General features: G+C 43.6%; 1 protein-coding gene across 1 annotated transcript; it reads right to left on the bottom strand.

Moving 5' to 3' along the window:
• Positions 1-36,438: 36,438 nt before the first annotated feature.
• Positions 36,439-71,764, bottom strand: IYD (iodotyrosine deiodinase). The gene is made up of 5 exons (XM_055433693.2): positions 71,051-71,764; positions 54,484-54,675; positions 51,317-51,476; positions 44,133-44,289; positions 36,439-38,517 (listed from the first exon to the last, which is right to left on the bottom strand). Exons 1-5 carry the CDS (start codon positions 71,220-71,222, stop codon positions 38,335-38,337), a joined length of 864 nt encoding a protein of 287 aa, XP_055289668.2. The 5' UTR covers positions 71,223-71,764; the 3' UTR covers positions 36,439-38,334.
• Between the last annotated feature and the right edge of the window lie 325 nt (positions 71,765-72,089).

Raw genomic sequence — 72,089 nt, 5'->3', positions numbered from 1 at the left:
GAGTGGGTTGCCATTTCCTTCTCCAATGCATGAAAATGAAAAGTGAAAGTGAAGTCATTCAGTCTTATTTAGAGGTGACATAAATTGATCTTTCCACATATGGCCTTGCCCCTCTCATGCAGTTCTATGGGGAGGGGGAAACTGACAGCATGCAATCTCCACTCTTTCCCAAACATTCATCAGAGGTCACTTTCAAGCCATGTGAAAAGCAGCAGAACCAACTGGTCAATTATAAGGGTTTTGAATTGATACAGGGAAAACTGGTGTATTGCTAGGCTTAAGGCAATCTACCTGTAATATTAAACTTAAGTTGCTATTCAATATCATACTTTAACAGACCAGTTGTTGATGTGTGTGTTCAGGGAGAGGACTTTAGGCAGAGAAGTATCCAGAGCACCAGACCAGACAGAGAGGTTTTTAAATCTCTGAAAACTGACATTTTGGTAAATCTCCACCCAAATAAACAAGGCTCTGAAGCCCCTTGGTGGCTATTTAAGTTCCCTACTTCTCATTCACTCATTATATGCTAATCAGGCATCTATATTTCAGTTTCCTAAAATTAAGAGTAACTCTTTTCTCTGAAATAGACTATCTTTTGATATCGGGGAACTGCCTCGATATGGCCCAGGGTATCCTTGGGATGAACGGCGTCGGCGTCAGCGAGAGAGAGAGAGAGAGAGAGAGAGAGACAGGGGCTGATGATTCCTTGGTTTACGCAGGAAACCAATAAAACCCCAGCACAGGGTTTGCTCTGTTTACGTAGGCCGCAGGCGCCCTCTCGAATCACTGGAGGCACCCCACCAGGGCACCCCCTCGAGTGGGTCTTAGAAGCCCAGGCAGATAAGTAAACGCAGAGGGCTCAGGGCTCCAAGGATCTCAACCAGGAAAAGGAGAATAGAGAAAAGGACGGAAAAAGAGAAAGAATGACACGGGGAGAACAAGCTTCAGTGAGCAAGGCCCAAAACTTTATTTTCCAGTGCTGCTTTTATATCCTAAGTTGTGCACATAAAAAATAGAGAAAGGGAGGTATAGAGTCACGCCAAAATCACGTGGGGTCAGCAGTCTTGACCCTTATCAGGATCAGGGCTTATTTTTGTATGTCTCGTGATATACAAAAGTTTTAGGTGGTTTACATCATCTTCTGGTCAGGAGGGCTGCTAACAGTTTATGGCCCTCTCTCCTAATAAAGGTTAGTTAGCTAGAAAAAGGCTTATATTCTTTCAAGGTGATTTTCCTAAAGTCAGGCGCTATTCTCCAAAGACACATGACAAAGTTACATTCCTATAAGGCAAGGGTGTAGTGAGCTACAAGAAAGGAATTTATTAACTTAAGATCTGATGTGGTTAAATCAAAGGCTACTACTTATTTTCTCTATATGTGATTAATATATTTCCAAGGATACAATAGATAGAGGAAACTTTGCAGCAAGCATTGATTCAACAATGAAATTTTTTTAGTACTATTCTAATGATTTTAACTTCTTCAACAAATTCCTGTATTTTAGAATATTAGGCTTTCTTTCCTTGCACGGCTGGGAGGCTGTAAACAGTCACATTCGTAGTTGTAAGAGCCTGGACAAACTTGTCAGGCAAGTTAGAAAGCTATCAGAGGGGCTTGGATTGGAACACTCCTATTAAGCCGAGGAGAACTTTTTAACTACAGCTCTCAATTAATGTTTTCAGAGAAAGGTGGTTGAGGGGAAGCCCCCGTAAGTATTAGAGGACTTGGTAAGAGGCGTAAGATAGTAAGGCAGTCAGACTCCGGTTTTCTTTGGGGTAGATGCTCGGGTAAGTCCAGGGGGTTCCTCGAGTCCTGATTAGCCTTTGCCCGCCAGGCCTCTTCCCCAATTGACCTTTGCCACGGGTAGGATTTCCCTCGCTGGCTCCCAGCATTTTGACTCTTTTACTAGCAATGAAATGGAAATTTCAGGACATCTACACACAAAGCTCCATGAAGGGTTTCACATCCCTCTTAATCCCTTTTGAGAGTAATGTCTGTGCTGCAGGGGCATGGAGGAGGTTGGGGTAAGGATGGCTATGAGGAAGGGAATCAAGAGTTCTGGTTCTGCCTTGTTCAACTCAAGATGCCTGTTAGACATCCAAGAAGTGAAGTCAAGTTGGCAATTACCTAAGGTCAAGGAAGAGGGCAGAATTACAGATACAAGCTTGAGAACCACTAGTACATATGTGACCTGTAAACCCATGGCAATGGTTGAACAGCCTTGGGAAGGCTGAGGACTGAGTTCGAGAGCATTCCAACAAAGACTAGGAAGAAGAGATCAGGGAGGTCAAAGGAAAATAAGGTAAGGGTGGTGGCCTGGAAGTCAAGTGTTTAAGGAGAAGTACTCACCTGGTTTGATGGTGCTAAGAGATCAAGTGAATGTCAGCTAAGAACTGACCACTGAACCTGGTCAGATAAAAAAGGTACAGAAGACTGCCAAGGGTGATGTCCATGGAGAGCTGCAGGTGAAAACCTGACAGGGTTGAGAGGAGAATGAGAGCTGGAGAGCTGGAAACATCGAGTATGGATGATTCTTTTAAGAAATTCTGCTGTAAAGTGAGCAGAAACTACCTCTAAAAGATGTTGTCTTTTACAAGGGGATGATCCTTCAATTGCCCCCTCTAATTTGAGCAGCTGCTTTTCTGTTTGTTTTTTTAAACTTTTTATTTTGTATTTGGGTAATGCTGACTAACAATGTTGTGATAGCTTCAGGTGAAGAGCTAAGGAATTCAGTCATACATATACATGTATCCATTCTCCCCCAGACTCTCCTCCCATCCAGGCTGCCACATAACATTAAGCAGGGTTCCCTGGGCTGTACAGTAAGTCCTTGTTGGCCAACCATTCTAAATACAGCAGTATGTACATGTCCATCCCAACCTCCCTAACTACCCCTTCCTCCCATCCTCCACCCCAGCAACCATAAGTTCGTTCTCTGAGTCTCTTTCCGTTTTGTAAGTTCATTTATATAATTTCTTTTTAGATTCCACATATAAGGGATGCCATATGATATTTATCCTTCTCTGTTTGACTTACTTCATTCAGTATGACAATCTTTAGGTCCATCCATATTGAGCAGCTGCTTTCTTGAACCAGCTTCCTCTTGTTCAGTTTGTACTGAAGTCCAGGGTAAGACACTCTTAAATGCCTCTCCTGTTGGTGGGTATCTTCCAGGTTGGGTGCCAACTAAACAATGAATCCCACTGGAGACAGAAATCTGAACACTGTGGTTTCCCTGAATAAAGCTATTTGTTCACCACCCTTCCTGGATGCAGGTTTTGATTTTGAACCCTTCATGTTTCTTGTGACAAGGCCTCAGGTAAAACAGAGTTGAATTCATTTCAACATTGTTGTTGTAAACAAACCAGATTTTATGTGATTTGAATATTTTTTTTTCTAAGGAGATCAATCCTGGGTGTTCATTGGAAGGACTGATGCTAAAGCTGAAACTCCAATACTTTGGCCACCTCATGCGATGAGTTGACTCACTGGAAAAGACTCTGATGCTGGGAAGGATTGGGGGCGGGAGGAAAAGGGGACGACAGAATGAGATGGCTGGATGGCATCACTGACTCGATGGACATGAGTTTGAGTGAACTCCGGGAGTTGGTGACAGACAGGGAGGCCTGGCGTGCTGTGATTCATGGGGTCGCAAAGAGTTGGACACGACTGAGCGACTGAACTGAACTAAACTGAAATTTAATTTGAGGTAGAAATCTGAGTTAAATACAGTGCCAAAACATAAAGTTAGGCTATAGATTTTATCTTCTTCTAAAAGGGAAAATTCTAGCTGTGCGTGACACTTCAGGGTAGGAAAGAAGAGCCCTAAAGACCCTGCAATTGCATCGCAGGTGAGTTACGGCTTTAGGAAGTGCTGTCCTCCTGTGAATAAGGAAGCAAGCCCTAGTGACATGAGCAGGTTTGGAGGGACAAGGCTCTTGGAAACGTGACAGTAACCTCCACAAAGGGCCACCATGAGGTGTGTATGCCCCCCAAACCCACTAGCCCCACACATTTTATATGAACATGGTTGAATGAAAGACAAATAAATGAAATGCCCTTCTCACTTTTGGTTCTGTCAGAATAAACCTAAGTCTTCTTATGGCAGAAAGCAAAGAAGAACTAAAGAGCCTCTTGATAATGTGAATGAGGAGAGTGAAAAAGCTGGCTTAAAACTCAACATTCAGAAAACTAAGATCATGGCATCTGGTCCCATCACTTCATGGAAAATAGATGGGGAAACAGTGGAAACAGTGACAGACTTTATTTTGGGGGGCTCCAAAACTACTGCAGATGGTGACTGCAGCCATGAAATTAAAAGACGCTTACTCCTTGGAAGAAAAGTTATGACCAACCTAGACAGCATATTAAAAAGTAGAGACATTACTTCGCCAACAAAGGTCTGTCTAGTCAGAGTTCTGGTTTTTCCAGTAGTCATGTATGGATGTGAAAGTTGGACTATAAAGAAAGCTGTGCACCAAAGAATTGATGCTTTTGAACTTCAATGTTAGCGAAGACTCTTGAGTGTCCCTTAGACTGCAAGGAGATCCAACCAGTCCATCTGAAAGGAAATCAGTCCTGAATGTTCATTGGAAGGACTGATGCTAAAGCTGAAACTCCAATACTTTGGATACCTGATGCGAAGAACTGACTCATTTGAAAAGACCCTGATGCTGGGAAAGATTGAAGGCGGGAGGAGACGGGAACGACAGAGGATGAGATGGTTGGATGGCATCACCAACTCAATGGACATGAGTTTGAGTAAACTCCGGGAGTTGGTGATAGACAGGGAAGCCTGACATGCTGCAGTCCACAGGGTTGCAAAGAGTTGGACATGACTGAGCCACTGAACTAAACTGAACTGATTCAAGAATAGATTGAAAACTCAACCAAAAAGAAAAAAAAAAGTGTTCCAATATGGAAAGAGGGCCAGGAGTGTAGACTTACAGGAGTCTAGAGCTGGGGGTGGGGCACCCTCACAAATTATCCAGCAGAGCCCCTCCTTCCACAAGACTGAGACTGAAGCCTCCCCAGAAGGCAGCCTCCGGGAGAAAGATGAGCAACCTGCTCTTGGGGATCGCTGTAAAAATCCCATGACCCTCACCTCTCTTTAAACATTTTCAAAACTGTCAACTCTATCATATATTCCAAAGAACCTACATATCATACATGCACTGTTCCCTCCTCCTTCTTTTCTATATTTTTTTTGTAGAAAAAAAAAAAGTCCAGGATGAAAGAACTAGCCTTCTGCACTTCAGTACTCAGAAGGGAGTGGGGATGACCAAGGTGGGAGAGCCAGATGTCATGCGTACATTAGCATCGATCTACCGGGTAGGCCTGGGTAGCTTGATAACCCCTGACTCACTCTGCGTTATCTCCCTCTGCATCGTGGCTAGTGGGGCCAATGTGGGGCAGGAATCTAGGCAGGGCGAGACATCTCACCCAACCTTGCACCCCTTGCAGCTGGCTGAGCAACACAGCAACAGCGCAAGGCTGAAGCAGCAACCATTCTTCTTGTCATTATTGAAGCCCTGACCTCTTCCTGCAAGACAGACCACAAGTACAGGACTGCAGGAATCCCCTAACTCTGCATAGCTTAATGCAAATATTTAAAGGTACCAGGCACACACATAAATTGGTTATTTGCTCTTGGAAAAAAATAGTAGAGCAATAGATCCTGGTTCATAATTCATAAGGTAGAGACCCTTTTATCCAAACATTATGGGACAAGGGCATCAACTGGTCAGCTAGTTAAAAATAATCCAAATAAATGGATTGCATAATCCTAACAGCACTGCAGAAGTTGCCCTTTTATTGATTCTTAACAAACTCTATGATTCTCATGGGTAAATGGAGTCATTGTCCCAATGGATTGGTCACCACACACAGCTGCCTCTTCACCCCTGGGCTTGGCACAGAAGTCCCAAAAGCACCTTCCTGCCCCAGGGCTCTTCACTCTCGGGATATTCGCAAGCTCCACCTCTCCAACTCCCTTACATCTTCTCTGTGGCCAAACTTCCCCTTAAAATGCTCCCGGCACCTCAGCTTTATAAGCAAAAAAGGCCCTTCTTCACCCAGGCCTATTTCCACTCTGACTCCAGGAGCCAGGTCAAAGTCCAGACCCACCTTCACGGGTCTCAGGGTGGATGACCATGAACGCCTCACACTGCAGACTCCCGGAGGCTCCAGCCTGTCCCGACATCCTCGTTCAGTGTGCCCTCCGGGCTGGTCCTGCGGCTGCCTCTGGTGCTTCACCAGGATGCAGTGTGTCAGGAAGGAGACCCTTCTCTTGCCCTTCACTGTTCTGAGCAGTAGAACAGGTCTTTCGGGAGAGGTGTTCAGAGTCTCATTGCAGCTGCAGGAACTGGCTGGAGATGAGGACACACCAAAATGGCCCCTTCAGCTTCACCACGTGGCTTCTTCTCTTTCAAGCCCAGAAATTCGCGCCCCAACCGGAGGCCCTCCCGCCCTTTCTCCCACTGCCGGGCTTATATGGGCCACATTCATGTCCAAGTTTGTGAAAATAAGTTGGGGAAAGAAGGGGGATCTCTGATGGGAACGTTCCTTGAGGAGGGCAGGCATTGTCCTGGCTCCCTGATCATCAAGACGGGCTGTTCTCGATTCTTTTCCCCTTTTGCTACGTGACCATGCAGTGTACGCGCTGGGGCAAAGTGTCCTTCCCCGCGGCTTTGGGCGTGGCCACATGAACGACTTCAACCAATGAAATGTAAGCAGGCACCACCCACTCGGGGAACTTCCTTCGATGTTCTCGCGAGCTTTGGCTCATCCTCTCGTTGTAGGTCTCCCTCTCTCCATCCTGTGGGCTGCTTTTGCTTGGCGCCTATCAATGTGGTCATTGCCGGGCGCCGATCAGTGTTCTCATTACCTGGCCCAGGAATAGAGATAGATGTGGGAACCGGGAGAGAGACGAGGAGTGATCAGCCTCTTTGCCCACCTAGTACCTCCGCTTAACCCGTGTTCAGGTGCTCCAGGACTCTCCTGCTCCGGCCTTTACCAAGACCTCCTTGGTTTTTCTATCTCTTGTGGAAGATGCCTCTGCAGGCTCCTCCATTACATCTAGGGCTGCTGCTGCTACATCCTTGAATCTGATCCCACTTTCGTGTTGGCTCTCAAAACGAATGATTTGTGTCATCAACTGACCCTTTGTCTTATAGCTCAAATCACTAATTGCGCCCCCTACTAACTTGTCAAATGACATCAGTGAGACAGTTTTCCAATAAAGCACTTAAAGAGACCACCCTTTTGAGTATAACAGCAGAGGTCAGTGAACGCATTCCTATTAAAGGAGAAAGCAACAAAGGAAATGGGATTTCTAAATATTTGAGTGTATTTTCAAAATCCATTATACCAAAGATTTTTAATTTTTTTTTAATGTGAAAGTGACACAGTTCCAAAGTGTGTTAAATCCTGCCAGCATGGGGACATTTGCAGACACGTGTGTGATACTCAGGCAGGCCTGGACAACTCTTCCCCAGCATAAGCATCTCACAGACAAAAGTCCACTTGTGCCAATTTAATATATATGTCAGAGGAAAATTCATTGTTTTGCAGGATTATAGAAAAATTATTCCAGGACTGTTTAATTTTGCTCTATAAGACAAATTCTTAGTGAGTGAATTAACTCTCTCAGAGTAAATTAGACACATTTTGGAAACTGCCTTAAACCCTCACGGGTATACCACCTGTCCAGTTGCCCAGGGACTGCACTCTGAAAGAGCCTGCTCCTGCCCTAGGAGTCTTGGAATTCTTAATAATCATTGAACAGAGGCCTGCATTTTTCAGTTTGTACTGGGTCCCACAAATCATGTAACTGACCCTACTTTCAGGTCCCTATAAGAAAGAGAGAGGTTCTAAATAGTCCTTTGGTATTTTTTGTTCTGTAATTGTTTGTTAAACCACATGTATTCTTGGCATCTACTTAGGTGACTGAAACCCTCTTCCACAGTAGACTGAACTTTTAGAAACCAACTTTCACCTCTTTTAATCGTGGCTGGAAGGGTCATGGGAGTGGGTCTGATGTCACTGGTTTAATGGCCAGTGGAAATATCACATTCCCTCATCAATTCAAAACACACCCTTCGCTTTATGTTCACTGTCCCCAAGCCGGTTTTTCTGATACCTGCCTTCTTCCCAGAAATAAATGGTGAGAAGTTGCTCTTTAGGGAAAAGTGGCCAGTTCAGCCATCTTAAGTTTGTTTCCACTTGTGGCAATGGTTTACAAAGGAAATCGCCCCCAAAAAAGAACATGGTATGCAGTGCAGAGACTCAGAGGACTGTCAACTTGCAATGCGGGTATGCAGAGAGGACGGGAGGTGGCCACCGGCGGGCGGCTCTGAGAGAGATGAATGTCCCTTAAAGAAGAGGCAGGCAGCCCACCTCCTCCTGGAAGAGTGCCTGTTAAGGATGTGGGATTGTGCATATAAATATTTAATTTGTGCCTTTTAATGGGTTTGTTTTTAGCATCTTTCTTATTTAAAAATAATTCTGACTTCATTTCCCCCCATCCCCAAAAGGTAAATAAAGGCAAAATAACGCTGAGAAAGCATCTCCTATGGCTTCCGAGTCATTTTGCTTGTTTTAGTGCCCGAGACTCAACACTCCTCGGGTGTCCTTGAGGCTAAAAGGATTCTCTGAAGCACACCATCCTTTCTTGCCCTCCTCCCACAATTCCTGTCCATCACCTTTTACAGGAAGACCATCTAAATGACAAATTACCAAAGAGAGATTAGACTAGTCCTGGATCTTTAACCTCCCCCCACCCCAAATATTCTGTATAATTATCGAGACAGTTCATCTTGTGGATGACAGTTAGGCTGGTTCCTCTCCAACAGAGACAGATGGCAAGAAGTGATTAACCTGTTTGCCAAACTGATAACTCGTAGACGCGACTACCTCCTGGGAGTCACTCAAAGAGCAACACAAGATGAATGGAGAATAAGCACCTTTAGGCTAAATGGCCAGTGGTGAGAAATATCGAAGAAAAGACAATATTTAACCATCTGAACTGTCCCTCTGTGACCTGGCTCTAATCTAGGCTCAACCATCAATAGCAGCTGACATTGACGTAGGTTCCTAGTGATTATAAAGTGCCTTTGGGTACATTATCATATCTTCAAGTCCCTGATCTGAGAACATGCAAAAGTGTAACTTCCCACTGGAGAGACTCGTTACAGACTTGGAAAATAAATAATGAAGACAAGCCCTTTATTAATATCAACTAAGCATCTGAGGGACTTCCCTGGTAGCTCAGCTGGTAAAGAATCCTCCTACAATGTGGGAGACCCTGGTTTGATTCCTGGGTCAGGAAGATCCCCTGGAGAAGGGATAGGCTACCCACTCCAGTATTCTTGGGCTCCCCTGGTGGCTCAGATGGTAAAGAATCTGCCTGCAATGAGGGAGACCTGGGTTCGATCCCTGGATTGGGAAGATCCCCTGGAGAAGGGAATGGCTGCCCACTCCAGTATTCTGGCCTGGAGAACTCCATGGACTTACAGTGTATGGGGTCGCAAAGGGATCCTTTCACTTTCACTTTCAAGCATCTGAAGGGGCAGTGATGACTTGACAGTAATGCCTGGGTTATTGCGGTTGCTGTTCTGCGAAATTGCCTAATGGGTGGGTTTCCTTCGTCCTTCCTGGCTCCATTCCCTTGCTTTCTGTACTGTTCTTCCACCTTTAGGCTCCAATCTCAGTCTGTTCCATGGCTGACCTGCACCCATCTGCACCTGGACCTTGGTTCTCATTGCCACATCTTCCTGGTTCCAAAGCTTCCTCCCCATTCCATGCAGGGCACTGTCCAAGTGAAAGCCTTGACCACTCCATGATGTGGCCCTGGCCTCATTTCCTCTTCTCTTTGCCTCACCTCCATGCCCAGATCACACTACCCACAGCGGGCAGCTCTCCACATACACCATGGATTTTCTCACCTGGAGCCTCACCTGCAGTGTCCCTTCTATCTGGGAAGGAAGTCCTCACCTTCTGCGCAGATAGAAGGTCACTGACAAGGGCTTGAGAGTGAATATTTGAGGATTTGCCTGCCACAGGGTCTCTGTGGGGGCAACACAACATGGAAGCAGTCATAGACAATACATAGTTAAGCATTCTGGGCTCCACCAAAACTTGCTTTTGTGATATGAAGAACCGGAATTTCATATCATGTTCACATGTTGTAAGACAGTCTTCTTCTCTTGATCTTTTCCCCCAATCATTTAAAAATGTAAAAATTGTTCTCAGGTCATGGGCCATATGAAAACCAGGAGCTGTCTGAATTTGGCTCACGGTCTGTAGTTTGACAATTTCTTGATCTAGACTACCATTAGTTCTTCACAGCCATGTCAGGTGTCTTCAGGAAACTTCTGTGAATGTTGGGCACATTTGGCAAAAAAAAAAAAAAAATCCTTTGTCTGTGCTCCTGTGGGACCTGTTCACATTTTTTCATCTCTTCACATAGGATTTTCCAGTCAAGTGCCCTGCCATTGAGATGCAGCTCCATTCTCAAAGAATTTGGCAATGACCTGCTTTTGTGCCTGACTTCCTGCTAACAGCTCAGTCCCCCAGGGCAGAGCTGGAGCCTCCCTGCCCCTGGGCTCCAGGCCCGGCCCTGTACTCCCAGCTGGGTGAGGGCCAAGGCTCTGATTGGCCCCTGGGTGGAGCTGGGAGTTCTGGGGTAGTATTTGAGCCATCTCCCCTGGGTTGCCTGGGCCCTGCAGGGAAATGGGCTTCCCAGGTGGCAGTAGTGGGGTAGAGAACTCACTGGCCAATGCGGGAGACCTGAGAGACGGGTTTAATTCCCGGGTCAGGAAGATCCCTTAGAGGAGAGCATGGCAACCCACTCCAGTAACCATGCCTCGAGAATCCCATGGACAGAGGAGTCCGGTGGGCTATAGTCCATGGGGTTTCGAAGAGTTGGACATGACTGAAGTGACTTAGCACACACGCATGCAGGGAGACAGACCACTGTAAATAAGAAAGCAGTGTATAGCCTACTCTGTGAACCAGTTACCTGATCTGGAGAGAAGGAAGCAGTGATTATGGGAAAAAAAGAAGCACCATGTAGTTAGAACATATAAGAGCTCTGGAAAGGAGCTGCTAGGTCACTTTAGTCGTGTCCGACTCTGTGTGACCCCATAGACGGAAGCCCACCAGGCTCCCCCATCCCTGGGATTCTCCAGGCAAGAACACTGGAGTGGGTTGCCATTTCCTTCTCCAATGTGTGAAAGTGAAAAGTGAAAGTGAAGTCGCTCAGTCGTGTCCGACCCTTAGCGACCCCACGGACTGCAGCCTACCAGGCTCCTCCATCCATGGGATTTTCTAGGCAATAGTACTGGAGTGGCTTGCCATTGCCTTCTCCGAGGGACTCTCAAAACATGGGCCTGTGAAGGGAAGGGCATTTTCCCTGCCACAGAACTCTCTTGAGAGCCAGAGGTGTCCTTCTGCCTCAGAATCACCAGCCTCATCTCAAGCCTACAGTTCAGAATGGCCAAGGGAGCTTGGGGATCTGCATTTTAGTTAGCTAGTGATACAGAACAAATTGCTCCTAAATTTAGTGGTTCAAAATAAAAATAACCATTTATCATCTCACTCCATTGCTATAGATCAAGAATTGGAGAGTGGCTTAGCTCGTAGCTCAGCTAGTAAAGAATCTGCCTGCTTCAAGAGACCCCAATTCAATTCCTAGGTTGGGAAGATCCCCTGGAGAAGGGATAGGCTACCCACTCCAGTATTCTTGGGCTTCCCTGGTGGCTCATCCGGTAAAGAATCCGCCTTTAATGTGGGAGACCTGGGTTTGATCCCTGGGTTTTGAAGATCTCCTGGAGAAGGGAATGGCAACCCACTCCAGTGTTCTGGCCTGGAGAATTCCATGGACAGAGTAGCCTGGTAGGCTACAGTCCATGGGGTCACAAAGAGTCAGACACAACTGAGTGACTTTCGGTTTCGCTTCACTTAGCCGAATGGTCCTGTCTGTGGCTCTCTCAGAAGATGATGGTTAAGAGGTCAGCCAAGGCTATGGTCACCTGAAGTCCCAGCTGGAGTTGGAGGATTTGATTCAAAATGGTGCACCCAGTGGTTCACAAGTTGGTGCTGGGGTTTAGCAGCTGACCTCCTTTCCTCCTCAGGTGGATCTCTCCATGTTTTGTTTTTGTTTTGTTTTTACTGCTTCATTTCACCAGTATTTGTAATATGGTATGATAGATCTCATTTTGAAGATGTTAGAATTGGTGGCTTCTTTTCATGAGCTTCTGAATCCATCATGTTGCTTAGGATCTTTCTTCTTCACAAGGGATTTTTTTTCACCTATTCACCACAAGCACTCAGCTCCATGCCTGGTAGCTTCCTCCACCGGGTTTCCTGGATGTCCTTACAACACGGCAGCTGGATTGTGCCAAGAGATAACAAGGTGGAAGCTGCAGTGGACCTCAAAGTCACATGCTTTCATTTTCACAATGTCTGTGGTTACCCAAGTCAGCCCCATTCTGGCATGGCAGGAAACGGTACCAGGGTATAACTATCAGGAGGCAGGAATCACTGGGGCCATCTTGTAGACTGGACATGGTAACAAAGGACTTAGAGCCTGTTTTCTTAAGGGCTAGATTAAAACAACTTTAAAAAAAATGTGTGTGCTGTTTTATAGAAAAACTTCCTTGATTCAAACTTCATCAAGATTCCTTAATCTAGACAAACGCTAAGAACAGGAAGCTATTTTCCAAGGCTAGATTTTGCTTGTGCCTGACTGGGTCTGGTATGAGTGGACTGGGTTTGGGGGAGTGGAACATGACGTTTCTCACCCTGAGACAAATAGTTTTAGCAATAGTTTTATATCTTACCAGACTCTATATTGCTGGTGTGTATGTATAGTAAATGGGCTTTCCTGGTGGCTCAGGTGGTAAAGAATCCTCCTGCAATGTGGGATACCTGGGTTCAATCCCTGGCTTGGGAAGATTTCCTGGATAAGCGAATGGCTACCCACTTCAGTACTCTTGCCTGGAGAATCCCCTAGATAGAGGAGCCTGGTAAGCTACAGTCCATGGGGTCACAAAGAGTTGGACACGAATAAAGCAACTTGCCACACACACACGCTTGTGTCGTAAACACTGGACTATTTTACATCAATATCCAAGTTCTCTTCTTACTGGCAGGATTCCTGAAACTAGTTCTTACTGATGGAAGGTAAGCGGAAGTGGTGTACTTTACCTCCAGACCGAGGCAGTTAAATGAAATAGGATTTACCATCCTCCTCCTCTCCCAGCTGATTGAATGCCGTGCACTGATAGAGGGAACCAAGGCTAAAAGATGGCAGAGACACCAGCTGGAAAAACCCTGGATCCCTGAGTGCCTGGAGCAGGGCTCCTGCCTTTCTCCTGAGAGACCCAGGTTACGCTGTGAAGAAAGTGAGAAACAAACCTCTGCTTTGTTAAACCACTGAAACTTTCAGGTCTTCGTCAGTGTAGCCAGCACTGCTTGCTATGACTCATGCAAAGTGGAAATCTTACGTAAATCTTTGCCATCCTAGAACTGATTTGAATTTTTACAAAACTGCATCCCTGCCTTTCTTTCATATTTGTGCTTTCTCATAAGATATTTCATTTTTAAACTAATAACAGCACCAAAGCCCCAGACTGTGGTGGATCTTTACAATGGGTTTGTGACAGCTGTTGAAGGCCTTTAGGGGGAGAAAGTGTTGCCTTCTGGGTTGTAGCTTATGAGGTACAAATGTATTATATGATGTCAAAACATATGACATGACACCTGGATCAAAAAAAAAAAGGAAAGTAGGGATTAAAAATAAAAGTAAATAAGGGTTATTAAAAATGAGATCCTGTATACAAATTGATCCAGTGTATTCAAAAATTAGAATAATTCTACTTCTTCATAAATGTCAGAGGACCACAAGGTTCTTTTTATATCCCAAGAAGTGGGATATTAAAAAAAAATCTTTCACCATATATTTCTAGAATTAAAGGCCAGCTCTGAAAACCTCAATGACAGACTTATAAACACTAACAGTTCCTAAAATGCTGTCTGCATAATCAAGGACTTTCTCTCAATCCTGCTCCATAAAAAGCTAGATCACACCCTTGTTTTGTGATTTAGACTATGAGTTTTCGTCTTCTCCTTGTGGAAACTGAGCACCTCAAGGAAACGGAGGAAAGCATGGTCAATGTGTCCCCTTTATTCCATCCATCTTTCACCCTCTTGGATCTACTGTCCCTTCACACCAGCCACTCCAGGGGCCACCAACACCTCAGGGGCCTCTCCTTCCATTTCTTGGCTCAGCAGCAGGGCCCCAGCCAAGAGGTGGGTCTGCCACCCCAAGGCTGTCTTGCTTTCCACTTCCATACAGGTAGCCTCTCTGTGACCACTTTTGTGGCTTGGTGATGTCAGACTATGCCAAAGCCTTTGACTGTGTGGATCACAATAAACTGTGGAACATTCTGAAAGAGATGGGAATCCCAGACCACCTGACCTCCCTCTTGAGAAACCTGTATGCAGGTCAGGAAGCAACAGTTAGAACTGGACGTGGAACAACAGACTGGTTCCAAATAGGAAAAGGCGTACGTCAAGGTTGTATATTGTCACCTTGCTTATTTAACTTCTATGCAGAGTACATCATGAGGAACGCTGGGCTGGAAGAAGCACAAGTTGGAATCAAGATTGCCGGGAGAAATATCAATAATCTCAGATATGCAGATGACACCACCCTTATGGCAGAAAGTGAAGAGGAACTCAAAAGCCTCTTGATGAAAGTGAAAGAGGAGAGTGAAAAGGTTGGCTTGAAGCTCAACATTCAGAAAACAAAGATCATGGCATGTGGTCCCATCACTTCATGGGAAATAGATGGGGTAACAGTGGAAACAGTGTCAGACTTTATTTTTTTGGGCTCCAAAATCACTGCAGATGCTGATTGCAGCCATGAAATTAAAAGACGCTTACTCCTTGGAAGGGAAGTTATGACCAACCTAGATAGTATATTAAAAACCAGAGACATTACTTTGCCAACAAAGGTCCGTCTAGACAAGGCTATGGTTTTTCCCATGGTCATGTATGGATGTGAGAGTTGGACTGTGAAGAAAGCTGATTGCCGAAAAATTGATGCTTTTGAACTGTGGTGCTGGAGAAGACTCTTGAGAGTCCCTTGGACTGCAAGGAAATCCAACCAGTCCATTCTAAAGGAGATCAGTCCTGGGTGTTCATTGGAAGGACTGATGCTAAAGCTGAAACTCCAGTACTTTGGCCACCTCATGCGATGAGTTGACTCACTGGAAAAGACTCTGATACTGGGAAGGATTGGGGGCTGGAGGAGAAGGGGACGACAGAGAATGAGATGGCTGGATGGCATCACCGACTCGATGGAGATGAGTTTGAGTGAACTCCGGGAGTTGGTGATGGACAGGGAGGCCTAGCGTGCTGTGATTCATGGGGTCGCAAAAAGTCGGACACGACTGAGCGACTGAACTGAACTGATGTCAGACTAGTAAATCTCATTTCTCTCTTCCGGCCTCTAAGTCTGTTAGTTCCCTTTACTGGCTCTGGACTTGCTCCACATGATGTCCTACCAAACTTTTCCTCTGGGGGCCTGTGTCTCGCTCTAGAGGGAGTGCTGGCTGGGGCGGGGGTTAGACTGGGAGATGGCAAATCTCAGTGACCACAGGACAGGCCCGTAACAGGGCTGGTCTCGCTGGTCCAGCTTCAGACTGTGAATATTTCCTCTTCCCCCCACTTCCTCTTTTTCAAAAGGCAAAGACAAATAAAGCTGAATAAAGAGAGCTGTTTTTTGGTCTGTATCTTTTTTTTTTTTTGCTTTGTATCTTGGGACATTTCTCTAACATCTTTCCAAAAGCTGAGCCCCTTACATGCAAAATAAAATGAGTGGCATCTTTAAGAGGGTTGGGGAATTGATGTACTACATAAGAAAATTTCCAGAACGTTCAGGAGCATAGTTTTCCGCCCCATCAGTACGTGTACAAAAGAAAAGAGACGCAGACCATTGATGTAAGTGGATGAAAAATAAAGGAATGTGTGGCAAAGAAATAGTCAGAATACTTGAACTGAAAACAAACAGTGATCATTTTTACAGCCCAGCCTTAGACACTGAACAGTTGATTCGGGTGACTAACTCTAGCACATCTGTATTTACATGATCTGGCAACGTAAATTACGAACACACAGGAAAATTCGGGGGTTGCCCGGGGAGAGAGAAAAGAGTATCTGATTACATTGGCAAGTCTTTGTCCTGATCTATATGAAGTCCTGATCTAGCACGTGTGCGCCATCTGCTGTAGTCACAATACCTCCCTTCACGTGGAAATGGATTCAGTTCAGCAAGATGCTTTGAATTTCCCATCAGCTACAATGAAAGGGGATCGAAAAAGTATTTCTGTGGCAACCACATGTAGGGTATTTCCAAATTATGTAAGCCAATGATGAGTGAAAACTTATGAACTTCACACAAATGCCTGATTTCATCATCTAAGGGCATCCATTCAATGTCGAAGTGTGTATTGTGTCTGGGCACCAAAGACAACCACCAGCTCTGCAGATGGTTCCTGCCTTCCAAAGCAGTTACAGACTTCTCCCTTCTGTTTTCAAGGCACTAAGAGGTAGTGATAGTACTTGTGGCAGCTAATAAAGATAGAGAAGAAGAATCCCTAAACTCAGTAATCATCCTTCAAATAACCAAAGCCTGATGTTTGCCATAAAGCAGTAACATTGACCTGCTGAATCTCTTGCTCTGAAATTATGGGTTGTTTTTTTTTTTTGCAAATATTTGCTCTAAATGTGAAGCCTTCTCGCACCAACTCTGACTCTCTCTTTCTTTAAACCACTTTTTAAATTAAATTTTTATTGGCATATGGTTGCTTTACAATGCTATGTTACAAAGCTATGTTAGTTTCTACTGGACAGCAAAGTGAATCAGTTATATGTGTATATATAAATCTCTTTTCTGGATTGCCTTCCGATTTCGGTCACCACAGAGCACTGGATTGCATTCCCTGTGCTGTACAGTAGGTTCTCATTAGTTATCTATTTTATACTTCTATACATACTACCATATATATGTCAATCCCAATCTCCCAATTCATCCCACCCCCTGCATTCTCCCTTGGTGTCCATTATTTTTTTCCTCTAAGTCTGTGTCTCCACTTCTGCTTTGCAAATAGGATTTCTAGATTCTGCATGTATGTATTAATATATGGGATTTGTTTTTCTCTTTCTGACTTACTTCATTCTGTATCTGATTCGCTATTTACTTGGAGTCTCCTGTTCTCTCTGACTTGTGTTCTGAATGTCATCAATATCCACCTAAAGTTGTCCCCAGCTCTCAAATTTCCCTCAGTTCAGTTCAGTTCAGTTCAGTCGCTCAGTTGTGTCCGACTCTCTGCGACCCCATGAATCACAGCACGCCAGGCCTCCCTGTCCATCACCAACTCCCGGAGTTCACTCAAACTCATGTCCATCGAGTCGGTGATGCCATCCAGCCATCTCATTCTCTGTTATCCCCTTCTCCTCCCACCCTCAATCCCTCCCAGCATCAGAGTCTTTTCCAGTGAGTCAACTCATCGCATGAGGTGGCCAAAGTATTGGAGTTTCAGCTTTACCATCAGTCCTTCCAATGAACACCCAGGACTGATCTCTTTTAGAATGGACTGGTTAGATCTCCTTGCAGTCCAAGGGACTCTCAAGAGTCTTCTCCAGCACCACAGTTCAAAAGCATCAATTCTTTGGCGATCAGCTTTCTTCACAGTCCAACTCTCTCATCCATACATGACCATGGGAAAAACTGTAGCTTTGACTAGACGGACCTTTGTTGGCAAAGTAATGTCTCTGATTTTTAATATACTATCTACATTGGTCATAACTTTCCTTCCAAGGAGTAAGCGTCTTTTAATTTCATGGCTGCAATCAGCATCCGCAGTGATTTTGGAGCCCAAAAAAAGAAAGTCTGACACCGTTTCCACTGTTACCCCATCTATTTCCCATGAAGTGATGGGACCACATGCCATGATCTTTGTTTTCTGAATGTTGAGGTTCAAGCCAACCTTTTCCCTCTCCTCTTTCACTTTCAACAAGAGGCTTTTGAGTTCCTCTTCACTTTCTGCCATAAGGGTAGTTTCATCTGCATATCTGAGATTATTGATATTTCTCCCGGCAATCTTGATTCCAGCTTGTGCTTCTTCCAGCCCAGCGTTCCTCATGATATACTGTTCATAGAAGCTAAATAAGCAAGGTGACAATATACAACCTTGACGTACTCCTTTTCCTATTTGGAACCAGTCTGTTGTTCCATGTCCAGTTCTAACTGTTGCTTCCTGACCTGCATACAGGTTTCTCAAGAGGCAGGTCGGGTGGTCTGGTATAGTTATGCACAATTCTCTGATCAGCCACTTACACTCTCAATTGTACCACCCACAAGGAAAGAGTCAGAAGGAACTCAGGGAAGAAAGAATAGAAAATATCCAGAGTTTGTTGTTTTTTTTTTTGCAAGTTACCTTGAAATGACTGCACATTTTATATGGAATCTACAAAAACATAAAAATGCACAGAATGGTAAAATAGCTGACATGAAAAGGAAGCAAGACCAGGGAAAACATCTCAGCAACTTTTGGAAACATTGGAAAAGTGGAAATGTGTGGGATTTTTAAAACACGAAACTAGAATATTTCAAACAGTTGATGATGTTTGTTGGTTTATTTACTGTTTTGTTGTTTTTGTTCAGACATAATTGACATAACAGAAAATTCACCATTTTAAAGTATGTAGTTCAAAGTTTTATTTTTCATTCACAAAGTTGTGCAACCATCACATCAAACCAATCTTAGAACGTTTCCATTACTCCCCAGAAAAACCCCACACCCCATACCTCACTCCCTGTTCTCTCTTCCCATACCAGCCTCTGGCAACCAGTAATCTACTTTTTATCTCTACAGATTTGCCTGTTCTATATACTCTGTGTAAATGGTAGCATATAGTAAGAGATCTCTGGTGTTTAGCTTCTTGTGCTTAGCACGTTCAAAGTTCATACATCTTGTAACATTATAGTCCATTGTATGAGTATATAACACATAATTTTTCATACATTCAGTAGTTAATGGACATCTGGATTATTTCTACTGTTGGCTTTATTGTGAATAATGCTGCTATGAACATTCATACACAAATTTTTATGTAAATATACATTTTCAATGCCCTTGAGTGTATATTTATATATATGAGTGGAATTGATGGGTCACATAGTAACTGTATGTTTAACTCTTTGAAGAACTGCCAAGTTACTTTTCCTTGTGGCTGTACCATTTTATAGTCCCAACAACAATGTATGAGTGTTCTAATTTCTCTGTATCCTCACTAAGACTAGTAATTTTCTGTTTAAAAATTACCATTATTATTATTGCCATCTTACTGGGTGTGAAGTGATCATTGATCTTTAAGAGTGAGTATTGCAGGTGGTGCAATGGTAAAGAATCTGCCTGCCAATGCAGGAGGTGCAAGAGACACAGTTTCAGTCCCTGGATCAGGAAGGTCCCTGAGAAAAGGAAATATATTCTCCAGTATTCTTGCTTAGAGAACTCCAAGGACGGAGGAGCCTGGCAGGCTACAGTCCATGGGGTCGCAAAGAGTCAGACAGGACTAAGCGACTGAGCACACACTCAACACACATTAATTCAAATACAGACTAGAAAACAAAGGAGATGACCTTGGGCATAGAAAAGAACTTTCAGTTCAGTTCAGTCGCTCAGTCATGTCTGATTCTTTGTGATCCCATGAACTGCAGCACGCCAGGCCTCCCTGGCCATCACCAACTCCCAGAGTTCACTCAAATCCACGTCCATAGAGTCAGTGATGCCATCCAACCATCTCATCCTCTGTCATCCCCTTCTCCTCCTGCCCCCAATCTTTCCCAGCATCAGGGTCTTTTCCAATGAGTCAGCTCTTCGCATCAGGTGGCCAAAGTATTGGAGTTTCAGCTTTAGCATCAGGCTTTTCAATGAACACCCAGGACTGATCTCCTTTAAGATGAACTGGTTGGATCTCTTTGCAGTCCAAGAGACTCTCAAGAGTCTTCTCCAACACCACAGTTCAAAAGCATCAATTCTTTGGTGCTCAGCTTTCTTTATAGTCCAACTCTCACATCCATACATGACCACTGGAAAAACCATACCTTTGACTAGACAGGCCTTTGTTGGCAAAGTAATGTCTCTGCTTTTTAATATGCTATCTAGGTTGGTCATAACTTTCCTTCCAAGGAGTAAGCGTCTTTTAATTTCATGGCTGCAATCAGCATCTGCAGTGATTTTGGAGCCCCCAAAAAATAAAGTCTGACACTGTTTCCACTGTTTCCCCATCTATTTCCCATGAAGTGATGGGACCAGATGCCATGATCTTTGTTTTCTGAATGTTGAGCTTCAAGCCAACCTTTTCACTCTCCTCTTTCACTTTCATCAAGAGGCTTTTTAGTTCCTTTTCACTTTCTGCCATAAGGGTGGTGTCATCTGCATATCTGAGGTTATTGATATTTCTCCCGGCAATCTTGATTCCATCTTGTGTTTCCTCCAGCCTAGCGTTTCTCATGATGTACTCTGCATATAAGTTAGATAAGCAGGTTGACTATATACAGCCTTGACATACTCCTTTTCCTATTTGGAACCAGTTTGTTGTTCCATGTCCAGTTCTAACTGTTGCTTCCTGACCTGCATACAGATTTCTCAAGAGGCAGGTCAGGTGGTCTGGTATTCCCATAAAACTTTATGTTTATATATTAAGGTCAACTACATAACCAAGACGAGAAGAATTACCCAGCTTCTTTACCTAAGTATTCTGCTACCAGGGCGTTTATAGAATCACAGAGTCTTGGAGTGAAAACTGCCATAGAGAAGATTCCTCAACTGGTGCTACCGTTTCTAAATTGCAGAAATTTCTCTACAATTTACCTGACAGTTAATCATTTCATTCCACTCATGCAATGACAGGGGACTCTTTTCTTCACAAGGCTCCCCATTTCATTTATAATTTCTAGACTAGCCTTCCTTACATTTAAAGCTTGCCTTCTTATATCATGTAAATTTTGAGACCACATGAAAAACCTTGAACTCCATTAAGCCACCTGTCATGTGCTTGTCCTCAATAGTTCTCTTCATCAAGCTATCTTCAGATTGTTACCCATCTATAAAGTCATGGGTTCCACTCCTTCACCATCTCCGATGTCTTCCTCTAGATATTAAAATGGGTCTATATCCCTCTAAACGTGAATCACTGGGGTGTGAGCCCAGCACGCTCTGGACAGTAGGGAATACAGTAGAGCATTATTTGGCTGTGATGCTGTGCCTCTTCTAACAATGCTGTCTGAGACTGCATGCCTTTCTGCAACTGTGTTATAGTTGCAGTTTGTTTGCTCAAATTGTACTTGAACCAATCAGCTAAAACCCCCCAAACTTTTTCAAATGACCTGCTCTCACTCCCTTCTTCTTGGGCAGTTGGTTTTCAAAGCTTGTAGGACTCTTTTCCTTTTTAAATTTTAGTCTCTAATTCCAAAGATTGAGACAATCTTTTTGACTCCTGAGTCTGTTTCCACTTCACTAACTACTTCTCTCAGGCTTTGTGCCCATCACCAATTAGACATTTTATCGTTCTTTGATCAGTTCATGGTTAGGAACCACCTATCCAGCTTGCTCTCCTGGGTGGCATTTGTTCTCACAAGCAGCACCACTATATAGTTCAAACACCTGTTCACGTGTCTGTCTCTCTATTAGATTGGACTCTCATTGTTCTTTCAAGTACTAGTCACTCAGTAAGTTTTGTTGAATCGAGTTGGACTGAACCTCCTTTTCAAATGCCAGCTTAGAGTTTTTTTGATAAGACCACTTGCCAAACACATGAGAACATCTCCTCTCTTGCTAAAATCTTACTCATTAGTTATATTAAATTATGGTCAAGGGGGAGGAAAAAGCTGTTCATTTATACCTTCTGCTTAGTTAGTAACTCATTTCCTAGTACATCATCCTTCATCTGCTACGTTCTTGTAATGATATGTGCTAGGATCTGTGTTTTTCTATGTGCTAGGATCTAAGCACTTTGCATACGCTATCTCATCTCATTCTTAAAGCAAACCTATCACAATTATTTCCCTATCTAGAGACGAGGAAGCTGCGACACAGGGGTAATTTAAGCAAGTCATTCAGGGTCACGTGTCTAATAACTAGCCAAGCAAGCACTGAAACTCAAGTCAAATCTAATATGGAGCCAGAAAGCCAATCGCTGCGCACCTTGTCACCTTTTATGAAGTCATGACTTTCACCCAGACAAGAGATGAAATGCTATTATAACTTGTCACTGAGAGCATCCATTTCCTTTTCGACGTCCACAGATTCCTGCTGATGATTAATACCTTCCATTCAAAGTGACCCACAGAGAATGGTTGCCTCAGAAAAAAGAAGGAAAAACTTGAGACCTTGAGACCATAGAGGGTCTAATGAGATCTTAGCATGCATTTCTAATGCTTTGTTTATTGTATTTTAAAATAAAGAATACAAAATTACACAATGCAAGTACTAACACAAAGTGCTGGGCTCATGTGTGTTTTTATGTTCTCAGTACTTGCCTACATTTTTCAAATTACCAAAATAATATTTCAAAACAAAAATCTATAGATACATGGAAATTTTGATACATGTGAAACTGCTGATGCCATAGTTCCTTTTGACGTGGCTGAACGAGGTGGGTCACAGATTTTCCTGTTTCATCACAAGCTTAAAGTACATCAGTAAAAACATAATTTAAAAATCACTTCAGGCTGTTTGCTGCTGCTGCTAAGTCACTTCAGTTGTGTCCGACTCTGTGCGACCCAGAGACTGTATATAATTTCTTCTAGAAGAGAAATTCACCTCCCAGCACTAGAGGAGAGAGGGAATACCCAGAATCCTTTTGGCTCTGTGGACTCCTTGCTGGAGCCCCAACAGTTAAGCTTCTGTTTGAAGAACTAGGCTAGGCCATTAGAAAATGAACTAATACACATTCTTAGTGCTGCAAATATATTGCATGTGTTAGCAACTAGGAAGAAATAAAACGTTCCCCAAGATTATTTCTAAGTCATAAGATCAATGGAAGACTTTTTTCATATTCTTTATACACGTTCCAAATTTTCCACAGGAAAAAATAAACCTTTGATGTATTCTCTTTTGTCCTGCGATGTTTTAATATTCATCTAGAGGTTTATATGCTCTGAAACAGTGATACTGTTAAACACTACTGAAGTTGCAAGCACTTTAGATAATTAACTGTCCCCAGATTGCTAGCAGCGAAGTGCATTGAGGCTTCTATCTGTCTGTTGCCTCCCTGGTAAACTGCCATATCTTTCTTAACGTTGCTTCTTCCGTTTTTTGTCACCTTCCAAGTTCCTATTTCATTCACTGTATCATACGGAATTAAGTGAATATGCTTTTTAGACCTGTTTGTAGAGCAAATAGACCTGAGTAAAGGTCTGAAGAGGACTAGACCAGAGGACTGCTCTGGATCTTTAGGGTGGGTTTGTGACAGCTGGTGAAGGCCTTTAGAGGCGGGGAATGTTGCCCTCTGGATTGCAACTTGTGAACCAGAGAACTGAGATGTTTTATAAATCCAAACATCTGTCAAGTGAGTCATTTCTATACTTGATATAAACTCTTTTTTTGTTGTTGTTATTTAGTCTCTAAGTCATGTCCAACTCTTAAGAGACCCGTGGACTGTAACCCTTGGGGCTCCTGTGTCCATGGGATTCTCCAGGCAAGAATACTAGAGTGGGTTGCCATTTCCTTCTCCAGGGAAGCTACCAACCCCAGGGATTGAACCGGAGTCTCTTCCATCGGCAGGTGGATTCTTTACCGCTGAGCCATCAGGAAAGGTGCATAAACTCTATACACATCTCCTTTTTACCTTTAGAGGGTGTGTGGAAGAAATTATCTGCTTGTTGCTGAAAATAATGTTTTGAAATCAAAGCAAAGACACAAGAGCTTTGTGAAGACATTACAAACTCTTTTCTATTTTTATTCTTTATTAGATGAAGAATGTCAACCTTCTGATTTTTTTTTAATCTAGTACGTTTTATTTGGAGCAAGTCCACTTAACAGTTTATGCCTGGGATTAAGCTATGAGATTAGACATTATAGACTGATTTTTGAAAAATACCATTTTAATATATTATCATTATAGTTGTTGAGTGTCTAAAATACATTTTATACATTTGTTTATATTTCCTCCAAAGAAGTCCATGATTGGATCTATTGTTTTGAGACTGCACATCATTGGAAAAAGTTTTGATTTTTCAGAGACTAGGGAAATATTTTGACTCCACTATAAAGTGTTTATTTCACTTGCTGTCCTTCAAAATAGAGACCAGTGATAAATGGATCCATTTCATAGGGATACACTTTGGGTTATTCTTTAGGAGTAGGAATAGTTTGCAATTAATCTCCATCATTTCTGTCTTCACTGTGACTACCGCATCTAATACATACATGATACTTTATAGCCTCAAAATATAAATCATCTCAGTTGACTCTAACACCAAACAGTAGGAGTGATTCTTGGTGTAGGCGGCTTCTGACTGCTAGGGGTAGCAGAGACTGTCTGCTCCTGAGACGAATGGTGTTTGGCAGTCCAACGATCCTGGCTGACCTGTGTTGGCTCAACGGTTTTATCTATATTTGCTTCTTAATTGTCAGCTATGACAAAGAATCCTCACTGTAAATCTTCATCTTATAAATTAATAATTCCAAATGAGAAAGAGTGAATCTCACACAAACATTTTAGAAGAATGTCAGTAAGCTTCTCAGAATCTCTCCTTCTAACCTTGACTTTGAGAAGGACAGATCTTCTGGTAATTGGCTGGCACATATTTGAGTTTACTTTTTATGATCAACCATAGAAATATGGCTTAGAAAAAGGAATGGCATTTTAAATCATACCTATTTGCATGTAAGGCTTCAGTTCAGTTCAGTTCAGTTCAGTTGCTCAGTCGTGTCCGACTCTTTGCGACCCCATGAATCACAGCACGCCAGGCCTCCCTGTCCATCACCAACTCCCAGAGTTCACTCAAACTCATGTCCATCGAGTCGGTGATGCCATCCAGCCATCTCATTCTCTGTCATCCCCGTCTCCTCCCACCCCCAATCCCTCCTAGCATCAGACTCTTTCCCAGTGAGTGAGTCAACTCGTCGCATGAGGTGGCCAAAGTATTGGAGTTTCAGCTTTAGCATCAGTCCTTCCAATGAACACCCAGGACTGATCTCCTTTAGAATGGACTGGTTGGATCTCCTTGCAGTCCAAGGGACTCTCAAGAGTCTTCTCCAGCACCATAGTTCAAAAGCTTAGAGTTGGTTTAATACTTCAATATAATTCATCATTTTGAAGTGAGCCATTTTTCTCAATGACTGTGGTCTGTAACTTCTTCTATGACTGATATGCCATATATCATATTAAAATTGACAAAGACTGCAGTTCTCTGTGATGAAGAGCAAACACTGAAATATTCTTTAGAAAAGGCTTTCCATATCCAGACTATTGTCAAGAGGTCTTATGTTTAGATAACAATGTAATGTGGTCATTTGCACCCAAGAATGGTGGGAAAAGCAAACTATTGCAGAAATTGTCTTTCTTACCGCCTCTATTGCTCCCATTTTCTGTTTGCTTTTTTAAAAAAGAAATTGCAGTAGTTTCAGCTGCCTTCAATCTTTATTGAAAGAAGATATATTTAAAAATAAGGGAGAGATTCATGCATTTAACACATACCCGTGTGTGCATGCATGCTCAGTTGCTCAGTCATGTCTGATTCTCTGTGAGCTCATGGACTGGAGCCCACCAGGCTCCTCTGTCCACGGAATTTTCCAGGCAAGAATACTGGAGTGGGTTGCCATCTCCTACTCCAGGGGATTTCCCTGACCCAGGGATCAAACTGGTGTCTCCTGCATCTCCTGCAATGGCAGGTGGATTCTTTAACCACTGAGCCACCTGGGAAGCAATAAGTAAGAGATTCATGCACTTAACAAATAACCACATGCCTCAAATATGGATGGGTTTGGATACAAAGTCATAAAGAATTAAAGCTACTATCCATTAGCTTTGATATTCACGCCATATTAGTTTTAATTAGTGGACATCTGCCTCTTTTAAGCTTTATTTTCCCTCCAGCTTCTCCCCCACAATTTTTACTTTTATACCTGTATAGGTCACTACTAGAGTTCACACTGTCTCTGGTTTAGTTTCTGCCTCTAAGCTAGGAAACTCTGAGTTTGACCTTCAACATTAAAAAAAAAAATATTCACACAGTGGATGAAAACTGGCATAAGTTGAATCACTTCACTCCCTTAGACCTTAATTAAGGAAATTGCAGAAGTGTTTATTTAATTACATTTAAATACCTAATTGAAGATCAGAAGTCCACTAGCTTCTAGGTACACGAAGAGTTTGTGATGAAAGTTTCTCCATTTCAATGTTATAAACTGAATCATTGAAACTCACATGCTTGATATAGTCCTTTTTGGCTTTAATAGTTAATAAGCTGAGCCTAAGACCATAGAGCCTCCTGGGATCACTAGCTCAATATTTATTTTTTCAGAAATTAATACTATACAGGTAAAGAAAGAAGACCATATATCAATAGTTTTTTACTTTTAATTTTAAATATGCTCTTTTCTTTTCTAGATATATTAGTAAGCACCAGAAAATAAAGGTTCCCTGTTCTAAAAACAAATTAAAAAAAAAATAGGGAAGAAAGGAAGAAGGAGGAAGGGAGAAAAGAAGGACGTCTCAGTCAATGAGAAGCACTGGTGGGAGTTCAGAGAATCAGAGGAAGGGTGAAGTCAAAGTACTTCTCTGTGTTGTCTCAGACCGTGTCCGGAGCTGCACAGCTCTGGGGTCTCTAACAGGCAGGCCATCCATGTTCCCAGCTTCCTCCAGGTGGCCCCTCAGGGGAAGGGGAGGGTAATGGTTCATCAATCGTTGCCTCAACATCTACTTTGGTTTGGCAATGCTCCCATCAACTTTGCAACCAATTTCTTTTTTTAAAATCCTCTTATGTAAATAAATGATCTCCGTTTAGGCTGGACCTGACTGATACACCCCATAATACCTTTCTTGGAAGGAAGTTACATAGGTGGCATCCACCCTTTCCAATGGCAGAAAATGGGCTTTCACTTCCTTTTTCAGACAGACCAAAACTCTTTATTAAACATGGTGTTTAGGAAACCCTGCAATGGCAAGCCACTCCAGTACTATTGCCTAGAAAATCCCATGGATGGAGGAGCCTGGTAGGCTGCAGTCCATGGGGTCGCTAAGGGTCGGACACGACTGAGCGACTTCACTTTCACTTTTCACTTTCCACTTTGACACATTGGAGAAGGAAATGGCAACCCACTCCAGTGTTCTTGCCTGGAGAATCCCAGGGACGGGGGAGCCTGGTTGGGCTTCCGTCTATGGGGTCACACAGAGTCGGACACGACTGAAGTGACTTAGCAGCATGCTACAGTTTGTGACCAGAAGTTAAATTATAAATGCAGAATGCCCAAGGGTGAAGAGATAGCACTTAGTTTAATCCCATTCCACCACCCCACCCTCCAAATACCTACCTCTACTCTCTCCACAATTACGTGGGGTTTGTTGTAACTGGTTTATCTCACCAGCAAATCTGAGACACGCGGGCTTTCCTTGTTTTTACCCCCAAGATTTTCCCACCAAAAATGCAGAAAAGGTTTTGGTGAGATCTCCCAATCATCGAGTGATAGCATCAAATTGCAAGACTTCCCTGCAAAGTGAATCCTATCAGACAATAATCACCAAGCACCTACCATGGGCCAGGCCATGTGCCAGGTGCCCAGGGGACACCGAGCTTGGTTCCTGCTCTCTAAGAGCTGAGGGTCCAGTAGGGAGCTTGGGTCGAGAAGGAGGGTGGCAAGTTCCATAGGAAGGGACACCACCGATGCTTGAAGGAGAGAGTATGACATTGGTCTTTGCCTCTGAAAGTCTTATTGGAGAATCTGGGGGACTTCTTCAGCAAAGTGGCAGCAAGTTGGGTCGTAAAGGATGGAAGATAAAGCTGTGAGAAGTATACAGTAAGGTTATCTGGGTCGGATCAGGAAGGGCAACCATGGATAATTGAGGGGCACAAAAAGTGGTCCAGCTGGACTAAGCAGGAAGCTGAGTGACAGTGGGACACTGCAATGCTGGATTCTTGTGCTAGTTCTCTTTCATGTTTTCCGACCGAATGCTCAGTCTAGCTCTCTCTCTCTCTTTCTCTCTCCAGGTATCCGAGTCTGGCAGACCTGGTCCTCCAGGACTAGAAGACTCTGTTACTGCCTCTGGGACTCACCCCTCTCTGCCCCCAGCCCATCATCACTCCCTCTCTCCAATTGATCCCCTTTACCCCCACTTTGGGGGTTTCACTTTCCATCCCTTTAGTAGCCCTGCTGTTGGCTCATTTGCTAAGTGATGTATACATTCCAGGTTGGATCCAAGACAGTGTGGGATAAAAACCAAATGCAAATCCAACTAGGAAGAAAGGCCAGAATAAACACAAACTTCAAGACCTCAAGCAAATAGCTTCCAAGGTTGAGCCTGGGTCTGAGCCATCCCCCAGGGCTCTGTGGCTCAGCCTGAAGCAGCCCCCACTGGCTGCCTTGCTAGGGCTTTCAGGGAGCTGGACGGAAGAACTCTGGGCATTTCTTCTTCATCTTGTAAAGATTGATGTGACCTCAGGGCTTCCACAGGGAGCCTCCGCTGGGTCAGCATTCCTTCTGCCAGTATAGTGGCCTGTTCCCTTCCCCGCTCTGTCCCCTTGGCCAAGATCCTCGCCATCACCATAGCCTTCATGGTCCCTGGCAGCTCTGTTCCTATACTCTTGGATGAGAGGCTCACCTTCTGAAGAATCTTCAGGAACTGTATCTCCCACCTCCAATGGCACGTGTGTTTGGCTTGTACCAGCTCAGCCACGTGAGAGAGCCCTCGAGCTGTCAGTGTGAACTCATTCCTGACTTTTCTTCCTGGGGACAGAACTTTGGACCCATAGCCCAAGGGACTGTGTTTACAATAACTGCTTCCTCTCAGGCTTCAGGGAGTCAGCAGCCTGGGCTTGAATCCCAGCGCTGTCCTCAAGACAGTCCATAACCCTGGACAAGTCACTGTACACCCTTGGGCCACCATATCTTCAGCCATTCACCAAATATTCATGTCGCAGCCAGTGCTCTGGGCACTTTGGAGACACAGTGGAGCATGCATGAGGGATAAGACATCTTAGAATTCAAGTCTGCTCATGGGAGATGCTCAATAAGTGAGTTTTCAAACTCTGGGGCAGGGGAACCTTGGGAGAACAATTTAGTTGAAATATCTAATTGAAATATGAATGCTCTTTGACCCAGCAAGTCTCTGCTGATGTATATACCCTAGAGAAATTCACAGTTACACAAGGAGAAAGAATGAACAGAAAAGAATTTAAATGCCACTTCATAAGAGATTCAGTTCCTGGTCTGGTTCAATTCCTGGGTGGGAAAGATCCCCAGAGACGGGATAGACTACCCACTCTAGTATTCTTGGGCTTCCCTGGTGGCTCAGCTGGTAAAGAATCCGCCTGCAATGTGGGAGACCTGGGTTCAATCCCTGGGTTGGGAAGATCCCCTGGAGAAGGGAGAGGCTCCCCACTCCAGTATTTATTCTGGCCTGGAGAAGTCCATGGACTGTATAGTCCCTGGGATTGCAGAGAGTCAGACACGACTGAGCGACTTTCACTTTCACAAGATTGAAAATTGTGGGATGTAGGCCAGAATGATTTTGTCATGGGTTTCATTGAACCCTGGACCTATATCCAAATGTATCATTATGAGGAACAGATCCCCCTCTACTTATTTAAGCCACTATGGTTGGGTTTTTTTGGTTGGTTTGTTTATTCGTTACACATAACAAACGTTACAGGGGTTGGGGAAAACTCCCTGGAGAAGGGATAGGCTACCCACCCCAGTATTCTTGGGCTTCTCCGGTGGCTCAGATGGTAAAATATCCACCCACAATGCGGGAGACCTGGGTTTGGTACTTGGGTTGGGAAGATTCCCTGGAGGAGGGCACAGCAATCTGCTCCAATATTCTTGCCTGGAGGATCCCCATGGACTGGGGAGCCTGGCGGACACAGTCCATGCGGTTGCAAGAATCAGACATGACTAAATGACTAAGCAGAGCACAGTGCATTTAAATAATTTAAAACTAATTACTTTTGGGAAGAAGGGCTTTGATTAATGCTTGATTAAAACTCAAGTTGAATAAATAAAACTCCCTTAAAGCATCTGTCTCATTTACCAGAATCATTTATTATAATCTCTTAAACATTTTAAACTCCTTCTATAGACTTAATCATAGTTGATTTTCTGTTTTAGCACTTCATATAATTGACCTGGCAAGTTGATCACCAATTAAGCCAAAATGTTCTCATACATTTAAACAGCTCTTCTAAACCTGATAAATCGATAAATATAATGAATCTATTTTACTACTGTTAATGAGCTACAGTATAAACTTTCTTACACCTTTCAACATAAAATTATAAGCCTAAATCAATTTCACATTTTAAATTAGAATCATAAGTTTAAGAAAAATTTAATTACTTAATAAGAAACATAAGCAAGTGTGACAGTATCAATATTATGGGTTTGATTTATTTCATTATCTCTGTATTGATTCTAAACATTATCAGACTTGGGAAGTCACTTATTCAACAAAGGAACAGATTTTTTACCTCAAGGGAGTTAAAGTTACTTCATCAAGGACTCATGACCACAATATGGTGGAATCTAAGCCAAGGGCGCTGAGGAGCCAAAATCAGAAGGAGAGCCAGCCCCCTGACCCTTTCTGTGGTTACCATGACAACAGGGGACACTTTCAGAGGGGGTTGATTTTGGAAGCTTCATTCCAGTTACCTCTTAGTTATTATTCTTTATTCTTAATTATTACAGTAGAAGAAAGTTGTCGACTCCACCTCCACCCAAGTTCGCTGACTTCCTCTATTACATCATTGGCTTCTAGGTTTGCTTGGCTCTCTGCAGACACTGCTAACTTACTTCCAGATTGCTCTAAGGACATTTTAATGGTCTTGAATTGGATCCTGAACATTTGGTTCTGCACCATGATTCTAAAGTCATAAGAATAACATAAACCATTCCCCTTCCTTGTGACTTTTCAGGAATTCCCCACATGAGATTATAGCATCTCATTTTTCATCAGAACTACCAGTTAACCCACAGAGTGTCTGCCCCAGGCACTGTTCTCCCTGCAGGCTGTGCATCCTGGGAGTTACCTGAGTCACCTGAAGGGGGCGCTAATCAGGTCCAACCTCAGATGATCAGCCGTTCAGTCCACTCCAACCCAAGCGGTCTGATCTCCTTACCATCCCCACTTCCTGTTCTCTTCATTCATTTCTCTCTAAAAGGTAGAGAAGTTCCTCCTTTTTTGAATGTCTGGCCTTGTGTGTGTGTGTGTGTGTGTGTGTGTGTGTGTGTGAGTGTGTGTGAATGTGAGGCCACCACAGCAGAGCTGGGGCAACGTTTGTTTTAGACTTTTCATTATTTATAGATCCGTGTGGTTTGAAACATTACAATTGTTCCCATTTCACAAAATTCATGCTTGGGCCACCTGATGGGAAGAGCCAACTCATTGGGAAAGACCCTGGTGCTGGGAAAGATTGAGGGCAGGAGAAGGGGGCAACAGAGGATGAGATGGTTGAACGTATCACTGACTCAACAGACATGAGTTTGAGCAAACTCCGGGAGACAGTGAAGGACAAGGAAAACTGGTGTGCTGGAATCCATGGGGTTGCAAAGAGTTGGACACAACTTAGCAACTGAACAACAACAACATGAATTTCTAAGGTGAGCACTCTGTTGATATCTGGCAAAATCACAGCTACATTCCTCATGTCCCTCAAGCAAAATATTCATTGATAACTGTTTTCTTTAGGGTTATGCTGCTACTGCTAAGTCACTTCAGTCGTGTCCGACTCTGTGCGACCCGACAGACGGTAGCACACCAGGCTCCACCATCCCTGGGATTCTCCAGGCAAGAACACTGGAGTGGGTTGCCATTTCCTTCTCTTTAGGGTTATAGATACTCTTAAAATGTTTACAAAAAATTGTTTTATTTTATTATGCTAGTTCAAACACTCTTATTTAAAACGCCAATATTTAGTAAATTCATTGGTGGATCATCTTCCTAAGGTGAATAATCACTTGTGGTTTGTACATTTGGCTTAAAATGGAGTACAACTTTGTTTGGTTTGAACATGTGGAATAACTCTTTTTCTCCCCCCACTTTCACTAACCAGAGAAGTCCTTCTTCCGTCATAGGGATGAGCAAGTGATGTGAAAATAGGGACTTTCCCTCAGTACTTTTGAGATGTGCTTAGTCACTCCATCGTGTCCAACTCTTTGCAACCCCATGGATGGCAGCCTGCTGGGCCCCTCTGTCCACGGGGATTCTCCAGGCAAGAATACTGGACTGGGTTGCCATGTCCTCTTCCAGGGGATCTTCCTGACCCAGGGATTGAACCCAGGTCTCCCGCATTGCAGGCGGATTCTTTACCATCAGAGCCACCAGGGGAGCCCACTTCTTAGACAGAAGTTTCTATTTTGTGGGCAGAGGAAGGAATGTTTAGGAAGAAGGGAATTTGAGTTTCCTTCTCAATACATTTATATTAATTTTCTTGGCCTAAATTTATACTGTATATAAAAGCTGCGTCAGACAAGTATCAACCAGTTTTAATGTTTACCTTTCAGAAGAGAACCTTTATGCTTTTCACCATCCTAATTCTAATTTTGTCCATTTCTTCAGCCTTCCTTTCTCTCCAACTTTGTTTAAGTCTTAAGTTACTTGTTTGAGGAGAAAAGACTTCTAATGCTTGCATAGCCTCATCTCAGTTCCCTCTCCTTCCAAATGCAGGAGGGTGACCTTTCCTGACTTTCTGACAAGGCCACAGGACTTAGTTCTGCCCAGGGGGCTGTGGGGGTGAGGAAGTCACTCCTGGGCCAAGGAGTGTAATCTCTAGAGTGAGCGCCTCCAATTTTCTCTTCCTCCACTGTCATTTTTTTAAAAAATGTTAAAAATTAATGTAAAGAGTAATCACCCAACTGCATATCGAATTGATAACATTAACTACAACAGAGGGAAATAAAAGCATTTCAAGTTCCCAGTGGGGACATCTGCTGAGAAGCTCTCTGAGCTGGTGGAGCTGACGCCCTGGGCCACCTTCACCTGGCCTGCAGCTGCCACCTGAGCCACAGCCAGACCTCTCATCTGAGGGGAAGGGGTCTGTCACCCATCCTTCTTATCTTTGCCCACCTGGAACCCAAAGTAGGGCTGCCTGAAGACAACAGTGATGTCCACCATCACCATCACATTAAGACGTTATCACTTTTAAATGCTGTGTACCGGAGACTATGCCAAACCCCACAAGGTAAAGTATGACGCACCCCATTTTACACATCAGATAAGAGCCTTAATTAAGCAGTTAGTCTAAGACTACCAAGGACTTTTCCCTTTAGATGGCTGGCAGAGCAAGGATATAATAAACCCAGGCTGAGTGACTCTTGAGCTCTTGTGCTCAACCATTGAACCCATTGCCACCACTGACTCTCGGACGTGACCTCCATGGTGATACTGACGTATGAGGCTGCAGCATCTCCTCTCTCCCCAGCTGGCTAAGAAAGGCCTCCCCTCACCTGTCATGGTTAGGCCTTTATTACCAGGATCAGAATAATGTATGGGGGAGAGGGAGCAGCGAGGACAGAAGAAACCAGAAAGGCCAGTTGGATTTATAATGGTGAAAAGTGAGAGGAAAAAAATAGTCACAGCCAACAGAAAAGAGCAAGGAACACAAGTCTGCATCGGGTGAGTCTGTGACAAAATGTTGAGATGATTAACAAATGTGTTAATTGCTCAGTTGTCTCCGACTCGTTCAACCCCATAGACTGGAGCCTCCCAGGCTCCTCTGCCCATGGGATTGTCCAGGCAAGAATACTGGAGTGGGCTGCCATTCCCTTCTCCAGGGTAATCTTCTCAACCAGGGGTCGAACCTGGGTCTCTTGCTTTGCAAGCAGGTTCTTTAACAAATGGGGACAATATATACCTTGGGAGCAGCTGTCTACACCACATTTAGATTTGCTTCTTTTTTCTGACATGATTGTCATCATGGTATCTTACTATGTGTCTTCATTGTCTCTTCCCTGAAAAAAGTTTTCCAAGGATGCTTTTCCCTACTATTAAATAGACCTCTGTTGAACGAATTTATGGTTCCCGGGGTAGTGGAAGAGGATGCAGGGAAAAGATAGGGAGTTTGGGAGCGACATGTACACACTGCTATATTTAAAACAGATAACCAGCTGGGTCCTCTGTACAGCACAGGAAACTCTGTGGCAGCCTGGATGATGGGGAATTTGGAGAGAATGGATACATGTGTGTCTATCGCTGAGTCCCTTTGCTGTGCACTTGAAACTATCACAACATTGTTAATAGGCTACTTGCCAATATAAAATGAAAAGCTAAACAAACAAACAAAAACAGACCTCTGTTTATAGATCTTACTGCTAAAGAGATTCCGAAGTCCTATGCAGAGGCTCCCAGAACCCATCAGACAAAGTCAAGTCAACCTCTATCCTCAAAACAGACTCAAGCTGAGACAGCAGACAGCATTTTTTCACATTTTAAGATGATTTAATGCATTAAGGACAAGACACTTGAGGGTGTCCTTTTATGGTTTAAATTTTCATGGTCAAATGTGCATAGCACATAGTATTAATCAGAGCGGTAATAACGTTCATAATAATATCAAGTTTAATTCAGTTTAGTCGCTCAGTCGTGTCCGACTCTTTGCAACCCCATGGACTGCAGCATGCCAGGCTTCCTTGTCCATCACCAACTCCCGGAGTTTACTCAAAGTGAAGCAAAGTCGCTTAGTCGTGTCCAACTCTTTGTGACCCAGTGGACTTTGCCCACCAGGCTCCTCCATCCATGGGATTCTCCAGGCAAGAATACTGGAGTGGGTTGCCATTTCCTTCTCCAGGGGGTCTTCTGGACCCAGGGATCGAACTCAGGTCTCCCGCATTGCAGGCAGACGCTTTAACCTCTGAGCCACCTACTCAAACTCATGTCCATTGAGTCAGTGATGCCATCCAACCATCTCATCTTCTGTGGTCCCTTTCTCCTCCCACCTTCAATCTTTCCCAGCATCAGGATCTTTTCAAATGAGTCAGTTCTTCACATCAGATGGCCAAGGTATTGGAGTTTCAGCTTTACCATCTGTCCTTCCAATGAACACTCAGGACTGATCTCCTTTAGGATGGACTGGTTGGATCTCCTTGCAGTCCAAGGGACTCTCAAGAGTCTTCTCCAACACCACAGTTCTAAAGCGTCAGTTCTTCAGTGCTCAGCTTTCTTTATAGTCCAACTCTCACATCCATACATGACTACTGGAAAAACCATAGCCTTGACTAGATGGACCTTTTTTGGCAAAGAAATGTCTCTGCTTTTTAATATGCTGTCTAGGTTGGTCATAACTAAATAATAATATCAAGAAAGATAGTGAAGTCGCTCAGTTGTGCCCGACTCTTTGCGACCCCATGGACAGTAGCCTGCACCAAGCTCCTCCGTCCATGGGATTTTCTAGGCAAGAGTATTGGAGTGGGTTGCCGTTTCCTTCTTCAGGGAATCTTCCCAACCCACGGATCGAACCCAGGTCTCCTGCATTGTAGACAGATTCTTTACCATCTGAGCCACCAGGGAAGTAATATCAAGAGCCCTCAGTAAAAGCTAGCACCAGGTGTCACATACCCTATGCCAGGAACTATAATGGTAATCATCACACTCGATCAAAATAGTCCTAGGTAAGCACTACACTTATCCTCATTTTACAGGCGAAGAAAATGAGGCTGAGAAAGATCCAGTTCCCCACAGCCACCCAGCTGGGGAGCAGTTGAAGGGGAACTTGAATCCAGGCCTGTCTATGGTAAGCTATCTAGATTAAGAATTATGAATAATCCTATCCCCCCAAAGAGAAAGCTGGCTGGAGCAGTTCCTAGAGTTGCACCCTGGCAACTCAATTCAGCATTCAGGACAGATCAGGGCTGTGTTTCTGGACAGCGTGATTAGAAGGCAACCAGATCAGCTCTTTGCTCAGGGGCTCTAATTCATGTGACTGGACTTCCCCTTTCCTCTCAAGGGACTTGGCACTTGAACAGCTGTACGCAGACCCTCACCACTGGTGTGGATTCCTTCTCCACCCCACATCCAGGAGGCAAGTTTCCCCTGAACCCTCACCTCTTCAGCAGGATGCATTAAAACTAGCAAAGAACCCCGTGGGTTCAAACAACTTCAAAACAGAAGAAACATAAGCTTAGAAATAAAACTTCAGTTTCTTTGCATTGTGATACCAAAGTGTTTATTGTTCTGCTATTGGAACTCAGGAGTATCTTTGTCCTTTTAAAAACAACTGGAGGTACAGTGATTAGGTCTAATAAAGCCACAATGTAGTTAAAACAATGCTCGTTTACAGTAAAGAGTTCAGGACAGACACCGATCACAGTATGAATAATTGTTTGAAAAAGAATAGAAACAAAATACAGGAAAGGATGCATTTAGTAAAATGCGTAGACTTGGGGAAAAGAATGTCTAGAGAGAAAAAAAAGATTTAGATGGAAGATTTTGGACATTCTAAAAGAGACATCTGGCTACTTCAAAGGGTTTCAAAGGTCAAAAGCACAGGTTCTTCTAATACCTAATTCTCTCTCTCTATATATATATATATATATATATTGTATATATATATTTAAGTTTTCTTTCTTCCTTTCTCTTGGCCAAGCCACAAAGCTTGCAGGATCTTAGTTTCCCGACCAGGGACTGAACCCACACCCTCGGCAGTGCAAGCATGGGGCCCTAACCACTGGACTGCCAGGGGATTCCCTCCATATTTTAGAGAGGAAAAAAGTCCTCCTTTCCTCTGATGCAGACTTGTCACCAGCCCTGACTCTTATCAGTGACACTAATGATGAACTTATCAGTGCGCTGTGACTCACATACAAAGTGACACGAGGCAGGAGAAGTCTGAGTGCAGTGGCTTGATGAGCAATTATCTGAGCTACTCCTGTGCCTGTGTGAGCCGCACCCCTGGAAGGGAGACAGAAGCGACGGGTGAAGGGCTGGAGCTGGCAGTGTCCCCCTACCGGCACCTTGTGACCCCATGGGTTCCAGACAGTATGGCTGCCATCTGGAGAAAAAGGATAAGTGCGTTTCATGGAGGAGAGTGGAAAAGAGGGACACAGTTAGCGCCCCCTAGTGTCTGGAAAACAGCGCTCTTTAAGAAAAAGAAAGCAAGTCCTGATTTGCGCGTCTGACAATTGCCGTGGTGGAGAAGGAGATGGCAACCCACTCCAGTGTTCTTGCCTGGAGAATCCCAGGGACGGGAAGCCTGGTGGGCTGCCGTCTATGGGGTCGCACAGAGTCGGACACGACTGAAGCGACTTAGCAGCAGCAGCAGCAGCAGCAGCAGCAGCACTCCCACCGTCGGCAATTACAAGCTACAAATGATTTAATAACTGGCATGAAAAATTCATGAATATTTAACCATCAGCTTCCACGAGCTGATGCGAGCCAGCTCCAACACACACTGGGCTGGACAGTGCGACTAACCATTTATATGCCCAGATGGTGGCCTGTTCAACTCACCAGCACAAGCACGCGCTGTTCTGTTCTGTGCTTGTGATGTTTTAAATATTTTGAGGGTTACTTACTGAAAACTAGCAGAGTATCCATGAAGCTCAGAAAGAGTTCCTCTTAAAAAATAATCCTTGCTTAAAAGCCACCAGAAAGCGAGGGGTGGAAAGCCATTTGATCAGTCTAAATTTAAATTCAGAAATCATCACACAGCTGAATTCTTGGGACTACACTAAATTTTCTGATAACTCTTTCCTCTATGAATTTTTAAAGAGTAAAAGAAAAAAAAAATTCCCCCATGATTTTTCTGGAACAATTTAGAAAAACTTAAAAACCAGGGCATATTCCTTAAAAATATTTAATGCATTTCCAAAATGGATAAGAAATGGAAGGGAACATACCTGTTCCTCCTTTATTCTGTATGTTCAGCTAATCTCGCTATCGGAACCAGGCCTTCTCAGACTCAAAGTGCTGGAGAAAGTGGAAAGGTTTCTTGACACACAGAGTGGCCACCCCTGCAGAGTGGAGGGCCAGGGAGATGGAACACCCAGGGAAAGAGGAACAGGGGAGGGGAGCAGGGCATCACCTTCCAGCGTCTGCCTGCCTGTGTCCTGCCTACACAGTCACCATGATCTGATCCAGAGTTTTCCGTGTGAGGTTGGGCACCGTGGCATCTTTGCTGGGGTACCCCACAGGGAGCAGCATCAGGAGCTTTTCATTGGTGGGGCGGTTCAGAAGCACTCTCAGACGGGGGCCACAGTTGAGAGGCGTGGTGGTGACCGTCACCAGTCCAGCATTCTACAATAGGAGAGAAAAAGAAAAGACATTTTAAAGTCAGCAGGCAAAACCCCAGCTCTGCTTACAGCATGGGCGCGTTCTAGTCCCTGTAAGACTGTCTGTCCCATAGTTGGGCAGAAAAGAAGCTACCAACTCGGGCAATGCTGTCTTGAATCTTTTCTACCCTCCTCAACCTCCTCAGACCCCATCTATGAACCAGACGGTGTGAAACTTCTCAGAGAAGAAAGTACCAGTCTTATTTTTCACTGGTGCTTAAAAAATGGGAATGGTTGTTTCATGGAAAGAAATTTGAGGTATCTAGTCATACCAAGACAGCATTTTAAAAAGCAGAGACATTACTTTGCCAACAAAGGTCTGTCTAGTCAAAGCTCTGTTTTTTCCATTAGTCGTATATGGATGTGAGAGTTGGACTGCAAAGAAAGTTGAGCACCAAAGAATTGATGCTTTTGAACTGTGGTGTTGGAGAAGACTCTTAAGAGTCCCTTGGTCTGCAAGGAGATCCAACATGTCAATCCTAAAAGGAAATCAGTCCTGAATATTCATTGGAAAGACTGATGCTGAAGTTGAAACTCCAATACTTTGGCCACCTGATTCGAAGAGCTGACTCATTTGAAAAGACCCTGATGCTGGGAAAGATTGAAGGCGGGAGGCAGGTGAAGGGGACGACAGAGGATGAGATGGTTGGATGGCATCACCGACTCTCAATGGACATGAGTTTGAGTAAGCTCCGGGAGTTGGTGATGGACAGGGAAGGCTGGCATGGTGCAGACCATGGGGTTGCAAAGAGTCAGACACGACTGAGTGACTGAACTGACTCATACCAAAGAAATGGAATAACAAAAGGCAGTTCCTGTGATTATACAACTAACCAGTGGAAGCAAAGCATCACCCCAGCTGAGAATACTTGATGTCCATTGATGGAGGACCCAGTGGCCAAGAGGTACGTTAAGAGGTAGAAGAAATATTCCACCAATCTCTGCCCAGTTCCCTTGAATAATAAACACTCAATAAAAATCACGTGTTGCTTCAAGACACTTTTCCAGTTCTCTCTCTCTATCCTCCCCATGATTTTCCCGTTATATGGTCAACAGTAAGCCTGGGCCAGAAGGAAGTTCTGGAATTGTGTTTGGGAGTCAAGCATACCTACAGTCTCTGAACAATCTGTCCAGACAGGGACTCCCGGGAAGATTCCTTCCTCTCACAAAACTACAAATCACAAAACCCACACTCAATTACACTTTACAGAATGCTCAGTTCAGTTCAGTCGCTCAGTCGTGTCTGACTCTTTGCGACCCCATGAATCACAGCACGCCAGGCCTCCCTGTCCATCACCAACTCCTGGAGTTCACTCAAACTCATGTCCACAGAGTCGGTGATGCCATCCAGCCATCTCATTCTCTGTCATCCCCTTCTCCTCCCACCCCCAATCCCTCCTAGCATCAGAGTCTTTTCCAGTGAGTCAACTCTTCACATGAGGTGGCCAAAGTATTGGAGTTTCAGCTTTAGCATCAGTCCTTCCAATGAACACCCAGGATTGATCTCCTCTAGAATGGACTGGTTGGATCGCCTTGCAGTCCAAGGGACTCTCAAGAGTCTTCTCCAGCACCACAGTTCAAAAGCATCAATTCTTCGGCGATCAGCTTTCTTCACAGTCCAACTCTCACATCCATACATGACCACGGGAAAAACCATAGCCTTGACTAGATGGACCTTTGTTGGCAAAGTAATGTCTCTGCTTTTTAGTATGCTATCTAGGCTGGTCATAACTTTCCTTCCAAGGAGTAAGCGTCTTTTAATTTCACGGCTGCAATCAGCATCTGCAGTGATTTTGGAACCCCCAAAAATAAAGTCTGACACTGTTTCCACTGTTTCCCCATCTATTTCCCATGAAGTGATGGGACCAGATGCCATGATCTTTGTTTTCTGAATGTTGAGCTTCAAGCCAACCTTTTCACTCTCCTCTTTCACTTTCATCAAGAGGCTTTTGAGTTCCTCTTCACTTTCTGCCATAAGGGTGGTGTCATCTGCATATCTGAGGTGATTGATATTTCTCCCGGCAATCTTGATTCCAGCTGGTGCTTCTTCCAACCCAGCGTTCCTCATGATGTACTCTGCATATAAGTTAAATAAGCAGGGTGACAATATACAACCTTGACGTACTCCTTTTCCTATTTGGAACCAGTCTGTTGTTCCATGTCCAGTTCTAACTGTTGCTTCCTGACCTGCATACAGGTTTCTCAAGAGGCAGGTCAGGTGGTCTGGTATTCCCAACTCTTTCAGAATGTTCCACAGTTTATTGTGATCTACACAGTCAAAGGCTTTGGCATAGTCAATGAAGCAGAAATAGATGTTTTTCTGGAACTCTCTTGCTTTCTCCATGATCCAGCGGATGTTGGCAATTTGATCTCTGGTTCCTCTGCCTTTTCTAAAACCTGCTTGAACATCTGGAAGTTCACAGTTCACATATTGCTAAAGCCTGGCTTGGAGAATTTTGAGCATGACTTTACTAGTGTCTGAGATGAGTGCAATTGTGCGGTAGTTTGAGCATTCTTTGGCATTGCCTTTCTTTGGGATTGGAATGAAGACTGCCCTTTTCCAGTTCTGTGGCCATTGCTGAGTTTTCCAAATTTGCTGGCATATTGAGTGCAGCACTTTCACAGCATCATCTTTCAGGATTTGAAATAGCTCAATTGGAATTCCATCACCTCCACTAGCTTTGTTCGTAGTGATGCTCTCTAAGGCCCACTTGACTTCACATTCCAAGATGTCTGGTTCCAGGTGAGTGATCACGCCATCATGATTATCTTCATTGTGAAGATCTTTTTTGTACAGTTCTTCTGTGTATTCTTGCCACCTCTTCTTAATATCTTCTGCTTCTGTTAGGTCCATACCATTTCTGTCCTTTATCGAGCTCATCTTTGCATGAAATGTTCCCTTGATATCTTTAATTTTCTTGAAAATATCTCTTGTCTTTCCTATTCTGTTGTTTTCCTCTATTTCTTTGCACTGATCGCTGAGGAAGGCTTTCTTATCTCTCCTTGCTATTCTTTGGAACTCTGCATTCAGATGCTTATATCTTTCCTTTTCTCCTTTGCTTTTCACTTCTCTTCTTTTCACAGCCATTTGTAAGGCCTCCTCAGACAGCCATTTTGCTTTTTTGCATTTCTTTTCCATGGGGATGGTCTTGGTCCCTGTCTGCTGTACAATGTCACGAACCTCTGTCCAGAGTTCATCAGGCACTCTATCTATCAGATCTAGTCCCTTAAATCTATTTTTTACTTCCACTGTATAATCATAAGGGATTTGATTGAGGTCATATCTGAAAGGTCTAGTGGTTTTCCCTACTTTCTTCAATTTAAGTCTGAATTTGGCAATAAGGAGTTCATGATCTGAGCCACAGTCAGCTCCTGGTCTTGTTTTTGCTGACTGTATACAGCTTCTCCATCTTTGGCTGTAAAGAATATAATCAGTCTGATTTTGGTGTTGATCATCTGGTGATGTCCATGTGTAGAGTCTTCTCTTGTGTTGTTGGAAGAGGGTGTTTGCTATGTCCAGTGCATTCTCTTGGCAAAACTCTATTAGCCTTTGCCCTGCTTCATTCCATGCTCCAAGGCCAATTCTGACAGAATGTGGTCCACTGGAGAAGGAAATGGCAAACCACTTCAGTATACTTGCCTTGAGAACCCCATGAACAGTATGAAAAGGCAAAATGATAGGATACTGAGTGAGGAATTCCCCAGGTCGGTAGGTGCCCAGTATGCTACTGGAGATCAGTGGAGAAACAACTCTAGAAGGAATGAAGGGATGGAGCCAAAGCAAAACCAATACCCAGTTGTGGATGTGACTGGTGATAGAAGCAATGTCCAATGCTATAAAGAGCAATACTGCATAGGAACCTGGAATGTTAGGTCCATGAATCAAGGCCAATTTGAAGTGGTCAAACAGGAGATGACAAGAGTGAACGTCGACATTTTAGGAATCAGTGAACTAAAATGGACTGGAATGGGTGAATTTAACTCAAATGACCATTATATCTACTACTGTGGGCAGGAATCCCTTAGAAGAAATGGAGTAGTCATCATGGTCAACAAAAGAGTCCGAAATGCAGTACTTGGATGCAATCTTAAAAACGACAGAATGGTTTCTGTTCATTTCCAAGGCAAACCATTCAATATTACAGTAATCCAAGTCTATGCCCCAACCAGTAATGCTGAAGAAGCCGAAGTTGAATGGTTCTATGAAGACCTACAAGACCTTTTAGAACTAACACCCAAAAAAGATGTCCTTTTCATTATAGGGGACTGGAATGCAAAAGTAGGAAGTCAAGAAACACCTTGAGTAACAGGCAAATTTGGCCTTGGAGCATGGAATGAAGCAGGGCAAAGGCTAATAGAGTTTTTTTAACAGAACGCTAGAGGGCAGCAAACTCCACGATAAAGTGGAGGAGTCTGCCTAGTCAAACGCGCGTGCTTGAAGCCAGGGGCACATGGCGAAACAGCTTCTTCCGGGACCCTATGTAGGATAGAGGCGGTGTCCTGCGGTCAGACCTTTGCGATGTTCGTACAGCACCTCCTTTATCTGTTTCAGAATCAGGAAGGAGACGGGACGCCAGCTCCTTTGTAACCATTTTTCAAGTCATCTAGTGTTTTTATGGTTTTTTTTAATGTTTTATTTTTTAATGTGTTTTTTTTTCCTCTTTTATGCCATAGTGACTATTTTGCAGGATTTCATCAAGCACGTTTTCCTTTGAGATAATGAAGAAGCACATAGGTTTTTGCAATCGACTGTCCCTTGATCCCTTGAAAGTTGGCTCATTCGTTCTTGTAATAGTGTTTGCTTTGTGTATTTCACTTGTTTACCATTGCTCTCCTCCCCTTCCCAGGACCGCAGTCCCCACTAGAGTATAGTCTTCACACACGAATCAACTGTTCCTGGTGCCTCCTGGTATCTGCCACATAGAAGGAGCTCAGAAAATATCTGGTATGTGAATGACTTGAATCTTGTGAAAGGCAGACCTCAATTCCTGCTCTATTTCATACTTAGTGTTACTGTAGCTACTATATAGATGGAATTTTTTTTTAAGCACATGGACATGTTTCTTTTCTTTTTTGTCATGGACATGTTTCTTTTCTTTTTTGTCATGGATATGTTTCTAATGCAATGTGTAAACTTCTCTGGATAGGAGCTCCATAATTGAGTCCCCCTTATGGCTTTTTAATCACCCCACTGGCTCAGACAGCAGTGAACACAGCTAAGAAGCCATGCCCTGCAACTTTCGGGTTCCAAAGCTCCTTACGTGTGTTTACCAAAACCCTTAAAGTTTCGTGCCCTTACAGAAGAAGGCAAACACGATGACCTTTTTTTTTTTTTTTGACCCTTAACTGTTGTTATAAGTAAATTTCCAGGAAGGATTCCGGATTGTTTGAACCATCATCCTCACCAGTCCAGCTTTCCAGAGGTAGTTTATACATCAGAGTAACTTGCCTTAAGAATTCAACTTTATATAAAGCTCTACTAGTCCCTGAACTAGAAACTCAGCTGAAATTTGCAAATAAAACCACAGTCGGCCCCACGTATCAAGTCTCTCTCTTGGACAGAGAGGGAGGGCGGCATACCTGTAGGGCAGCTAGGAGGATGCCGCAAGCGATGGAAACACTGATCTCATTGTAGTAGTGAATCGTTTTCTTGCCATTTGGAGCGAATCCATGGACTTGCTTGAAAATGAGAATCAAAACAGGGGCAGTGTCCAAGTACTCTTTAATCCAATTGGTCCTAAAGGTGAGAAAAAGATATTCAGAATATCTTCTCTTAATGGTTTTTTTGTTCCCCTTTTACCACCTTACTGACATGAAAAATAAAAACATTTACTCGTCTTTTATGTTTAAATTGAAAAAGACCAGGATTATTTTTTTGTCATATTCATCTTTTTCTAGTCAAAGTCAATAAGCAGATATTCATAAAAAGTCATATGCAAGACATGTGAAATGCTGGCAAGATACAAAGATGGATCCTATAAGCCAGAAGGTAATAAGTCACATTTAGCAAAATAAAAACTTGGTAAGTTTTATGAAAGAAAAATAAGCCAAATGCCTTAGGAGCTCAAAAATGAAATGCTAATTTTAAATAGGAAGGTTGTCAGAATGTATCCAACATTTCTTCTGAGCAGGGACGCTGAGGACCAAGTGGAGAAAGGACATTGGGGAGGGCACCCCATGAAGAGGTGAGCAAAGGGCAGAGTCGGGAGGAGAACCCTTGGCCAGCCAGGGATTTCAGAAGTCTGATAGGCTGGAGGATGGTGTGCGTGGCGGAGCATGTGTTGGAGGGCTGGCGGTTTTCATACAGATTTTGCACAGGGCTTTGTTCAGCAGAGGATGAAAAGTTACCACGTTTCTGAGCAGAAGCATCATGTGATCAGATCTGTTTCAGAAAGATCCAGGTTGGTGTGGACCAGCTCTGGGGAGACCAGAGAGGAGACGATGGCCATATCCCAGGAGAATCTGGAGAACTGTGAAGGCTGGAGCCGACCGATATGATACAAGAGTGCAAAGGGAGAAGGAAAAGGTGATAGTGAGGTTGAAGCAAGTCTCCAGATGGTGATGCTCTTAGCCTCAGTTCAGTTCAGTTCAGTTCAGTCGCCCAGTCGTGTCTGACTTTTAGCGACCCCATGAACCACAGCACGCCAGGCCTCCCTGTCCATCACCAACTCCCGGAGTTCACTCAAACTCATGTCCACACAGTCGGTGATGCCATCCAGCCATCTCATTCTCTGTCGTCCCCGTCTCCTCCTACCCCCAATCGCTCCCAGCATCAGAGTCTTTTCCAGTGAGTCAACTCGTTGCATGAGGTGGCCAAAGTATTGGAGCTTCAGCTTTAGCATAAGTCCTTCCAATGAACACCCAGGATTGATCTCCTCTAGAATGGACTGGTTGGGTCTCCTTGCAGTCCAAAGGACTCTCAAGAGTCTTCTCCAGCATCACAGTTCAAAAGCATCAATTCTTCGGCGATCAGCTTTCTTCACAGTCCAACTCTCACATCCATACATGACCACTGGGAAAAACCATAGCCTTGACTAGACGGACCTTTGTTGGCAAACTAATGTCTCTGCTTTTTAATATGCTATCTAGGCTGGTCATAACTTTCCTTCCAAATAGTAAGCGTCTTTTAATTTCATGGCTGCAATCAGCATCCACAGTGATTTTGGAGCCCAAAAAAATAAAGTCTGACACTGTTTCCACTGTTTCCCCATCTATTTCCCATGAAGTGATGGGACCAGATGCCATGATCTTCGTTTTCTGAATGTTGAGCTTCAAGCCAACCTTTTCACTCTCCTCTTTCACTTTCATCAAGAGGCTTTAGCGTTCCTCTTCACTTTCTGCCATAAGGGTGGTGTCATCTGCATATCTGAGGTTATTGATATTTCTCCTGGCAATCTTGATTCCAGCTGGTTCTTCTTCCAGCCCAGCGTTCCTCATGATGTACTCTGCATAGAAGTTAAATAAGCAGGGTGACAATATACAGCCTTGACGTACTCCTTTTCCTATTTGGAACCAGTCTGTTGTTCCATGTACAGTTCTGACTGTTACTTCCTGACCTGCATACAGGTTTCTCAAGAGGCAGGTCAGGTGGTCTGGTATTCCCATCTCTTTCAGAATGTTCCACAGTTTATTGTGATCCACACAGTCAAAGGCTTTGGCATAGTCAATGAAGCAGAAATAGATGTTTTTCTGGAACTCTTTTGCTTTCTCCATGATCCAGTGGATGTTGGCAATTTGATCTCTGGTGCCTCTGCCTTTTCTAAAACCTGCTTGAACATCTGGGAGTTCACGGTTCACATATTGCTAAAGCCTGGCTTGGAGAATTTTGAGCATGACTTTACTAGTGTCTGAGATGAGTGCAATTGTGCAGTAGTTTGAGCATTCTTTGGCATTGCCTTTCTTTGGGATTGGAATGAAGACTGCCCTTTTCCAGTCCTGTGGCCACTGCTGAGTTTTCCAAATTTGCTGGCATATTGAGTGCAGCACTTTCACAGCATCATCTTTCAGGATTTGAAATAGCTCAATTGGAATTCCATCACCTCCACTAGCTTTGTTCGTCATGATGCTCTCTAAGGCCCACTTGACTTCACATTCCAAGATGTCTGGTTCCAGGTGAGTGATCACGCCATCGTGATTATCTTCATCGTGAAGATCTTTTTTGTACAGTTCTTCTCAGCTTAGCTATGGAGAAAAGGAAGGAAACCTTTGTGGGAGAGGGAGATAACTCATGGGAGGTATAAACGCTGAGTTTCCATTTTTGTTTTCCGGCTAAGAGCATGTCTTTCATTACCCTGCCCATACATTTTGACAAATGCTTCATTCTAGCACAGGTATTCAAAGGAAAGACCCTCATACAATGCTACATATTAGACTTTTCCCTTAGGGTATATAATGTCATCAGTAAACAAGAGACAGTAATTGTTAATTTCATTTTTAACCTAGGAAGCATAATACTTCCTTGTTTAAAATACACTAAATCTACATGTGTATTTTTCTACGGTTTCTTTTACCCTACTTACTTCTGTAGATTACTTGCTCAAAGTTACTTCACCAAACTTCAACCAGCTTACTCACATTTGACTAGGATCAATTCTTTTCCTCTTTAGAAGGAGGGAGAATGTTAACAGTTTACCAGAACACTCTGGAGTCAACTAGCTGTGCCATGTTAGGTGAGCCTGTCCCTTTCTCACAGCTCCTCTTCCTCATGTGTAAAATGTACTCACCTCAAAAGGTTTTGTGATGGTAAAATCAGTCCAAACAGATCAAGTGCTTAGAAGAGTACCCAGGACATGGCGCCATGCATGTGATAGCTAGTTTTATCATCACAACTATATTTTATTTTACAGTGAATAATTCAAAACAATTTTTAAACATAAGGTGAAGAATAAGTAATTTACTAGTTTCGGAGGCAGGGTAGTAATTTTTTACAATTTTTGTACTTATTTGCCAAGGCATACATTGGTGGCTAGTATTTTGATTTGTTCAATTTTACAGGAATGTATTATGACATTATATTAGAATTAGATTGCGACATGCCGAGGCCTATCAAGAAAGGACAAGTAACACCTTCTCCCTGGGGCGGAAGGCCTCATACCAGCAGCAGGAGAACAAAGCTTGACAGATAAGTTGGACCAGATTGTATATCAAGGCTTTAATGACAGCTCTGAGTTTCAGAGCTGACCTAAATCGGATATCAGGAGGTGAGTGAGGTGAGTGTTCATTTGTAATGCAATTTAGCAAACATTCATTCAGTTACCTACTATGCATTAGCGCTGTGCCAAGTGATACAAGGCTGGGCCCTAGAGTTTTTATGAACGTATCTGTGTGTACATTTTGTCTGCAGAGAAAGTCTCTAATGCTCATTGGATTCTCATGAGTATCTTGGTGTACAACAGAGGTTTCTAAAATATGGACTAGAAAATGAGAAGAAAAGTAAGCCAGCAATTAAAGTACTGTGTGCTGTGCTTAGTCATTCAGTCATGTCCAACTCTGTGACGCCATGGACTGTAGTCTACCACGTTCCTCTGCCCATGAGGATTCTCCAGGCTGGAGTGGGTTCCCATGCCCTCCTCCAGGGGATCTTCCCAACCCAGGGATCAAGCCCAGGTCTCCCTGCATTGCAGGTGGATTCTTTACCAGCTGAGCCACCAAGGAAGCCCAAGAATACTGGAATGAGTAGCCTATCCCTTCTCCAGGGGATCTTCCCAACCCAGGAATCGAACCAGGGTTTCTTGCATTGCAGGCAGATTCTTTACCAGCTGAGCTACCAGGGAAGCCCAAAATCCTGTGTGGTAATGGCTATCTCAGATGCATGGAAGGTGTGTATTAAGAGCTTTGCACGTAAAGACGGAGAGCAGCCGATTCTGCCTGCACTGGGGAGAGATGGGCCGGCAGTGTGCTGCAGGCACTGCACACACTCGGAGCGAAGCGTCTCTCTGAGAGGGACAGGTTCGTCTGGACGTTACCTGTCTGTGTTTTCTCATGAATATGCTGTAAGATTTAAGTATTTATTATTAACACCCTGCACTTATTCCAGAACACAACCATAAGTTCCAATGCCAATAGACATCCATTTTGATAGGGTTTAAATAATATCTCAGGAAAAACAAATGTCCTCTGGGGCCAAAGAAATGAAACGGGAGCAGGACTAAGAGGCCAGCCTTCTCATCACCCAGCCCTGTCTACCAGAGGAGAAACCCGCTTTACCCCACAAGACGATAAGCCCACTGCCTTTCCTCAGGCTTCTGTCACACCGGGTGTTGGATGGCTGGTGCCAGAAGTGGCCACTAAAGGACCACAGCTGACAGTCTGGGGCATAAGAACTTCTACTTTCTACACACCAAGGGCTAGAGTTGGCACCCCAGCCCCCCTCATGCTCAACCTGAAAAGAGTTCAGAGGGGAAACGAAATGCCTGTGAGGAGTGCAGTGTTTGTAAAGGGGAGCCAGCGACCAGTGTTCTAAATGACAAGGCTGAGGGGGGCTTCCTTTGTGGCTCAGCTGCTAAAGAATCTGCCTGCAATGCGGGAGACCTGGGTTCGATCCCTGGGTTGGGAAGATACCCTGGAGAAGGGAAAGGCTCCCCACTCCAGTATTCTGGTCTGGAGAATTCCATGGACTGTATAGTCCACGGGGTCACAAAGAGTCGGACACAACTGAGTGACTCTCACTTTCACTTTCTCTGCAATTGGCGAAGCCACGTGCCTCAACCAGAGAAAGCTCCTGTGCTGCGACAAAGACCCAGTACAGCTGAAAAGATTAAAAAAAAAACTAAAAAATTTTTAAATAAAAAATAAAATAGCAAGGCCTAGTCTGAAAAAATGGAGTGTTTTTAACTATGAAAATGACCGAGAAATTACTGAATTCATCCTAGATATAATGTAGGGTGACTGGTCCTCAACGGGGAAAATGGGCTCAACAAGGCATAGTTAGTTGCAGGTTCTAGAAAAAAATGAAACTTCACACGTGTCTATTCTAATACATTGAAGCCTCATGGGAAAGCCAGTTACACTGAATTCCAATCCACTTTCCCTGGAGTTAAGAAAGCCCGCAAAGTTACTAATGCCTAATGGATATTAAACCTGCACTAAATTTGTACTTTTATTGAGCATGTATTAAAACTAATCTGCTCAGCAAGATCATGTGGAAGATGAGATCATTATGGCAAGATGTCATTCACTTCATTCAAGATCCTGAGAATTTCACAGTCTTGTGTTCCAGATAGTAGAAAAGTACATCCTCAAAGTTTTGTTTGCCAATAATTATTTGGGTCAGAGCCTATTTGTTTATCAGACTTACTATGTGTCATTGCTGTTCTGCATGCTTACAAACACATCCAAATTTCATAATGAAATAGATAGTAGACTTATTTCCATTTTGCAGATGAGGAAACTGAGGCACAAAAAAGTTAATAAATAGTAGATCTCATATTTGAACCCAAGCACTCTGGCTTCCAAGGCCCTACTCTTACCCTCTATCTTATTTAATCCTGATACCAAGTTTTTAACATTATTTGGGGTGAAAAAAATAGAAGCTTAATGTGATGGTTATGTTAAGGTGCCAACTTGACTGGGACACAAGGAACCCTGATAGTTGGTTAAGCATTATTCTGGGTGTGTCAAAAGGATGTTTCTGGATGAGATTAACATGTGAATTGGCAGACTGAGTAAAGCCTATTAATCTTCCCAATGTGGGTGGCCTGGTCTAATCCGTTGAAGCCCTGAGTAGAAAAAACACAGGTGGAGTAAAGGATAATTTTCTCCTTCTGCCTGACTGGCTTTGAGGACATCAGTCTTCTCCTGCCCTTGGACTCAGACTTGGACTGGAACATACACCATCAGTTCCCTGATTCCCAGGCCTTTGGACTCAGACTAGAACAGCAGCATCAGCTCTGCTGGGCCTCCCGCTTGCTGAGTGCAAGTCTTGGGATTTCTCAGCCTTCATGATCACTTAAGCCAGTTATAGTAAGTCGGCTCAAGTAATTATGAGCCAATTATAAATAATAAATAAATTGTCTATTATAATAAATAATGTGCTAAAATGTGCTTAGTCTCTCAGTTGTGTCCAACTCTTTGTGACCTCATGGACTGTAGTCTGCCAGGCTCCTCTGTCCATGGGGATTCTCTAGGCAAGAATACTGGAGTGGGTTCCCATGCCCTCCTCCAGGGGATCTTCCCAACCCAGGGATCAAACCTAGGTTTCCTGCATTGCAGATGGATTCTTTACCAGCTGAGCCACCAGGGAAACCCAAGAACACTGGAGTGGGTAGGCCATCCCTTCTCCAAGGGAACTTCCCGACCCAGGAATTGAACCAAGGTCTCCTGCATTGCTGATGGATTCTTTACCAGCTGAGCTACCAGGGAAGCTCTATAATAAATGATATTATCTATTATATAGATTAATATAATAAGTCTCTTTCTCTCTGTGTTTCTGTTTCTGTCTGTCTTTGTCTTTCTCCATTGATTCTGTTTCTCCGGAGAATCCAGACTCATGCACTTAAAGACTGCAAGCGAACGCCCAAGGTCTTGCACTTGAAAAAACCAGAGCTGAGACATGAACTGAGATGCGATCCCAGCTGGCATCTCTAACACCTACCCAACATGTGTGCTCAAGGCAACACAGACATGAGGCCTGACTGCACGTCCATTATTTCTCCCACAGTTAAAACGAAACTTTTTAACACCTAAAACAAACCAGGAAATTGAATCTTAGTTATCTCACTTTAAAAAGCCAAACCAAACATGCTTGATTCTCCCCATTTTTGTACCTGAATTTCTTCAGGTCTGTGACCCATCGAGGCCCCATCCTCTTCAGGTAGTTTATTTCCTCTTCCTCCTCAATGATCTCCCGAATCTTATGCTTCACGTCCGGGTCCTTCACAACCACAAATGTCCAGGGCTCTGTGTGGGCCCCACTTGGGGCTGTTCCTGTCACACATTCAATTAACATTAGAAATTAAAACTGCAGGAAAATGTGAAACTGTTAGCTAAGAATTCCTGCAACTCATATTTGCTCAAGATAACATTGGATCACCCAGTGCACAAAGCCCCCAGCGGCGGCCTCTGGGGTCTTGTTGACATCCTGTTTTGTTCCGCATCCCTGTCAGGATCTTTGAACCAACTAACAGATCAAGGCCAGTAGTTCTGGGGCTATGGGAGTTTATCACTGCTTCTCTAATTATATGGGAGATGACATCCCTTGAAAATTGCACCATGACCAGTAAGGAAACTCAGGTGGGGAGCTCTGTCAGGCAAAATCCTCCAAAATCCATTATTCGTTTTGGTAAATATTTGTTTTGGTATTCTTGAAAAAGTGTCAAGTCATGAAGGTTATCAGAACTCAAAAAATTTAAACGGTGAAAAGCATTTAAAATTTTTTAATGGTAAAAAGCATTCTCCAGGGCTTCCCTGGTGGCTCAGTGGATAAGAATCCTCCTGGCATTGCAGAGGACATGGGTTTGATCCCTGGTCAGGGCAGATCCCACATATGAAGAAGCAACTAAACCCATGAGCCAAAACTATTGAGCCTGTGCTCGAGAGCCCAGGAACTGCAACTACTGAACACACGTGCCGAAGTACTGAAGCCCCTGCGCCTGGAGCCTGGGCTCCGCAAGAGAAGCCACCTCAGCAAGAAGCCTGGCGTCGTAACTAGAGGAAAGCACACAGCAACGAAGACCCAGCACAGCCACTAAATAAATTAATAGATTTTTTAAAGAGCATTCTCCGAAAGGCAACTGAACTATAAATTGTTTAGTGCCTCTATCACAGTTCTGAGGGTGGCACTGTGGGCTTGTGGTCCCGTGTGGATACATGAGAACTTCTTGGCCCAGGGCGCTCAGACACATAACAGTGTCTTTCAGCTCTCACAGGCTTTGGGAAACCTCAGACCACCCTTGGATCAGTCCCGGTATCCCTGACAAAACTTCATAGTGCATCGTGGGCTCAAGGAGCTTCTATTCTCTTTAAGATTTCAGCTAAGGAGCGAGCCAGGTTCTGGTCTGGATGTCATCTCTCTCTCCTGGAAATCGCTCACTGTTTCTGGAAGCAGACCACAGTGTGGGATATTTCAGAAGCAAGTATTTTTTTCTTCCTAGTGAGTCATTCAAGGGCATAAACTCTATAGAAGGGGTATCAAGCCTGACAACCTTCATGAGTTTACCATCCACCAGTCCCCGTGGTAGAAAGGGCATACTGAATTGTAAAATGCAAGTCAAATCTAACATAGAGCCCACATTTCTGAACAGAGAGATTCCAGTCCACTTTGTACATGTTGTCAGTTCACTAAATATTGGTGCCATTGAACACAAGAAATAGATTGCCCCCTAATGTTTTAAATTATGCCAAGCTTCTCTGAAGGTCATGTGCACACATATTTCAATACAGATATACACACAGAAGATATTTAGTGACTGCTCTTAGTTAGACAAAAGACTCACCAATCTAGTACATTTGTGTTCGTAACTGAAATAAAATGTTTCATTCTTACTTCCTTTTAATTCAGGCAATGGGTTTATAACAGTCATGCAATAATTTCTGAAAATTAAAGTCATTTTGTATAGGAATAAGAACCCAATCAGAGGAGATTCTCAAATAGGGGCCTTTCTTTTATATCTCCTTCCGCTTCTCTGTAATTCTCATCTCTTCTTCTAGGGAGATATTTATTACTTTACATTAAAAATGGGTTTACCTTGCCTCGATTTACTTTGTGAATTCACATGAAGTTTGCTAGTTCATTGGAACAGAGCATCATGGTGTGTAACACAAGAAATTTGGTCCCTAAAAGAGAAATATATAAATGTGAGTGTGTGTCTCTATGAGTGTGTGTCTGTGTGTGTGCGCGTTCATGGACGTATGCATGTGTTTTAAGGGAAGGGGAAAGGAAGAGGATGTTTTTTCTCTTCCAAGGTGTAATAATATGTTCAGAAATTTTCATTTTTCATAAAAGTTTATAATGTTGAATAATTTTAGAAGTTTTGAACTGTTGTCACATCTGCTCCCAAAAAGTCTGTAATAGTTAAAAGTTCATAGAAAATGGAAATCGTTATGTCCCTAGCAGTCAGTCAACATCTGGGTAAGACTGTAACCAAGAAGAACCCTTATGGGGCCTTTCTGGGATCAGCTTTTCCCATATCCTCTGCTTTATCTCCTCTTGAAGTACCTAGATAACAGTATCTGATACATTTCCAGAGTTGTTTTTATTTTTTTCCCTGACATCACTTTATTTTTTTTAAGTTTATTTTTTAATTGAAGGATAATTGCTTTACAGAATTTTGTTATTTTCTGTCAATACATCAGCATGAACCAGCCATAGGTACATATGTCCCCTCCTTCCCTCTTTAACCTCCCTCCCATCTCCCTCCCCATTGCACCCCTCTAGGCTGATACAGAGCCCCTGTTTGAGTTCCCTGAGACATAAAGCAAATTCCCATTGGCTATGTATTTTACACATGGTAATGTAAGTTTCCATGTTACTCTCTGATGTGAAACCCCCACCAAATGGAAGATGTTAACTATTTGACCCGATGAGCTCATCGCTCCAGGCCTCCCAAAGCCTAAGGTCTCATGAAGTTAACCCCTATGACACTACCCTGCGACATCACCATCAGCCAGTCAGAGACTTGTGCCTGAGCGGATCACATACCCTGCGACTCCTCTCCCTCGCCTGGTTTTTAGAAATGCTTTGAACTCAGGGGGCTTTTAGGGAATGAACCACCCCCTCCTTGCATGGCTCTTCAATAAATCTTTCTCTACTCCAAACTCCTACATTTTGGTGTGTTTGGCCTCACTGTGCATTGGGCATAGCAACTTGCACTAACAAGACTTTGCAGGTGAACCTATCACTCCAGGCTTTATGTGCTGTGTTTGAACTTCAACATTGCTCTACTGCTGTCACTTGCAGCAGACATTCTCAAAGACCCACTGCGCATGTACAGACCTGCTGCTTTGATGACATTATCAATGACCTCCATTGGGACTTGCTCGTTACTTATGAATCTAACAGACCGTCTCTTATTGAGAAGTTCGTAAAACTCCTGGGATTTCTTAACCATTTCCTTCTCTGGGTATCGGTTGTGGGAGAATGGGATGTGTTCCACCTCTTCCTCTGACTCTTGCCATTCATCAGCCTCTGCAAGTAGGAACAAGACAGCAAATTAAATGATCTCTTGGTTTTGAAAGGGAATGCCCCCTCTCCATCCCCATATGCTTCATTAACGTAAGAATTCTTTTGAGTTGACTATTTTTAGGAAACAGCAGACACAGGAGAAACTCTGAAAACCAGAGTAGAAGTCACCCTTTGGTAAGGAGAGTTTACATTTATAAAGGAATTCTCCATTTGGAAGTATCTTCCTTTCTGCACCAGGAAGAGAAGGATGATTCTAAATCACAATAAATTCTTGTCAATAGAGAAGGTGTGGCTGTAAATCTCTGTAACAACCTTACCCTTACCCTTATTCTGCTTTTTCTGATAACCTCTCATAACTGACTCTGCCCAGCCCCCAACACCTTTCTTTTGTCTTTATCTGAAAATGATATTTAAGGTGGTGGCTGGGGCCATTTCCCTGGCAGCTCAGCTGGTAAATAATCTGCCTGCAACGTAGGAGATCTGTGTTTAATTACTGGCTCGGGAAGATTCCCTGGAGAAGGGAACGGCAACCCTCTCCAGTATTCTTGCCTGGAGAATCCCATGGACAGAGGAGCCTGGCAGGCCACAGTCCATGGGGTCACAAAGAATTGGACATGACTGAGCGACTTTCACTGTCTTTCTAGAGCCATTTTAAAGGGGTTACTCAGTTTTCTTGGGTCTCTCCCATGTACACAAGAAATACACATATTGTTAAATTTCTGTTTGTTTTTCTCTTGTTAACCTGTATTTATTACGAAGAAGAGATGTCTCAGCCAAAAACCTAGAAGAACAGAGGGAAAATTATTTTTCCTCCTTTAGAGTCACAAGGTGACCACTAGGGAAAGGGAAATCAAGTTCTCAAAAACATCTATAAGGATATGAGCTCAAAAACATCATAAAAAAATGCAAAGTGTCTGAGAATCCTGAACCCTGATCTTGACTGTCCTTCAAACCCCAGACTGGTTACAAATCAAGAAAAAGAAAAGTTTTGCTTCCCCAAAGATGAGAAATATGAATTTCTGTTAATGGTGAACTAGCTTATTGAAGCTATCTCCCACCAGCTGAAAATTACTAAAGTGAAAATGAAGTCACTCAGTAGTGTCCATCTCTTTGTGACCCCATGGACTATAGCCTACCAGGCGTCTCCGTCCATGGGATTTTCCAGGCAAGAATACTGTCATGGGTTGCCATTTCCTTCTTCCGGAGATCTTCCCAACCCAGGGATTGAACCCAGGTCTCCCACACTGTAGGCAGACGCTTTACCATCTGAGCTACCAGGGAAGTCCAAAGTGTTAGTTGCTCAGCCGTGTCCGACCCTTTTGTGACCTTATCAACTGTAGCCCACCAGGCTATCTGTTCATGGAATTCTCCAGGCATGAATACTGGAGTGGGTAGTCATTTCCTTCTCTAGGATATCTTCCTGGCCCAGGGATGGAACCCAGGTCTCCTGCATTGCAGGCAGTTTCCTTACCACCTGAGTCACTAGGAATCATTGAAAATCACTAAGATCTTGGAAAAAAAAGTATTACTTTAAAGCCTATTGTAAAATCATTAAATTGCTAACAGCATAGTAAGACATACCCAGGTCAAAATTTAAGGGAAATTAGGAACCTGCAAAGGTAAGTAAGTGCAAAAGCTGCATTTGCTCTGTTAGTATCTGCCAATCCCTATGTATTTACATATGTTTATTTTTATATTTTCAGGGATCAAGAAAGACAGAAATCAAAGCCCAGACCCATGTACAATGGGAAGTCTAATAAGCTGGGACCCCAAGACTACATCCTTAGAAAAAGTAAGAAATGTAAATAAGTCAGCCCCCAAGGGGTTACAGCATTTTTGTGAGTCATGCCTCAAACTTGAACTTGGAACAATGTGGTCCTGCCTGAAAATAGCCCCACCACCCAGCAGAAGCAAATGCCAACATACAGATAATTTTAAGTACAATAGTCAGCAACCCACCAAAGCCAACCAGACATACACAAAACCAAAACACCTTGAGTAAAATATAGCAGAGCAGATTTTTAAAAATAGAATCAGACACCTGAAGTCTCCAAATATGGAATTGTCAGACTCAAAAGATAAAAAAACTTTGATGGCTAGGTTTAGAGGGAAAAAAAGACAAGCATTTATAAGTCTGTAGGGTACAGGTAAAAATGAAAAGCTACATGGAAAATAGTTTAAAATAGAGATTTTAGAACTGAAAAATAAAATAATAGAACTAAGAACTTGGTGGATGAGTTTAACAGCAGGTTAGACCTACCTAAAGAAAGAGTTAACGAACTGAAGATAACTCAGAAGAAAATATCTTGAATAGAGCAAGGAAAGACCAAAAGATGGAAGACATAAAAGAAAGATCAAGGAAAATAAAGCAGAATGCGAATGTCTATTATATGTCTGATGATAGTCACAGCAGGAGATGGGGAAGAGGATGTGGCAGAGGCAGTATTTGAAGGAGACTATTTGTTAAAAGGGCTTCCAGGGCGGCTCAGCAGAAAAAAAGCCATCTGCAATGCAGGAGACACAAGAAACTCAGGTTCAGTCCCTGGGTGTGGGAGATCCTCTGGAGGAGGGCATAGCAACCCAGTCCAGTGTTCTTGCCTGGAGAATCCCATGGACAGATGCATGCATCTGATTTAAAAACAAAAACAAAACAAAAACCTGATGAAAAATGCCTGATCTACAGATTTGAGAGGCCCAGTCAATCCCAGGTAGTAAAAGAGAAGGAAGTGGCAACCCACTCCAGTGTTCTTGCCTGGAGAATCCCAGGGATGGGGGAGCCTGGTGGGCTGCCGTCTATGGAGTCTCACAGAGTTGTACACGACTGAAGTGATGCAGCAGCAGCAGCAGCAATATAAGAGAAAAGAAGCCCACATCTTTTATAATCAAATATAAAATCTCAAAATCAGCCAGAGGAAAAAAAAGATTCCTTTAGGAAGAGGCCCAGGTGGCTTCATAAGGGAGTTAGTTCTACCAAACACTCAAAGAAGATGCATGTATGCATTCATACTGAGTCGCTTCAGTCGTGTCTGACTCTCCAGGCTCCTCCGTCCATGGGATTCTCCAGACAAGACTACTGGAATCGGTTGCCATGCCTTCCTCCAGGGGATCTTTCCAACCCAGGGATCGAACCCTTGTCTCTTATGTCTCCTGCATTGGCAGGCAGGATTTTTACCACTGGCACCAGCTGGGAAGCCTGAGTAATACTGGAGTGGGTTGCCATGCCCTCCTCCAGGGGCTCTTCCCGACCTAAGGATCGAACCCTCATTTCTTAGTTTCCTGCATTGGCAAGTAGGTTCTTTATCACAAAGAACAATTATTGCTAAATTTTCTCAAACTCTTACCAAGAATAGAAATAGAGGAAACATCATCCCCAACTCATTTTATGACACACACAACCTTGTTACCAAGTCTGACTAGGACATTAAAAGAAAGAAGGGCTACAAATTCAACTTCCTCATCAATATAGACACAAAGAATCCTGACCAAAATATTAGCAAACAGAATTCAACAATATATAAAAAACAATGCACTTTGACCAAGTTGGGATTATCCCAGGAATGCAAGTTAACAATGTTAGCAAAACCATGTTTGTTACATTCAAAAGCTAATAATCATTGTAATATGGAAGAAGTGTTTGATAAAATTAGGCATTCATCTCTTAGTAAATTGGAAGTATAAAGGAACTTTCTTAACCTGATAAAGTCTAGCTATGGGTAAAAAATGAAAACAAAACACCCCAGAACCAATTGCATAGTTAATGGTGAAACATTTAAACTCTTCCATCAGATATTGAAAATGAATTAATATTGCCTATTCTCACCAGAGTGTTAATTCAATTAAATTCAATTCAGTCACTCAGTCGTATTCGACTCTTTGTGACCCCATGAATCACAGCACACCAGGCCTCCCTGTCCATCACCAGCTCCCGGAGTTCACTCAAACTCATGTCCATTGAGTCGGTGATGCCATCCAGCCATCTCATCCTCTGTCATCCCCTTCTCCTCCTGCCCCCAATCCTTCCCAGCATCAGGGTCTTTTCCAGTGAGTCAACTCTTCTCATGAAGTTCAGAGTATTAATTATGAAAGACTAATTTTTGAAGCTTTTAGGAAAGAATGTTCGAGACTATCTTCATGACTTTGTAGAGAAGGAGAGTTTCTTAAACAAGAGACAAAAATATTAACCATAAGAAAAAAATCTGTTCTGCTTACCTACACTAAATTTATCTTTACACCTGCCTGCTTCTACCATGTTTTTCTGGTTTCCTTCACTTCCGTCCTGTTCAGAGAGCTGTGAAAATCCATTATGTATAGTTCAAGATCGTACAAAAGATGAAGATGCAATGGAGGATTCAATAGGTGGAGCTGAAAATGGTAAAATGAAAAAAATGAACTCACAGATACGGTAGAAGATAAAAAGGAAGATACATCTGGTGAACTAGAAGGCTCACCAAGGGTGGACCCCATGCCCTCATTTTAGAAGGTTTTCCAGTCAATAACACTGTGAAGTTCCTGGTAGGCTTTTCAAACAAAAGAGTTCAGAAGACCTTATTGCTGAATTCCCAGATGCTTCATTCCAACATTCTTGAAATTGTTGGTTATATATCCAAAATATCACAGTTCTACTTCTGAACATGTGAGTTTCTTCATTCCTTTCAAAACCATAACTAAATAATATTTTTGGTCTGAATTACAAAGATTCAAATGTGAACTACAAAGATTCCAACTGAAAGAAATTCCAAGATGTTGTCTTCAAAAGTTAAAGACTATAAAAAATAGGAATGCTTTGAATGTAGAATATATTTATATATTATATATATTTATACATAATAATATAATTATTATTATAATATATAATAATAATATAATAATTATTATATATATAATTAGGCATTCATCTCTTAGTAAATTGGGAGTAGAAAGGAACTTTCTTAACCTGATAAAGTCTGACTATGGGGAAAAAATGAAAACAAAACACCCCAGAACCAACTACATAGTTAATGGTGAAACATTTAAACTCTTTCATCAGATATTGAAAATGAATGAATATTGCCTGTTCTCACCAGAGTTTTAATTATGAAAGACTAATTTTTGAAGATTTTTAGAAAATAATTAAGAGACTATCTTAACGACTTTGTGGAGAAGAAGAATTTCTTAAATAAGACACAAAAATATTAACCATAAGGAAAAAATCTGTTCTACTCACCTACACTAAATTTATCTTTACACCTGCCTGCTTCTACCATGTTCTACTATATATATATATATATATATATATATTCTACATGTATACATATGCTTAACTTGAGTTAGTCTTGGACTTCTGGTTATTGTTGGGCTTCAGCACTAGAATCTCGGAGACAGAAGATGCCAAGAAGAGACCAGTACAGAAAGTGGACTTCAGTACATCAGATCAGAATAAATTGATGTGAGTTGGACTTTTCAGGGAAATTTAAATCAGATAAATAAGGCTTCACCAAGAAGGCTGCCAAGGAAATAGACACTGAAAATATCAGTGAAATCTAATGAGTAGACACTTCTTTTATACGAAGGTTAAAGTCTTTCCTAAACCTGATCTGATATTTTTCAGCCTGATGGAGATTGATGCAGAGAAGCCACATAACCAATAGAAGGCAACTCCTACTTAGATAACAGCAGGTAATCAGAATCCACTATGATCAAGTTCCCAAAAATGCTCAGCACTTACTTTCATTAAAGTAACCGATTTAGATCGTTTTGAACCACAAAATGTATCTGTGTGCATGTGCGTGGCTTACCTGAATCATTACTGCCTAAACTGTATCTTTAGAAAACTGAATATAATGCTATCATACATATTCCTCATTTACAACCCAAAACCCAATGAATATTTACTGATAAGACATATTATATCCCATGCTTTCAGTTGTGTGACAGGAAACAGTTATGACTTTCTTCCTTGAGTAGATATAAATCCATTCTGATGCAATGGATTAACTGATGTTGGGGCTATGATTATATTGTGGTTGTTGTGACATTTACTAAAGGGTTCTCACTTCCAGTAATGGTTATTTACATAATTTAAACCAACTCTCTAAAGTAAAAAGAGCTAAAATGCTTGGTAAAATATAATTTAGAACATTTTCTTCTACATATTAATGAGCTAATCTGTAATTTCCCTGGTGGCTCAGTGGTAAAGAATCTGCCTGCAATGCAGGAGACTTGGGTTCAACCCCTGGGTTGAGACAATCACCTGGAGAAAGAAATGGCAACCCACTCCAGCATTCCTGCCTGGAAATCCCATGGACAGAGAAGCCTGACAGGCTATGGTCCACGTGTTGCAAAGGGTTGGACACCACTGAGCAACTAAACGACCACCACCAATCTGTGACTATAGGACATCATAGTTAAAAATCTAGGTGAAGGCTAGTACCAGTAGAGGTAGACCAGCAATCCAATGACCAGAAAGTATTTTCCAGATGCCAAGAAACAGCCACGAGGCTGAGTTCAGACAAAGATGGTGGCAAAAGTCCAAACCCCAGGGCTACCCAGGGCTTGAAGGTTTATGTTCCAATGGTAAGACTAAACTGTAAGTAATCCAGCCCTGGTGCCTTAAAGCCTAAGGTAATATCCTGTGAGTGATCTGAAGAAACATAAGACTTGACCTCAGATTAAAGTTGTCCCAGTGTTAGAATGTTGCTCAACTTGTAGGTGCAAATGTGACTATTTCCTGGAGTAAGTGGCAATATCTTGTTGCTGTTTAGTTGCTAAGTCATGTCTGACTCCTTTGGGATCCCATGAACTGTAGCCTATCAGGCTCCTCAGTCCATGGGATTTCCCAGGCAAGACTATTGAAATGGGTTTCCATTTCTTTCTCTAGGGGATCTTCCTGATCCAGGATTAGAATCACTGTCCCCTGCTTGGCAGGTGGATTCTTTACCACTGAGGAAAAGCCTAACTGTATCACCTGGGAAGCCCTAACTATATCTTAGGCCTCAAAAAAAATTATGAGTAATTTTCCAAAAGAATAACCAGTGTACAATAAAAAATAACAGCATGTTCAAGAAAATAAGAAGTCATGAATAATAACCATAGAAACCACCGGCATCAGAAATAGACCTACAAAGACTTGAGATATTGGAATTATCAGACAGATCATGAAGCCGTTTCAAACTGAGACTAATATGTAGCATGTTTACAAGAAGCACCTTTGGGAACAAAACTTGTGGAAAGGAGAGGGAAGAAACATGATTGGACAGAAGACATCATACTTCAATGTAAGCCTTGGATGATGGCTTAGCCAACAATAGGGCTTCTTTGGAAGGAAAATAGCCCATAAGAGTTGTCCCCAACTAGGCCCAAATGACTGGGCCTTTATACCCCTAAGCCAATGAGTCATTGCATATAAACCACCCTGGGAAAGGCAGAATCTTGGGCAAAACAAAGGTAAACCCTGGAATATACAGACAGTTGAAGGCTATTTGTTTACAACACTCCCAATAGAAGGAGCAACAAGTCTTTCCTTGAAGGGTGATCCAGGTGATACATTTCCATGCCCATCACACTCTAATTCAGCGATCCCATGCATACCTCAGAGAAAGTCATGCATGTATATCCTGGAAATAAGTATTAAAATGTTCTTAAAGGCATAGTTTATCATTGTCCTGAACTGGAAATAGCCCAGATCTTCATCAACAGTAAAATAAATAAATTGTGATATACTCATGAAATGGAGAAGGCAATGGCAAGCCACTCCAGTACTCTTGCCTAGAAAATCCCATGGATGGAAGAGCCTGGTAGGCTGCAGTCTGTGGGGTCGCTAAGGGTCGGACAAGACTGAGCGACTTCACTTTCACTTTTCACTTTCACACATTGGAGAAGGAAATGGCAACCCACTCCAGTGTTCTTGCCTGGAGAATCCCAGGGACAGGGGAGCCTGGTGGGCTTCCGTCTATGGGGTCACACAGAGTTGGACACGACTGAAGTGACTTAGCAGCAGCAGCAGAAGCATGAAACAGAATACTATACAGCAGCAAAAATGAATGAACTGCAGTCACATGCCTAACCTGAATGAATTTTACAAATAAAATACTAAGCAAAAGAACAAAGTCAAAAGAATATAAGCAATAGAACTCTACTGTTTAGGGCATATTTAGGTGATATATCTATAAAGAAAAACACAGAAGTAATTCCCATAAAATTAAAAATAATAGTTATGTCTGTGGGGTGAAGAGGTGTGACTGGGAGTATATAGATTTATGGAGTACTAGAAATTTATACTTTTTGATCTAAGTGATAATTATATGGATTTTTGCTTTCAAATTATTTGTTAAGCCATTCATCTATGTTTTATATACTTTCCCAGCCAGCATATTACATATCATAGGCTTCTCTGGTGGCTCAGGATAAAGAACCCACCTGCAATGCAGCAGATATGGGTTCGATCCCTGTGTCCATGAGGTTGCAAAGAGTTCAACATGACTTAATGACTAAACCAACCTCTATCTTACATTTCACAATTAAGGGATTTGTGTGTGTGTGTGTGTTTTAGTAAGAAAGCCATAGAAATGAATTACGCAAAAAACCCCAAGGGTAGATCAACTGAACACAACTGTTAAGACACTTCACGGTCTCTTAAGTGAGACAGAAGGATGAGAGCTGAACCATCTGGGGAAGGTGGGGCAACAGTAGGAGATGGAATGAACAGATACAGTTAATTTGTCCTAAACATGCAGTAATCCTTCATGGAGCCAGAACTACACCTTAGGTTTCTTAACTCCTAAATCAGTGTTCCTCCCTTCCTGCCCACCGAGTACAGAGGTTTTGCTTTCTGAGGCACGTTTCAGTTACTCAGGGTCAACTGTGTTCTGAATATATTAAGTGGAAAATTCAAGAAATAAGCAATTTATACCAGTAGTCATGTATGGCTGTGAGAGTTGAACTATAAAGAAGGCTGAATGCCAAAGAATTTGTGCTTTTGAACTGTGGTGTTGAAGAAGACTCTTGAGAGTCCCTTGAACTGCAAGAAGATCCACCCAGTCCATCCTAAAGGAAATCGGTCCTGAATATTCATTGGAAGGACTGATGCTGAAACTGAAACTCCAATACTTTGGCCACCTGATGCAAACAACTGACTCATTGGAAAAGATCTTGATGCTGGGAAAGATTGAAGGCGGGAGGAGAACGGGATGACAGAGAATGAGATGGTTGGATTGCATCACCAACTTGCTGGACGTGAGTTTGAGTAAGCTACAGGAGTTGGTGGTGGACAGGGAAGCCTTGCATGCTGCAGTCCATGGGTTCGCAAAGAGTGGGACACGACTGAGCAACTGAACTGAACTCAAGTTTTAAATTATGCACCATTCTGAGCAAGATGATGAAATTTCATGCCTGTCCTGCTCCATCCCCCTACCCACATGAATCATCCTTTTGTCCATATAGCCACCTAATTAGACACTTCCAGGAGTTGGTGATGGACAGGGAGGCCTGGCGTGCTGTGATTCATGGGGTCGCGGAGAGTCGGACACGACTGAGTGACTGAACTGAACTGAACTGAGCCTTTTAAGGCTTACTTGGTGACTCAAATGGTAAAGAATCTGCCTGGAGTGCAGGAGACTTGAGTTCGATCCCTAGGTTGGGAAGATCCCCCAGAGGAAGGTATGGAAACCCACTCCAGTATTCTTGCCTGGAGAATCCCCATGGACAGAGGAGCCTGGTGGACCCCTGACAGAGGAGCCTGGTGTGTCCCAGTCCATGGAGTTGCAAAGAGACGGACACTACTGAGCGAGTGAGCACAGCAGTTATCAGGTCAACTGCTGGGGTGCTGCTTGTTCTCAAGTAACCCCGATTTTATTTCATAATGACCTCAAAGCACATGAGTAATGATGCTGGCAATTCAGATATTCTCTTACTGTGTCTAATTTAAACTTTACCATAGGCATGTATGTATAGGAAAAGCTTAGGATATGTGGGGTCAGTACTACCTGTGGTTCCAGGTATCCACTTGGGGTCTTGGATGGTTTCCCCTCAGGATTAGGGGGGACTGAAGTCAATGTCCAGGAGGTGAGATGTAGCTTAGGGAGCTCTCAGATAAAGATGAGAATGACAATCGAAACAGAGGGAAGAGAGCAAGAAGATCCAGGGCCTGGCCCTGAGGGTCTGGGGCATTCCAGATGGAATTCAGGTAGAAGAGAGTCCTCTGCCCCTGGGAGCACCCACACATTTCACTCCTGGGTATGTGAGGATGGGGAGAAGAAGGCAAGAGGGCGAAAAGGGGATTTGGGGGAGACCGAGAACGCCAACTACAGTACTAGTAGGGATCATGGTAGCTCATTGCTGGTAGTGAGAAACTTCTTACACTTTACTAGCTGGGGGCAGTGGGAGCCCACACCATACACATTTAATGAGATGGGCCAGTTACTAAATCCAAAGGCACTAGATGTGATGTGGGAGTGGCCACTAACACCTACCAGCTTTCTAGCGTTCCACCCTGAACCAAACCCAGATGTCATCAGATCAACTTTATCAAATGCATCGGCAGACTTTCGACACCAGTGCTACTCCCCCACCATGTGTCACAAAGGCCAGCCTCCTCTGTCGTGAGTCAGTGGTAAATGAGACAATGCATGAAAGGCCTCCTTAACTTCAGGTCCATCCTCCATTTGCAGAAACTAAAGGCAGCCGAGGGGCATGACTCGGCAGTTTCTGCAGCCACTGAAGTCCAGGGTAGGTGCTCCTACTCTGGCAGAATGAAGGGGCTGCCTCTCGGCCTTATCAGCACAGACTTGTCTCTGAGTGGGGCAGACACACGGCCCCAACCACGGCTAGGTTGGATTGTCCTGAAGGGCTTTCTGAGCAGAACACAGGGGAGCTGCTGTTCCTGGAGCCTCTCCCAGGACAGAAAGTCTACACTCGACCTGGGGAAAGGGGTCAGCTGAGCCAGACGGAGAGAAGCTCTGAGGGACTGCAGGGCACTGAACCAATGCAAAAGGTACAGTTCTCTACTTCCTCTTGAACGCCTAACCACTCCCCCACGCCCCCACCCCCAGGGAATGTGGCCTCATCAAAGGAGAGGCAAGAGCCTCCGTCCTGTGGCTTTTCTGCCTCCAGCCCAGACCAGCCAAGCCACTCTGGTGGATTCATTCAAGTGGTGGAGCCCACATATTCCAAAATAAATGCACACCGCTGTGGTCTGCTTTTAACAGAAGTCCTGTGCTGTCACACATGAAGTTTGCTACTGACACCAAAACCAACTCGCCTTGTATCGTGGCTTGAATGCCAAGGAGCCAAATTGCTCCCTAATTAGGTTTAATGGCCAAGTAATTCTAGGTCATGTCTATCCTTTAATGTTTAACTTGGAGGCATTTTCCTGGCTGCATCTCTATGGGAACTGCTTTTGTGTTTTTGCAGTTCCACTTCCAAATCTTGGCAAACAGGCCAAATGTTTTCCGCTATGAAACGGCAAGGCCAATTTGTGTCACATCATCCTTGTTCCCTCCCTGCAATTTTGGAGGAGCCTTGAGCAACCATGTTAATAAGGCTCTAGGTGACGCCGCCCTTGCAGTTGACAATGGGAACAACTTTGGGGTTCAGCACTGGCCCAGGGAACTTCTCCTTTCCACTTCCTCAGCCATCACTTTCCTTTCTGGTTGGGCCTCTCAGCCATTTGTTGCAGTGTAAACTGACTCACTAGTAACAACAAGGGTGGGTGGGGGTTGGGGAGTCTGGGGGTGTTCAGCTTGAAAGAGCTGGAATGAAGCAATGCTATCCCAGGTGAAGTGGACAGAACTTGTTTTCTGAGCCCCTCCACCTGTTCTGGTGTCCCCAGTGTCCTGTGCTGACCTTCACTCTCCTCAGAAGCACCCACCCAGATTTGATCCCAAGGATGACATCTCCATCAAATCCTTTCCTGTCCCTAATCTTCTCTCATCTGAATTCGAATTTACCTCTCCTTTGTCCTAAGACCATAATGTCTTACAGGAGTCCTGGTAAACCAGCCTTTTAAAATCAGTCATGCAGAAGCATGCATGGGTGTCAAAAGATGATGAAATGCAAAGATGAAGATGACTTCCTTGCTTCCTATAGCAGAGGAAAGCCAGGCGGGTCATGAGTGCTGCTCTTTTATAGCATTTTTGTCAGTGGTGTGCTGGTAAACCAGCTCTCTGAGAGTAGGGAGAAAAAAAGCACTGAATTATAGCACTGGCCAACTTCCAGTGCTATAATATAGTCAGCTCTCCCATCATGGCCTGACTTCAAGCTACTAGCAAGTGAACAAATGGTCCATTAATTTTCTGAACCTCTAAGACCTCCTCAGGCTAGTTCTTGCACACCACCTGGTTGGAAAACATGGAGTTCAGGCATTGGTTGGCTTCCAAGTATGTAAGAGGGTTGGATATCACCTATAGGAACAGTGTTACTTGGTTGAGACTGTTGTTGATTAGTTGGCATGCAGAGGAGCTGGTACTGGAATGAATCCATCTCTAATTGGTTGACTTGTTAAGCTTTTACTGAAATGAGCTGTCATAGATCCAATGAACAGGTTTGAAACAGCTGCATATGGGTACATAAAAATCTATCTATTCCTAAGTCTAAGGAACATTTTTATACTCAGGTGTTGAACACATTAGATAAAAATTTTGGCAAAACCTTTATTAGCAGTGACTGGGACAATGAAAATTCAGTTAGAATGCTAGCTTTTAGATGGCTAGCGAAGCCAAGTAAAGAAAATCCCCACTAATGTTAAAATGGACACATCTTAATGTGTTTCCTGTCTTTTCCTCCTATTTCCAGTTCCATGAGTTTTCATGAATCGGGGACTGACTAGAGGATTTTTGTGTGGTATTTTCAGTTCTTTTTGGGGAAACAATCTGAGGTTTTCTGTTTGAGATTAAATATGGGTCATTTCTCTTCCTCAGACCCCTGCCACAGATAAAGAGGAACAGAAACTCATCATCAGGACACCACGCCTGACTGGTGCCCAGACAAAGTCTGCGTCTGACATCTCATGAGTCCTCTCTGTGTCCCGCTCCCACCGCTCCTCCCCTTGCCCCCTACCCCACAAAGGCTGATTCCCCATCTGTGAATGCGGAACAGGAACCTTGTGAGTCAGCGCTGGCAGAGGTTGGATTGGTGCTTTTTTTCCTCAACTCACACTAGAATGGCCTGCAATATTTATTTTACTGTTTTGTCTCTGTTAATTTTCAAAATGGCTTGCCCCTGGTCTCTGTTCACTGTTATGAAGCCATCTTGTGTTTCCTTGGCAATGGCAGCCTTCTCCTCTCCAATTATACCTCCATTGGAGCCACAGTACTGGCAGCGTATCCTCTGTTAGACTGTGTCCACCCACCCAGTGGTTAAGAGCAGGGACTTGGGTGCCAGAGGAGACTGAGTTTAAACATTAGCCCTACCTACCACCTGTGTGCCTGTGTGACCTCAGTAAGTATCTCTCATGTGGACAACAAAATTCCCAACAAGAGACTGTGAACTCTACACTCAGGGAAAATTTGCTCATGGCTGCTGAGGGGGCCGCTACATGTTCCCTTTATTCCTCCTTGTAAAGAATAGAGGATGAGAAGTGAATCAACAGGCAGAGAAACAGAAAGCGGCCGCACAGCTCTGGTGTCTGGTCCCCACATCAGGCGCAGGTCCCTGGTCCCAGATCCCTGGTTCCCTAACAGCCACATAGATCCCTCTGTATCCCTTCAACCCTTGGGTCTTCAAAGCCAGTGGGCTTTTCTCAATGCACACACTACTTCTAATCTCTCGGGGAACGTTTAACTCTGTGGGCCATCTCCTGCCCGCTCTGTTCTGGGTCATTCTTTGGAAAAGCCTGGAAAAACCTTCTTTGTAGATCTGGAACTCTGGAACCAGCCCCCACTGGGTCCTGGCTCCACCACTAGCTGCTTGGACAAATGATTTAGATGATCTGAGTACAGCTTCCTTATCTGTAATATGGGGACGATAATAGTGCCTGCTCCCCGTATTGTTTTGCTTCACTCTATGTAAAAATGACATTGGATACAGAAAATACCTGGGAGGGCTTGTTATGACTACTAACCTGGCCTTTCTTCCCTACACCTTTTCTTCCAAGTCCATTCCTCCCAGGCAGTTTCTCTCATCTGAATGGGCTCCCTACCAAGTTCTCTCCTCAGCCTTCTCTTTAGCAATACACCCTAGTGAATTCATTTGTTTTCCAAGTTCCAAGTATCACCTTAAGCTTCTGTTGCTGCTGCTGCTAAGTCGCTTCAGTCGTGTCCGACTCTGTGCGACCCCTTAGACGGCAGCTAGTGACCCTCCAGTCAGTGTCTGTGGCCTGGATCTCTCACCGAGAAACCTCCCTGTCTTTCTGCTTCAATGTGCCACTGTTCATTCAAGCCCAACACGCCCTGCACTACACTCAACAGCTTCCCCTTTAAACCGGGCCCCTCCCCTCACCCGCATATGACAGTGTTGCTCTGATTCTTCCAGTTTCCAAATCACTGCCCTCTCCTTCCTCTCCCAACATCTACTTATTGCCAGAGCCCATTGTTCTTCCTTGACTGTCCCTCGGATCCACCTCTTGCATCGCGCTGTCCCCACCGCCCAGCCCATTGTTACCAGCGCAGATCCTTACCCAGCTTCAGACTGGATCTCCCCTCATTCAGGGAAGTGCTTCTCAGCTGGCATAGTTGGCATCCAAGGAGGAGAGTAAGAGACAGCCCTGCTAGGAGACTGCCTGGGCTTGGACCCTGTGTGGTATATTCAGTGTACATGGTATGGTCAGTGGTACATGGCTCCCAGCATGGAGTGCCAGCTGTGTACACCACTCCCCCAAATCCTAAGGTTAGGACAATTCAGAACAAACACACACACTTGCACACACATGCACACATGTACTTCCAGGTGGCCTCTTTTGGAGGGAGGATGGAGCTTTATTTTTGGTGGGGGGCTCCAAAATCACTGCAGATGGTGACTGCAGCCATGAAATTAAAAGATGCTTGCTCTTTGGAAGAAAAGTTATGACCAACCTAGACAGCATATTAAAAAGCAGAGACATTACTTTGCCAACAAAGGTCCGTCTAGTCAAAGCTGTGTTTTTTCCAGTGGTCATGTATTGATGTGAGAATTGATTATAAAGAAAGCTGTGCACCAAAGAATTGATGCTTTTGAACTGTGGTGTTGGAGAAGACTCTTGACAGTCCCTTGGACTGCAAGGAGATCCAACCAGTCCATCTTAAAGGAAATCAGTCCTAAATATTCATTGGAAGGACTGATGTTGAAGCTGAAACTCCAATATTTTGGCCACCTGATGTGAAGAACTGACTCACTGGAAAAGACCCTGATGCTGGGAAAGATTGAAGGCGGGAGGAGAAGGGGTCAACAGAGGATGAGATGGTTGGATGGCATCACCGACTCAATGGACATGAGTTTGACTGAACTCCGAGAGTAGGTGATGGACAGGGAGGCCTGGCGTGCTGCAGTCAATGGAGTCACAAAGAGTCGGACACGACTGAGCGACTGAACTGAACTGATGTCATTACTACCCCAGCTGAGAGTCACTGAGCCTCTTCCAAATCAAATCCAGCCCACAGAACCACCTCAGACCCACCCCAAACACAGATCACTCAGAGCTCCCCAAAACCTCTCCCTGCCTGCCTGCCTCCTTCATCTCCTTGTCTCTCTCGGGTCAACCATGCCCCCGCCCATCCTCAACATCCCATTTCATTTTTGCCCCTTCCCTGGTCAGCATAGTCCTTCCATCTTCTTAGCATCTTTCCTAGCGGTTCTGTATTCAGGCTCCTTCTGTTCCTCTTAACCTCCTCACCCTTACTATTCATATCCTAGTAATCCTCCAGACCTGGTTCAGCCTTTCTGTAACTGCCTTGCCAAGATCCTGAGCCTTCTCAAAACACCTTATAATCAGTTCCGCCTGTCTCTTTTTTACTCTCTTTCAGCTGTCCATTCATTGCCTTGTCTACTGCATCAGACACTCAGCTTTGAGGACCACAGCCACTCTTGTCTGTAACCCACAGGGCTGCTATAATGAGTAGTAGTGAGTTCCTACACAGGTGCCCTTCTTTTTATTTCAAAATTTTGATCAAAACCTGACTTCTTAACTCATGGCCACACCAGCCTGTGATGTGCCCCCTGAAGAAAGACTTTAGCAGCCAGTCAGGACAGGAGCTTGGAAAGCCAGCCCTTCAACAGTTTTTTACTGACCATCCAGCTTTTTACTTGGTCACAGCAAATGACAACTGATACCCAAGAGAAATGTCTCCATCACACACTAATTTGTTTGCATGAAAGAAGCTGATGATGAAACTGACCTGCCTGCACTTATTTCTCTCCATAAGCCCCATAGCCACTTGCCTTCATCGTGAAAATACAGGCGGTGGAAACTGAGCAGCAGAGCCAGCGTCTTTACCTGCTTCCTCCTGGTGGACATCGGTGCTGTCTTTCAAGTCTTCATGCACCCAGGGAGGAGCCTCAGCCCTAGGCTCCCCCTTCCTTCTCTGAGGGCCTCCATCAGCATTTTTAAAGATCCACACCATCAAAATGCAGATGACTGCTACCAAGACTGGAGTCAGAAGAAACATGGCAGTGAGACTGATCCTGAAGGGTGTCCATACCGCCCAGGCTGGGGTTTAAACAAACAGGAATAGGAGAGGGGGACGCTGGGAGATGAGTGACCAGAGGGAGGGGTTTGCTCGGGGAAGGAACCTGCTGACTCCACGAGGACTTTGCCAAGGAGCAAAGATCGCAGCTGTGTGCATCAGGGTGTGTTGTGGGCCTGGCGATGCACGGGTGAGTGCACTTTTTTAAACTCTGCGCTCAATCAATATATTCTTAGACAATCATTGCCAGGATTTGAGGATATACTTTAAAGCACTAGATCTTGCCAGCCATGGTAGAAGGTATTTCATCTTTCTCCTGTAGATTTTCTCTGAGAACAATGTGTCTTCGACTGGCCCGATGCTAGGAGTCGCTTAGTGTCGGCCCCTTCTCAGCCCCTTTTGAGCGGTTCCCAAATCTGGGATGTTTTCCTGTGGTTTTAGAGACTGGGCAAAGGACTGGCTATCTCAGGCCTCTCGTGCACATTTTGCCTCATATATATCTATTTTTTTTGAATTCTTTTCAACCAGCGTGTACTAATTTTTACTATTTCTACTTTTTTATTGTGATAAAATATAATAATATAAACTTTACTATCCTAGCTCTTTTTAAGGCTCCAGTTCAATGACATCAAGTGCATTCACAGTGTTGTAAACCCACCACCACTCTTCCAAAAACTGCTTCATCATCTCAAACAGGAGCCCTCTAACTGTGAAGCACTAACGCCCCACTTTCTCTTCCCACAGGCCCTGGTAACCTCAAACACACTTCCTACCTTATGATTCTGACTATCCTAGGAACCTTCTGTAAGTGGACTCATGCAGCATTTGTCTTTTTGTGAATGGCTTGTT

Source organism: Moschus berezovskii, chromosome 10 (genome assembly GCF_049115385.1).
Source record: "Moschus berezovskii isolate FMDL1 chromosome 10, NW_MosBer_1.0, whole genome shotgun sequence".
NCBI classification, from domain to species: Eukaryota; Metazoa; Chordata; class Mammalia; order Artiodactyla; family Moschidae; genus Moschus; species Moschus berezovskii.
This window is presented reverse-complemented; position numbering and strand designations above follow the sequence as displayed.

What these genes read in the sequence shown, in the direction of transcription:
- IYD (XM_055433693.2), bottom strand. Translation starts at nt 71,222, where the DNA reads ATGTTTCTTCTGACTCCAGTCTTGGTAGCAGTCATCTGCATTTTGATG. An exon ending in TAATGTCATCAAAGCAGCAG is followed by an intron (nt 51,477 to 54,483) that starts GTCTGTACATGC and finishes AATGTGTGACAG; the next exon opens with GAACAGCCCCAAGTGGGGCC. An exon ending in ACAGACCTGAAGAAATTCAG is followed by an intron (nt 44,290 to 51,316) that starts GTACAAAAATGG and finishes TCTCACCTTTAG; the next exon opens with GACCAATTGGATTAAAGAGT.